This window comes from Nicotiana attenuata, unplaced genomic scaffold (assembly GCF_001879085.1).
Source record: "Nicotiana attenuata strain UT unplaced genomic scaffold, NIATTr2, whole genome shotgun sequence".
Classification (NCBI taxonomy): Eukaryota; Viridiplantae; Streptophyta; class Magnoliopsida; order Solanales; family Solanaceae; genus Nicotiana; species Nicotiana attenuata.
In genome coordinates, this window is record NW_017671587.1 from 148,437 (window position 1) to 213,830 (window position 65,394).

Sequence of the window (65,394 nt, forward strand, 5' to 3'; positions counted from 1 at the left end):
CCAGACGTTGTCCTACGAAGCCAACCAATAGCTGAATGACCTTACCAAGCATATACCCGGGGGTGATCCCACGTCACCCTCACTCGCGTAGGTCCGATAACACAACATAGCTGAAATTTCACAATCCATTTAATCCATAAACCATAGAACCACATTGCACTATCCGAAATCATACACAAGATCAGAACCTCACATCTATATTCAGAATAAGCCCGAACCAGCTGTAATAACCCATACCTGCAACCTCAGGTGCAATCATATGATATACTACATAACCCAAACACTCGAAACGATAACTTCTATTCACAGCAGTTGCCCACAACACCCGAATACCGGTAGAAAACCTCTTATCAACTAAGGTCTTATTCCAACACTTTCATATACTGCCAACGATAAATGAAACACGCAATAAACCGTAACCATTTCTCAGATCAACCATTCATGAAGCCACTTCCCTTTTGACTAATACCACAGCAGATTCCGAGCCGAACCTCGATATTATCCTTCCAACAAGCTGAAATCAAATCCGTTCGTATTCATTAGTGACCCCAACGATCACCTCGAATCCAACACACCACTCTGGTGATATGACACATCAATACAGGCCTAAGCCACAACTTGCATAATACGCACACCAATAAGAAACGGTCTGAATATCCTCGAATCATGAAAATGACCCCCAGATGAAAGAGCTGTACCTCAGGCTCATCAGTACCATCACAACACAAATCTGAGACCCCGTCTCACATCATAGAAATAGAACACATGAATCTACCCCGAAAGGTCATGTTTCCACGTAGCCTCGCTACAATGCGCAATCCTATCCAAACACTGTTACACATGAAACACCTCGAGTCACTATGATCAAAATCGACAGCCACGCACAATTTGATGGCGGGAACCGAAACAAATCATTACACCTATGGTGAAACAAGTAACACGTACCACGCAAACCTGATAGAACATATCCGATACGCCATTCACCGAGAAACTCCCAATTACTCTTCCCGTTCGACTTCCATTATGAAATTCCGATAGAACCGCACCATAGGTGCCTATAACCAACAGATCATAACGTCTCACAACACTAAGAGATAACTCATAGATCCCCCTAATTGCTAATAGCTCATTAACAACCGAATCAACACATCCCTCGCCAGCAGCAACTCGAAGTCAACAAGCCGTCTTGATGCCGGGCACATATCTTTATAGGTCTCCCAATGGACTACACATCAACTCTAGTTACCCATAATAGATAAATAATTCCTCGAAGGTTCACAATGAATGAATCATAGCGCATACTAACATCTGACTAACTTACCCACATTTGTCATCCACAACCACGAGCTAACCTGTATATGAGAACTTCCAATCTTCAAGTCCATAAAACACACGAATTACCATATCTGATCCCAATTTCGCCACTCGCATATATAACTCACCTCTAGTACTCAATCATTCCACGAGAGATACTCTAAGATTCTTCTGTGCTGCCAAGCAGACTCGAATATCAGCAGCCGATTCTACAAGAAGTGCTGCAATACTACCGAAGTGCTATCAACTTAATCACATTGCCCTTTTTCTGAAACCTATACTCTTGTCAAATCACTTCCAAATAACAATACCATTTCCTTAACCATCTGAGGCTACCCGCTGCCTAAGAGTGTTATGAACTTCCTTTCAGAACCGAACTGAAACCTCATACACGCAAATCTCGATTCTCCACAACATACCGCCTTTATCACACCATCCAAGGATAGCAGGAAAACTTTTATCTCCCTTCCGAGCCATAGACATCTACGCACTCAACTAGTCAAGAACTTCCATTGATCCCATGTAGAAGAAAAATCATTACACATCCCATGTCTCTCATATTCGTAGAAAATGCACCTCTTCAACCATGGTAGAAATCAACAAGAACTCTCTCAATTCCGTTTGCATAAATTAAACTGCCAGGACGGAATCCTTCTAACTCGACCAAGCTAAGCAAGCCATCAAAACCCAAGAGCATTGCTGCAAAATACTTGTAAGGGCTCATTACCTCGAACACATACGAAGAATTAATCATATCCTTACCATACCGATTCGGTCTACTATCAAGCTATTCCATCTATCTAATTTCCCTTCTGATTCATCATCAACTTGATATTCCCCCTTGCTGTAGCACCACAGTTCCTCAACCTAGGCTCACTACACAAGACCCAAGCACAAGACCACACTGTCTAAGACCCATAAGCCACTGAATCCTCTCTCAAATATTACCAAAAACATTACGCTCCCGAATACTTTAATCTGAAGAGCCTCTTGCGAATCCGAATCCGTTACCTTTACTTTCCCGATACTGATACATAGAACGCCATAATTAACATAGAAATACCACAAATCTGAACCTCTTCCAATGAAAACACAGTTTCTAACCACGCATGCAACTTTAAATACCCGATTGTTTCCTGCAGAATCTTGAACACAGTAGAACCATTCTCGAAAGTCATTCACTCTTATTCAAACTGCAAATTACCTGACCTAACGAACAGAACCACCCGTGCCTCATTGGCACTCCGATACCGCAAAATGAAATCCTCATCCCAGCACAACCAAGCAACTTCCTGCTCTATGCGCCGAGCATTCTTCACCAACAACACTCTAGACATTCTGTGATTCTCATACCTTATGAAGCATAATATAACCTTTGTCAAAATATTCCTTTTCTCTAGCCATAGCTAATTCACTTGCACGCCCCAAACTGGAACTGACATAGCACCTAACCGTGCATTCCACTGCTCACAGCAGACTCCCCGACTTGGCTCGAAGCCAAAGATCAAGACACACTCAATAACTCATAACACTTTTACTCTATTGATGCCACAATACCATAGTGAGATTGAACTCAAATCATTTATAAGTTTGTGAAAACACAGATCATCCAGCACTGTAAATCTTCTGCAAATCTCGCATTCATCCCCGCAACAGTTAAGCCCACTCTCTTAAGGGACCCGAAATTTCAAATTTCAACATGTACCCTTCCATTACACATGAGATCTTCTACATACACATAAGGATCACACCACTTAAGAACACTCCGCAGGAGATAACCCACCTGCTTCGCCTCACTATAACATTTCCGTATACCTTCCTCCGTCATACACATTACACCCCACTTAGTCTTCCTGAGTCTGAACTCATACCGCAACATGAAATTTACTTCACTCTCAACTAAGAGACACGAAAAGATTCTTCACGCGCCCATAACTCGGAGCTACACATCCAATCACAATGGAAATCATACACTTAATAGTTCATCTATCATCCAGCAGACCTTCCCCGTCACTTCCAAGTCACATAGATACATCTTGCAGTACTAATACACTCTTCACATAGCTACCCAACCGTCACTTCCACTAATAGGGACACTACCGAACATATAACTTCAAATCACTTATTCACACAATCAGCACCTCGGTGCTCAAGCCATAGGCAAAGATCCGGCCTCAAATCCTTCAGACTGGCCCTCAACTCACAGAAATCACATCTCGCCGCTCGATCGGGGAATCACAAGCCATCAAGGCACATCTGATACTGAGCGCGCGTGGAAGGAAATTTCAATAGTTACATTTCAAGCTGAATCAAGGACGCACGATAAGAATTCAAGAATGTGAAGTTTTTCTAAAGGTTCTGCAGCCTCTCGAGGATAAGTACATACGTCTCCGTACCGATCCACGAGACTCTACTAAATCAGCTCATGACTCGCGAGACCAAGTAACCTAGGCTCTGATACCAACTTGTCACGACCCCAACCCCGGTCGTGATGGCGCCCAACACACTGCTAGGCAAGCCCAACCAATTCAACAACCTTAACCCTTTTTATACAGTTCATGATTCAATTAACACAAATAATTACTAAGTCATAATACTGAAACTCTAAAATATAATTAAAACATGCGGAAAACCCAAGTAGAAATACTACTACACAGCCCGAAGAATTCGGTGTCACAAGTCTGAGCCTCTAATACACGGGTGTCAACCTACTACATATTGCTCTAAATAAATGCGGAAATAAAGCAAATAGGTTAGATGGGAATATCAGGACTGCGGACGTCATGAAGCTACCTTGATGCTCCCAGATATGATGCTCGGTAGAGAAATCCTCACTCGGCCTCAGTGGGTGCACATAGATCTGCAGACAAGGTGCAGGGAGTAATGTGAGTACTTCCAACCCAGAGAGTAATAAACATAAATGAGGGTTGAGGGTAAGAAATCCTGGATAGGCACAATGTAAGCTATAATTACAGTAGTTTAATTCAGATAATGTCAGCTCAATAAACCAATGAAAACAATGATGCTGCAAGGGATAAGTAAATGAATGACAATCAATTAAGACATGCAACAAATAGTACGGTACTCCCTAGTACCCGCTGCGGCGTGCAGTCCGCTCCATTTATTTATCGTCGACGGTGCTCACTAGGGGTGTGCAGACTCCGGGAGGGGCCCCTTACGGCCCAAGCGCAATATCAAGCCATCTCGTGACATCCATTAAGCCCTAAGCCTCATATCAATATCAATATAATACTGCTGCGGCGCGCAACCCGATCCCATACTCAGTCCAGAATCATATAAGCCCCTTGGGCACAATAATATAGAAATGTTCAGCCCAAACTTCATTAGAAATATTATTTAAGTTCCAAGTTTTGAGAAAAAGTGGCTGAGTTTGCAAAACAGTATTAAATACTAGGACTGAGTTCAATTATCTGAAAAATATGGTAAGAAACCAATAAAAACAATCCCTGAAGGATTCAAGCAGTTGGCACGAAGCCCAATTATGACAATTAATCCATTTTTATCAGGATATCACTAAGCTTCAATCAATTAGGTAGTAATTTTATTAAGCGGGACGGACCAAGTCACGATCCCCGATGGTGCTCTACCCCACGCCCGTTATCCGACGTGCAAGTCACCTCACATAGCACTACGATGTGCAAATTCGGGGTTTCAAACCCTCAACACAGCATTTACATCTATTACTAACCTCAAGCCAGCCAAAATCCTAGCTCGCTATGCCCTTGCCTCTCAAATCGACCTGCTCGCACATCGAATCTGACCAAAATCACAACGAATATGTCACATTGTGTTATAGGATCTATACCCAATCGAAAATAATCGAAAAACATCAATAATTCCGAAATTGACAAAACCCGAGCCCCGGGCCCACTTCTCTAAATGCAGAAATTTTAACAGAAAAGTGTTCTTCATCTTCTCCCGATTCCGTACATATAAAGAACACCAAAATCGGAGTCTGTTTGACCCCTCAAATCGACCCCTAAAGGTCTCATAATCTCAGGCCCCAAAATCCTATTTTCTACTTTTTTTCATGAATTAAAGGCTGGGATTATAGTCTATAATCACCCATAAACGAGGTTTAATAATCAAAGCACTTACCTCTGTGATACCCACTGATTTTCTCTCTTAAAAATCGCCTCAGAAGCTTCTTCCCGTTCAAAAATAGGAAGAACTCGACCTGCTCATTATAGGTATATTGTTCACGCGTTTTACTGCTCCCAATGGATTCCTTGTGAAATTCTAATGAATTTAGGCTTTTGAATCACTCAATTTGACCTTATTATGAAGGAGATATGTAGGTTTTAAGATTTGCAAATAGTGCAGGTTTTTAATACGCCGTCAGGGACAATTTCGTCATTAACCTAAAAATTTGGGCAACCTTGGTAAAATGGCCATAAAATCCTCATACGATGTTCAAATTCGACGATTCTTTTTGCTACGGGTCCGTAATTACGATACGGATCTAATGCTTTATTCAAAACAATAATCGGTGCTCATTTGTTCAATATGATATCATTTATGCTTGAAGAAACGACGTCGAAGCGTAAGAAAAACGAGCACAACGCAGCCCAAACCTGTCCGAAACTCACCCGAGCTCCTCGGGACCGCATACGAACATACTAACACGTCACATATGATCATTCAAACTTAGTTGCACTCTCAAAACACCAAAACTAACGTCAAAACACCAAATTTACATCGGATTCAAGCCTAAGTTCTTCTAAAACTTCCGAAACACGCATTTGATCGAAACCCCAACCAAATCACCTCCGAATAACCTGAAATTTTGCACACACATCCCAAATCACCTAACGAAGCTACAGCAACTCCCGGAATTTCATTCCGACCCTCGGATCAAAATCTCACCTATCAATCGGAATTCGCCAAAATACTAACATCGCCAATTCAAGCCTAATTGTACACCGGACCTCCAAAATCACTTCCGACCACATTCCTAAGTCACAAATCATCCCTCGAAGCTAACCGAATCGTCGGAATCCACATCCGAGCCCTCTAACTCATAGGTCAACATCCGGTTGACTTTTCCAAAACAAGCCTTCCTTAAAGAGACTAAGTGTCTCATTTCCTTCCAAAAATCAACCCAATTCAACTCGTTCACACAAGAAACTGATAATGAAGCATAACGAAGCAAGAAATGGGAGAAACAGAGCGGTTCTCATGAGACGACGGGTCGGGTCGTCACAATGATCAAATAAACAAAGAGGATAGAAGGTCGGAGAGTTTTATTATAACACAATGAGAATTGATATAAATCTTAAGGACTACAAGGATATAACTATAATGGTCTATATTAGACGACTAAGTGTACAAAGAAAAAAAGGGGGGGCGAGGGGAGAGTCCTAAGTTTTTTAGCCTAAAGGATCACCCCGTGCAACATACATAATACTTCGTAACTCCCTTAAGATAGGGAGTTACTCATATTATTCAGCGGGCACAGACTATCATCTCCTGCTACTCGATTACTATGTTAAAGTTGTTTACCTAAAGGCGCTCTAATTCAATTCTAAGTCGTACCCTATATGTGTACTACCCGTCCCATGCCTATGGTCCAGGAGGCATTGGACCTCTATTTGGGCGGTTCTAGACTTTACTTAGGTTGCTCAAAATGATAAAACTAAGCGACATTAAAAACAAGTAGGACTTCACGTAAAGATAGTTAAAGGCCCAAGTTAGCCTCCACACATAAAGACTAATGCATGCAGGCAGATTTTGTATTACGCAGTAGACGATTCTAGAATTGGGGCAAATTAAATCCTATGGCATGTATTCTATGTGACTTGATTTCAGGCATGCAGGCAGTGCTGATTGTTTTAGAACAACGAATTTGCAGATTATCGGTGTTACAAATCCTATAGGCATAATCTCTAAATGAGGCAATAAAACCGTTTAAAAGCTTGAAATAATTACCCGCGTTTGATTTTATTAGCATACTTTCTAGACGTGTAACAACAACCTATAGGCAGGATTTCTAAGAGTTGGCAGTTGAAACTGATTCTATAACACTTCGTCCCTATTGGCATGTTTTCTAGGAGAGTAATAGATATAACAGTAGCTAATTAATCAATTATGACCCTATAGACATGATATCTAGCCGAGGATCAGTAGAACATAAGTTAATATATTCCTATAGGCATGGTATCTAGCGAACATGCTGCAATTGCACAAATTTAACGAACAGTTATTGACACTGCTTTCCTATAGGCATGTTGTCTAATAATGCAAAGTAGTAGGCATAGTAAAACAGGTTGAATGAGTGTGTGATTCCCTATAGGCATGGTTTCTACTAGTGTACATGGAAACTAAATAGCATATATGGCAGGTTGGATAAAATAACAAGTAAGTCATATAAATCCTATAGGCATGTTTTCTACCCATTCAAGCAAACATTAGAATATACCCGTTTCTCCAATTCCATTAACACCCTAATTGTTTATTACAAAATTATTACAGGCCAGATAATGAATATACGGAAAAGGGTCAGAAATATCCCTTTACTATTCGAAAAAGTTCACTTATATCCTCCATTATACTATTGGTCCACAAAAGTCCCCGACGTCTCAAAACTGGTGCAAAGATACCCCTATGTCGTTAGGACCCTCCACCATGGCAAAATTATCTCACTTGGCCTGACATATTGTTGAGGTGGATGCCACGTGGCAAGCCACCTCATCGCACCTATCTTATTTTACCCCTCCTCCACTTCTTTTTCCACCATCACCTCCCTCTTCACCCAACCACCACCAACATCACCTCCTCCTTCACTATTCATCTATTCTTCCACCACCATCATACCCACTAGTCTTGACCACCATTCCTTTACCAAAAATCAAACTCAATCGAAAATTTTAATATTTTGATCTCTCTTTATAAATTCTAAATTATATCAGGGAGAATGATAAGAGAACAGTCTATTGGAATTTCTTTATCCAACCTTTGCCCCAGTTTTGCTCCAGCCGCGTTTAAGCCCTTCAGAGAAACAGGCTGATTGAAGAGATTTAGTGAAGGCAATTTTGGAGCTACAAGCATTTTCATTGGGCAGAAAGTTTCTGAGACACTCAAAATAAACCTTTTTATGCCTAATCACATTTATCTAAGCAGAGATATGCGCTCCTGGTTCCATATGATTGGTAAAAAGCTTGTTTGATTTGCAAATTTAGGATAAAGTGTAACGTACTCTCTTAAGTACATCATGTCTATCAAAAACTTCTTTCAAGAAGCTTGCCAATAATTTGGATCAGTTTGATTTAGTCTATTAAAAAAATCAAAATGTCCGATTCAATCTGATTTTTGGTAAAAGAATGGTGGTCAAGATTAGTGGTTAAATAGTGGTGGAAGAATAGGTGTATAGTGAAGGAGGAGGTGATATTAGTGGTGGTCGGGCCAAGAGGGAGGTGGTAGTGGAAAAAGAAGCAGAGGAGGGGGGTAAAATGTGATATGTGCGATGAAGTGGCATGCCACATGGCATCCACCTCAGCAACATGCCAGGCCACGTGGGATAATTTTGACATGGTGGAGGGTTCTAACGGCAGAGGGTCATTTTTGCACCACTTTTATGACGTCGGGGGGTTTTGTGGACCAATAGTATAACGGAGGGTATAAGTGAACAATTTAAAATAGTAGAAGGATATTTTTGACCCTTTTCCGATGAATATAAGTATAAATATTACACAAGGAACAATAGTAGGCCTAACAGCAGGCCCAAAAGGAGATACCCAGTATTGCTCGGGCCTTCCCAAGCTCATTCTTCGCAAATAGCATGCCCAGATCCAAGCATTTCTCAAACAGGAGACTATGCCCATCAGCATAGCCCAAAATCATAGAGGAACTCATGTCATGCCAAACAGTTACACATGACCCAAATAAATTATAGAATCACATAGAAATCACTGAAGCAACCTAGTTTGAAGATTCAACAAATAAAATGAGGGGAAAAGCTAGGTGTCAAGGACAACTTAAGTTCCACCAGCCAAGAGAATGGCCAAAGGACCCCAAATCCTAGTGTGTCAGAGTTCACAAGAGTCTCTAATGTTCCCCGAGCAGTGCTCACACTAGGGAGGTTGATAGAGAGAGTTTTGGTAGCCTTGGCTTTCTGCCGGCCAAAAGTGATAGATTCAGAATAATATAGATAACAGATGAGAGTAAGAGAACAGTTATTAAGTGATAGAGTTTGAAGAGGTACACTTGTATTTTAGAAGTAGACATAGCAAAGTTGCTTAAACACAGAACATGTCAGTTAATAGAATCAACAAGACTTAGAGGACAGGTTGGTATTACAGGTTCAAACACTTAGCAAGAGATAGCATATTGGCAGAAACCATATCGAGAGAGAGTTAGGGGAATTAGGTTTTCTGAGATTATAAGGACAGCATGCAAGGGTGCACAATGCCAAACGAGTCCAAAGTAGAGGACTAACTTAAAGGATTTAAAGCCTAGGGGTCCAAATTATGTTGAGTATCCATCACAACACCAGAAAGCAGACATGCCAACTTATATCAATAAGACAAACCAGTATCAAATCTTATAAGGGAACACAAGTTAAGATAGCTACTCTAAAGGTCCCAACTAATCACAAAGGGATACAGGATTACACAAACCAAAGACATAATGAGTGACAAAATAGCATGGGAGAAAGTCATAGCTAGAATGAATGTCCTAACATAGATTGGAACACATTATAGATAGGAGTCAGTCTTTACAGGAATTCAGAATAAAGCAGGGAAGCAAACTCATGCCAGGCGAAAAATATAAACATTTAGGTACCGACATGCTAGGCTAAACGAGCTTAAGAGAGTCAAAATTATTCAAGTTAAGCATGTACAATAAACATGTCTCAGAACTAGAAATTTTAGTCAAATTCAAATACTAAAGAAGTTCATATCATGAAACAAATTCAGTGCCAACAAGGTTGCACACAGAGATGGCCAAGACAAGAGAATGAAATTTCAAAGGTATGAACGTGCAATACATGAACACAAGAGAATGAAATTGCAAAAGACAAAGAACTTACCGGTTATCAATTGATAAAAAGACAAGCAAGAATGAACAAACTCCACAGTACTCTAAACATCAACAAAGATCAGTAGAACCTAGAGTCTTAGTGCGTCAGAGTTCCCAAGCATCTCAAACGAACCCCGAGCAGTGCTCACACTAAGAAAGATTGAATAATCGAATTTCGGTGGCCTTGGATTTCAGCCGACCAAGAGCCAAAGTATAGAACAAGAGAATGGGAGAATAATAGAGTGATAGCCTTGAGTTTTTAGTGAATCCGGTGATTAGAGTCTCTCTCAAAGGGAAATAGGGGAGGGATTTAAATAGTAGTAGAATCAAGCAAACGAACAAGGAAACACTGTAAAATAAACATAAATAAGAAAATAATAACATGCAAAATCAATTAAAAATCGGAATTAGGGAAAAATTAGGTAAACCCTAGTTGACAGAAATAAAAGATTCGACCAAAGATTTTGGTGAATGGCTTCATATCGCTTTGCCATGAAAGTATATAGACGGAATACCGTATAGATCTTGAAGATTGAAGACGATTTTCACATGATTCCAAGTCTGGTACTTGCCAAAAATAGGCGAGTACTAAGTAATACCAAAATCGTGTGAGTAACACGGAGATGGAGCATATATGGAAGGCAAATCGTAAGAGGATTCCATATCAGGGTCGGAATCGGAGAGAATTAGAGGGTGTGACGGCTAGGGTTTGTGAAGGAGAAGAGACCAACAGAGAGAATAGAGGCAGCTGTCTTTAGGAAATGGGGATTAGGTTAGGTTACGGGGGGTATAAGGAAAGGGAGTGGGGGTGTTGTGAGCCGTTGATTGTTTTTGATCAACGACTGAGATTCAAAGGGAGTTGGGTCGGGTTTTGGACTGGTCAGGGTTTCTTGGGGTTGGGCTTTTGGGGTTAATCAAAGTGGGTTGGTTCATTTGGACCTCAATTGGTCGGAAATTAACTCAAAATTGGGCTAACTTGTAAAATAAGAGATTAAGGGGAAATAATTTAATAAAAAATAGTTAAATAAATATATAAAAATGTTATTTATGCAAATTAATACTTTAAAACAATAGTAGAAGATTGTAAAAATGTAGAAACTTATTTTGACTTTAAATAAACTGACAAATGCAATAAATTGCAAAATGTAGGTCATTATTGCAAGATTGTGCAAATAGCCTAAAAATACTAATATAATTATATGAAATGAAGTAAAAAATATTTGAACCATGTATATGTATGAAAATAATAGTTTTAGACGATTAAGTCATCACAAAATAATTTGAAGGAGTAATTAATAAATATTCAAGTAATTTAAATGCAAGAAAATCAATTATAAAGCTCTAAAAATTATGGAACGTTATAGAAAATGCTTGTATATATTTTAAACTAAATAATGATGCAAAATGATATTTTGAAAGTATATATACTATTTGAAAAAAATATGGGAGCAAAATTGGGTATCAACAGCTGCCCATCTTTACCGGAGAATGATGTTGTCAGATAAAGAAAATGATGACCAATTTTGGCTGAATTGAGTGGGGAATGATGTGATTTGAAAAAATGCAGGCCGAACCCTGGTTCCTGAGTTGCTTACATATCCCTGGTGTTACAGGAATCAGGCCGTGTGTAGTTCTGGATCCAACGGTGAACGAAACCGATGAAGTTGTTATAGGAATGGTCGTTTGTTTCAAAAAGGGTCCTTTTGGGTAGGATAGTATCAGATGAATTTATGCGGAGTATGAATGTGAATTTGAAACGTTACGGATGTATCACAAGGCAGATATCTGAACGGTCATAGAGTGAAAGGTAGGCAATTACTGGTAGTTGTTTACGTTTGAAGCAATCGAAGGATGTGAACGTTGCGAATGAAAACCGGAGTGAAGATTGCTCCTGTTTGTAGAACGGTTACCTCCCGGATTACCTGCAAAACTTAAAACACGGTGCATGCAAATATATATATATATATATACCTATATATATATATATATATGTATGTATATGTATATAAAATTAAACGTGATGCAAATTCCCTTTGGACCATGAAGGTTATCTTTGGAAGGTGAGGATGACATCCTTAGACCATGATGTCATGGGCCATGAAGTGCATGACAAGGGATGCGCATGCCATGAAATGGTGTCCTCGAGCCATGAGGATGGTGCCCTTGGACTATGACGCCTTTGAATAACGATGTGCAGTTCCGAGAGATCCTCAGGCCATGGTATGGTGTCTTCCGGCTATGAGGATGATGCCTTTGGACTATAACACATTTGGACAAAATGACGATGTTTCAGCCTATGAAATGCAAAGATATGATGTTTGGTCATATGTAAGAGCGAGGCAAGACAAGTCTTAGTCTCGTGTGAGATGAGGGCAGTGCTTAGCCCTAGGTAAAAAAAGGGGGGGATGGGGGGTAGTGCTTGGTCTTAGATAGTGCAATGGAGATAGTATTTAGTCTTATGCAAAGAAAAGGCAATGCTTAGCCTTATGCAATTACAGAGGCAATGCTTAGCCACATGCCAGAGATGGAAACAATACTTAGTCTCATGCAGGAAAAGACAGTGTTTAGCCTTATGCATTTATGGAGGCAATGCTTAGCCTGATGCAAGAAAAGGAGACAATGTTTAGTCTCATGTAGGGAAAGGCAGTGCTTAGCCTTATGCAATAAAGAGAGACAGTGCTTAGTCTCATGCAAAGAAGGGAGGCAGTGCTTAGTCTCACGTAAGGAAAGGCAGTGCTTAGCCTTATGCAATTAGGGAGGCAATGCTTAGCCTCATGCAGGAAATGGAGACAATGCTTAGTCTCATGCAGGGAAAGGCAACACTTAGCCTTATATAATTAGGGAGGCAATGCTTAGCCTCATGCAGGAAATGGAGACAGTGCTTAGTTTCATGCAAATAGGGGAGACAGTGCTTAGTCTCATGCAAAGAAAGGCAATGCTTAGCCTTATGAAAGAAAAACGATGAGTGACAGTGAGAAAGTAAAGTATTTCTTAGCTGGAGGTGTTTGCGTTTGGTAACTTGTCACCATGAAGGTAGTGATTTGATGTATTTGCGGATATTATTGTCTTATCATACCTGCATCCAAAGAAAAATCGTGAGTTTTCTAGGGGGAAGGTCGGTTCATGCTTTTGTCTCCTTGCTTTTCCTTTACTCCTGTCTTGAGATCCTATTTAAGTTACCCTGGATAACGTCTGGCTGTCATAGAAACAAAGTTTTCGAAAAATATGTATGCATTTGATAAATTGTTTGCAAAAAATACAGTTGTTTGAAATGTATTGCAGTGATATCAAATAATTTAGATGAACCGGTGACTATGACACATTTAGAGACATTGCAACCTCCTTGCCTTAGAATTTTGAGGGTCCTCCTCAAAATTTTGCCCCAGTTTAAATGCGTATTTCTGACAATACTTTTGGTTGTTCCACATATGACGAAGTTGGTTGAACTTGCGATCTTGCCCCAATTTCTGATTATGGGGAAAATGAAGAGTTTATTAAGATGTGACCGAACCACAGGGCTGCCTACGTATCCCCTCTTAAACGGGAATCAGGTCAAGCGTAGTTCAGTACATCAAGTGAAGAAATATAAACAATCCTAAACATAGTATCTCTTGATTGCGTCTGAGTTGATAGGTTTTGGCCAAATCTCTCCGTCCATTTCTACAAGTATGAGTGCTCCTCCTGTTAGTACTCGATGAACCATGTAGGGACCTTGACACTTGGGTGAGAACTTCCCTTTGGCTTCATCTTGATTTGGGAAGATCTGCTTTAGCACCAACTGCCCAGGTGTGAATTGCCTTGACTTGACCTTTTTGTTGAAAGCTCTTGCCATTCTGTTCTGGTATAGTTGACCGTGACATACCACATTCATTCTCTTTCCATCAATGAGAGCTAGTTGCTCGTATCTGCTCGGTACCCATTCTGCATCGCTGAGCTCAGCTTCTTGTATAATTCTTAAAGAAGGGATTTCTACTTTGGCAGAAATGGCCACTTCAGTACCATAAACAATAGGTAGGGAGTTGCCCCAGTTGATGTGCGAACCGTGGTACGATACTCGAGCAGAGCAAACGACGACTTCTCGTGTCATTATTTGTAATTATCTACCATTTTCCTCAGTATATTCTTGATGTTCTTGTTGGCTGCTTCCGCAACTCCTTTCATTTGCGGCCTGTATGCTGTGAAATTCTTATGCTTATTCTTGAAAGTTTCACACATGGCCTTCATTAGATCACTGTTGAGATTGGTGGCATTGTCGGTGATGATTAACTCTAGCACTCTGAACCGACAAACAATGCGATCCCGAAGCGGTTGGCTCGATCGGGCCGATGATATCTATACCCCAAGCCGAGAAAGGCCAGGGTGCACTTGTTGCATTAAGTTCATTGGGTGGTACTCGTATCATGTCAGCACGTATCTGGCATTGGTGACACCTTTGAACATACTTGATGCAGTCTGTTTCCATAGTCATCCAAAAATACCCTGCTCTTAGTATTTTTTTGGCTAAGACAAAGCCATTCATGTGCAGTCTGCAAGTTCCGGTATGTATTTCCTCAAGTAATTTGGATGCCTCCTTGGCATCGACACACAGTAGTAATCCCAAGTATGGAGTCCTTCTATACAGAATTCCCCCACTTTAACAGAAATGGTTGGCTAACCTTCGGAGTGTGCGCTTCTGAGTGTGCGTAGCAGTTTCTGGGTATTCTCCTTTTTCCATGTACCTTTGGATATCACGGAACCACGGATTTACATCACTCTCTTCTTCAACATGAGCACAATAAGCTGGTTATTTATGAATTCCTATTGGGATAGGATCGATGAAGTTCTTGTCCGGGTGTTGTATCATGAAAGATAAAGTGGTCAATGCATCTGCAAACTCGTTCTGAACCCTCGGAACATGTTCGAATTCTATTTTTGTGAACCTCTTCATCAGCTCTTGTACATAGTACAAATATGACAATATTTTGGTGTTCTTTGTAGCCCATTCTCCTAGAACCTGATACACCAAAAAGATCGGAATCTCCAATTACCAGCAGCTCCTAAACATTCATGTCAATGGCCAACCTGAGTCCCAAGATGCAAGCCTCATATTCTGCCATATTGTTGGTGCATGGAAACTGAGTTTTGCGGATACCGGATAATGTTGGCCGGTTTCTGATACTAAGACAGCTCCAATACCCACTCCTTTGAAGTTTGCAGCTCTATCGAAGAACATTCTCCAACCACCATATGCCTCGGTGATATCTTCTTTTACAAATGATACATCTTCATCGGGAAAATTCGTTTTCAACGGTTTGTATTCTCCGTCTACGGGATTTTCTGCCAAATGATCTGCCAATGCTTGCCCTTTGACTGCCTTCTGAGTTACATAGATGATGTCAAACTCAGTCAGCAATATCTGCCACTTTTCTAGCTTACCCGTAGGCCATGTGAATTTGAGGCGAGTTTTGAAAAGGTGTATCGAGAATAATCCGGTACTCAATTGGGAAAAGTGCCATTTCATGGTACAGGAAGGTACAGTCTTGGGGCACCTAGTGTCAACTAAAGGTATTGAAGTGGATCGTGCAAAGGTTGATGTGATAGAAAAGCTTCCACCACCCACCTCCGTCAAAGCAATCAGAAGTTTTCTTGGGCACGCCGATTTTTATAGGAGATTTATAAAAGATTTTTCCAAAATTTCTAACCCCTTGTGTAAATTGCTTGAAAAAGATCACCCTTGTGTGTTTTTTGATGACTGCAGGGTAGCTTTTGAGGAATTAAAGAAGAGACTAGTAACAACACCTATCATAGTTGCCCCCGATTGGGAGCAATCGTTTGAGCTGATGTGTGATGCGAGTGATTATGCTGTGGGAGTAGTGCTTGGGCAGAGAAAAGATAAAATCATGCATCCAGTATACTACTCAAGTAGAACGTTGAGTGAAGCCCAGCTAAATTACACTGTGACCGAGAAAGAGATGTTGGCAGTGGTGTACGCATTTGACAAGTTTAGGTCATACCTGATAGGCTCGAAGGTAATCGTTTATACTGACCATGCCACTCTCAGGTACTTAATTGAGAAGAAGGAGTCAAAACCTTGCCTGATTCGATGGGTGCTACTACTGTAAGAATTTGATTTGGAGATCCGTGACCGAAAGGGAACGGAGAACCAAGTAGCTGACCATTTATCCAGGCTGGAAGGAGCTGAAAAAAGGTTGAGGTAGAAGAGATTCTGGAAACTTTTTCAGATGAACAACTACTAGCCACGAGTCTCGAGGAAGCGCCATGGTATGCAGACATTGCAAACTACCTGACAAGCGGTATTGTTCCTTATGACCTTTCCTCTGTTCAAAAGAAAAAGTTCTTTCGTGATTGTCGCATGTATTATTGGGATGAGCCTTATCTATTCAGGGTTTGTGTTGATAACATGATCCGGAGATGTATCCCCGAGATAGACCAGTCTTCTATTTTGCAGGCATGTCACGCTTCACCATATGGTGGGCACTTCGGGGGAGTAAGGACAACTGCGAAAGTCTTGGAGTCGGGGTTCTACTGGCCAACACTATTCAAAGATGCACATCTATGGATAAAGGGTTGTGACGAATGCCAACAAACTGGGAACATTTCCCGCGGACATGAGATTCCCATGAACCCAATTCAGGAGGTAGAAGTGTTTGATGTATGGGGGATCGACTTCATGGGGCCTTTCGTCAGCTCATATGGCAACAAGTACATACTTGTCGTTGTGGATTACGTGTCCAAACGGGTAGAAGCTGCAGCACTCCCTACAAATGATGCAAAGGGGGTAATTGGTTTTTTGAGAAAGAACATATTCACCCGATTTGGCACCCCAAGGGCAATAATCAGTGACGGAGGCACTCACTTTTGTAATCGAGCCTTTGCAAAGTTGTTGGAGAAGTATGATGTACACCATAAGGTGGCCACCCCATATCATCCACAAACAAGCGGGCAAGTGGAAGTCTCGAATAGAGAAATAAAGACTGTGCTGACTAAAACTGTGAATGCAACTAGAACAGATTGGGCGAGGAAGTTAGATGATGCACTTTGGGCGTATCGCACCGCTTTTAAAACTTCAATTGGCATGTCGCCATACAAGTTGGTGTTTGGAAAGGCGTGTCATTTACCAGTAGAGTTGGAGCATAGAGCTTGGTAGGCGTTGAGATAGTTGAATCTTGATAGTGAAGCTGTAGGAACAAGTAGAGTAACGGAGTTGCACGAGCTTGATGAGTTTAGATATCACGCTTTTGAGAGCACAAGATTATACAAGGAGAGAATGAAGATGATACATGATAGGAATATTATTGAGCGGAATTTTAAACCTAGAGATACGGTATTGCTATACAACTCACGTCTGAGGTTGTTTCCAGGCAAATTGAAATCACGCTGGTCAGGGCCTTTTCGTATGGTTGGAATTCACCTCACGGGTGCTGTAGAGATTTCTGCGAGTAATGACTCTCGCAAGTTTTGTGTCAATGGGAATAAGTTGAAACATAATGTAGGCATGGAGGAAGCAAAGGAAGTGTCAGTGACCCATTTGATCGAGCCTCCACAGTTGAGCGTACTTTAAATATGCTTATCTGCGTCGTGCCGCGCGTTAAATCAGGCGCTTCATGGGAGGCAACCCATTGATTTGTTGTATTCGTCGGGGTGACGTAAGTATCCCGAAGGTAGGCATAAACTTAAAAAAAAAACCTTGGACGCCTAATCCGCGTCCGCAGATCTGACCGCGGATCAATTGCGGATTTTACAAATGTTCTGTCCGCGGCCGCGAATCTGATCGCGGATCCGGCCGCGGACCTAGCGACGACATGTATCAAAAATTTAATTTTTTTATTTTCTCCCCCCTCCCCCCTCACCCCTCTAATTAGTTTTTCTTCTTTAATTAAAACACCCACCCCACCGGATCCCCCCTTTTTTCTTTTACCCCCTCCCCTTAACCATAAACAACAACACAAAACAAAACAAAACCCTCCCCCTTCTCCAATTTCTAATGCATAACTCCCCCTTCTTCACCAAATCCCTTTCTCTTCTCCCTCCTCTCTGCTCACCCACTCTTCCATCTCCGATCATCACAAGGTTCCCAAGTAAGTACATGATTCTACTCTCTTCTTTTAGTTTCTTTTGTTTTGTTCTTTTCGAATTTTTGCTTCTTTTCTTTTCATTCTTTGTATCTTCTATTTTAGGTATAAGAAAGTAGACATCTAGGTACTCTTATCTATGTTGTATCTGTTGGTATAATTGTTGATATGTGAGGAAATTAGGTTGGTTGGGTTGGAAAAACATTGTTGAGTTGTGAGGAATGGGGGTTTAATTGGGTCCTTTGGTACATTGGGGGCATATGCATAGGAGGTGTTTGTTGAATTGCCCCAATGAACTTTCTAGTATAAATTGTGACCCAGGGGGTGCGTAAAGTCTGAGTAACCGCTCTTGGGTCACCTATTTCGCTGATTCTTGATAATAGTGGTTGTTGTGTAGGTACAATGAGATCTTCAAAGAAGAGACGCACTACCGGTGGTTCGTCCCAGGCACGGGCATCAGCCAGTTCAGGGCAGTTTGATAACCCCCGGTTTGTCTCCAGAGTTGCCCAGGACCGTTTCGGTGAAAAGGGTATTAGAAAGCCGGTACCAGAATGGAGAGTTGAAAGGGGTTCCATCCAGGCTGAGTGCCCCAATATGTATAGGGAGCTGACTAGGCGCAGGCTCGACATCTTCTTCGAGGAGCCGAAAGAAGGTAACTTGTTGCTTGTTAGGGAATTCTATGCTAACTGTCCCAAACATGAGGATCACGTTTGCGTTGTGCGACAGAAGAGGGTAAATGCCTCGATTGAAGCTATCAGGAGAGTATATCGCTTGCCTACATTTACTGGGGAGGTGGATTACTATGATACTTACAAGCGAGAACCCACAAATAGGCAATTGTTTTTCCAAACTATCTGTAAACCAGACAAGGAGGTACTGTGGGTTGTTCAGGGATCGAAGTTGCACTCCGCCTCACTCACCTTTGAAGGTAAGTGTTGGTTGTACATCATCAATAGTCGAATGCTGCCGACCCGCAACACCACTGAAGTCAATGGACCGCGAGCTGCTTTGATCTGGTGCTTCATGAATGGCTACAATTTTGATGTGGCCAAGGTTATTCACTCGGAGATGTTCATCCGTTCAACATTGAGGAGGTATGGGTTCTTCTTCCTATCTCTGGTCACTAGATTGTGTCGGGTTGTAGGGGTTTCAGAGAACCCCCATGTAGACGGCAAGGTGAAGAAAGACACAATGTTCCGGGCTTCCAAGGTGACCATTGGGAAAGAGATGGTGGCAGCCAATTCAACTAATAGTGAGGATTCTGAGGCATCCGAGGAGGGAGATGATGAGCAGGATGAAGTGGGGGCTAAGTCGCCCTCCCATGAGCATGTTGCGGAAGCCAACATGACATTTTTTTAAGTGTGAGGTGGGGGTTACTTCATTGGTATGTTGTGTATATATAGGAATGTAGCTTGATTCTAATTTGATTGTAGTCTTTGGTTAATTTGATTGTAGTCTTTGGTTAGCTTGATTTTGGTTTTTGGTTAGTAGTCTAAATGTGTGAAAATTTCATATTCTCGACTTGTCTCGACGACGGATATCACTCGACGGGTTTCTTGAGGGTCTAAGTCGATATAAAAAAAAGATTTTATTTTGTAGGTAGTGTATCAATTACCTCTTGGTTTTTCTTTTGACCGCGCTTCTTTTCCAAGGGTTTTTGTTTGAACTGGGTTAGTTAGTTTTTTTTATATTTTATTTTTAATTAGGTACTTGTGGGCTAAGGGCTGATATGGAAGGAGGATCCCTTAACGTCATTATGCCTTGAATACAGTAGATACTTTAGTGTGACGCTCAGGCTCAGTTGTTGATTCTTATTAGAGTGCCTTAAATTGTATGTTCTTAATTTGGCTTAAGTACTCTGACTAGAGCGTTTCGATGATCCAATCTGGAGTGAGTCATGTGCCATGTGTGTGTGAGGATTGTTGTATTCTGTGCACTGCATTGGATGCCTAGAACTTGCCCTGTGTGTTTGCAAAGCGAAATAGTAGTTTGTTCAGTCTTGGAAATGATATAGGCATTTTTTTGTTAAACCAGATATATATATTTTACCCGCCTAATTGTTATGTATCGTAGTTAACCCATTTGAGCCTGTAATCCTATTTTTTTGGCAACCACATTACAAGCCTTACCCAATTGTTTGAATTAACCATCTATTGGAACCTTTTTACCTCTCATGAGTACTTGAATTGTTATGAACTTTGTAAAAGTTAAAATGTGGGGTGGTTGGTTTGCCTTTTGAGTGGAACTAATGAAATAAGGAGAATGGTGCACTGTTTTGAAAAAGTAAAAGTCACTTGAATTGAAAGAGAAGTAAAATAATAGTTGTATTATTGTGGAAAAAAAATATTCCTTGATAAGTGGTGGCTCTTGATGTAATTGTGTTTAAAGAAGATTGGGGTTAAGATATAATGATGTGAATGTGGAGTCATGGTTTGACATAAGTGTGGGGTTTTAAAGGTTAAAGTGTGTATTAAATTGTTTAGGGAGGTGTAGTCACTCTTATACCTAAATGTTTCCTACCCGTCCCGCAGCCTACATTACAACCAAATGAAGTCCTAATTGATCCTAGACTGAATGAGCTCGATTAGTGGAGTAGTACACTACAGGAAAGCCTATGGTGCATTTTTTGTGGCTTATGAATGTTCTTTTTGAGAGTGGGTGAATTCTTTCTATCTTGAGTTCCTAATTGTTCTTAACTGTTATTGTGTGTGGAACCACTCTCGTTTGTTATGAAAGGGCACTTGATTCATGAAGGAAAGGTGAGTCTTAACCTTTGTGTTAGACTAAGTGAGTAAAGTTAGGAATATTGTGTGGCATGGGAGAGTCAGCTCTTGAGGCAAAGATGTTAACCTACTGGGCTCAATTTTTGTGAAATGTTCTTGGTGTGACGAGTTAGGGGAGTCGCTCAGTGAAGTTAGACTGTTGTAGAGTGTGGTTTGATTGCTCAAGGACGAGCAAAGGTTTAAGTGTGGGGTGTTGATAATAGATGATAATCATGCAGTTTAGCTAATTTTTACACTCTAATTTGGCCGCACTTTATTAATGTTTGATTGTAAAAGATAACAAAATACTCTAATTAAGAGTTTATTTGTAGGAGCAATTCCGAGCTAGGAGGAAGCTAAAAGAGTGTTTTGGAGTCAATATGGAGCATGGAAGGCCAATAGGAGGATAACACGATCGAAAAGGAGAAGAAAGAGCAAGGACCAAATCCGCGGTCTATCCGCGGTCCATCCGCGGCCGCGGACGGGGAGTTCGGATCCAAATAATGCAAGGTCAATTGTGTAATTTCTAGGATGACTCTCCTTGACTTATAGAAGCCCAGCTCGCCCAAAAAGAGAATATCGAGGTTTTTGAAGTATTTTTGAAGGCAAGAACAGGCAAGAAGTAAGGCGGAAGATTCGGCATAGAGTTTTTACCTTTCTTCTTCTTGCTTTTATCATTGAGGATGAATTATATCGTTATGATTTTGAAAACGATTATGCGTAAACTTCTAATATAGGGTTTTGATGGAATCTCTTGGAGGATGAATTTCGCGTTATGTTAATATAGATTTGCCCTAATATTTTCTCTATTTGTTCAACTATATTGTGATTGATGTTGATTGATGGGCCCTCAGTCGGCTGTGCCTATTTAGTAGTGTATATTTAGGTAGTTGTTGAACAACACCACTCCTAACATATATGAGGGATCAATACGAAGGGTTTAAAGGTGGGATTAGGGATAATGAAACCTTGAGTGCGATCTAAGTGAGCTGTAACTAAGGCCAGCTAGCGTAACTCGAGAGAATATGTCTAGTATATTGTTGTAATTACTCGGGATAGAGTTACGACAGTCAGAGTGCTCATGATCGATAGATAAAACTTAGGCAAATTTATAACAAACACAGCGGAAAGGATTCCGACAAAAGGGGAAATCAGAACCTTAGACCATTCTCATTCTTGCTTACAAACCGTTTATATCTAGTTCTTAATTACTGCATTTTTTATATAATATTTAGTTAATAAACACCCAATTTGTTGCTCAAATATCTCTGAAGATTGAATACGTGAATTTCTGTGAGTCCAATAACTGTGATTGATAGGTTAATATTTCTATTTCCATTCTGCCTTCACCATGCCTACCCTGTAAAAACGATTCTCCAACTGATGATTTTTCAGTTTCGGATGTGAAGGTCCCCGTGAGGTTCGACTCCGGACTTGTTAACCGAACTATATTTGCAACGACCGCTTTGTCCTTTTATAAGGCATAGTTGGGCGTGATCAAAAGTAGACATAAGTTCCAGCAAGTAACAGAAGCAAGGTGAAAAAGGGTACGAGGTACCCAGTTAATGAAGATTATCGGTATTTTCAACTCAGGAAGAGAGATATAAGCATTTTGAGTTACCTTCAATAGTAACAGAGGTATGTACAATTGGTCACACCCATTCAAATTATGCCTATGGGGTTAACAGAAGTAGTGTAAGAGGAGGACGGGATATCAGGATCTGGCTGGGGTTAGAGTAACCCAAAATAATGGATGGATTGTTTGCGACAGTTGATATTCCCGAAGGATATTGCAAAGGTGCTAATACCTCGTGAGATACCCAGATGTTACACTCTAAAATAGTACAGCTAGATATAAGCACTACAAAGATAGGCCCTAGAAGCCTTGAAGGGATAAATATTACCTTAGTGTGGCTCCCGTCCCTAGTCGAGGGAGAATGTTAGGCAGCCCGAAGAGCCAGTAGATAGAGCAAGGGGAGGTAAAAGGAAAAGAATGTCTTGTTAAAATTTTTAGAATAAAGTGATAGATAGAAATATTAGAAGGGAAGTACGAAGAGGGATAATGAAGCATTATGGGTGAGATTTGATACATGGATGACAACGGTAGAGTGTTACAGAATCTATAGTCAAATGAGGAAAGAGACGAGAGGTGATGGGCCTTAAGACAACAAAAAAGTATAGGCCATACAGTCACATCCTCACATCGAGAAATAAGTTCGCAACTCTAACGTGATTAACAGAAGGAAAGAGTAATAGAAATCAATATGGACTGGTGAACAAGATAAACTAAACATGAATTAGGGACTGAGTGATTTAATAATAGTCAGCATCATGAGAATTTCAGATTGCGTTTCGGCGATAATAGAATGGACAACAGAAGAGGATCCATGATGAATTCAAAGAATGGTCATTCAAGAAGACGCTTCCCTAAAGCAAGCAATGTGAGCAAAGTTAAGCTTAAGGGACTGTATATGCCAGATACACTAAGTGTCACCATCGCGAGTGAGGAATTTTGTTATCCTTGGCACAGAAGGATTACCGCAAGGCGAGTAAGGGTCATTGATGATGTAAAAGGACGCCAAAGATGAAGAGGAAAAATATCTATATGCAGGTCGTCGTAGCTCCAACTCTTAGTACTCCCCTAAAAGGGGAATATGGAATGATGTAGCATTAAGTCAGAATTAAGTGGATCTAGTAACTATGGAATGATAAAGGAAGAATGCGATAAAAATGAGAAAGGGTTGAGATTGCACTTATTCAAATGTTACATATATGCTATGATTCCAGAACATTATGTAAGCACGACGTCAAGAAAAGGAAGTAAGGGTTCCTGCCCGGGATGTTATTGATAGATAAGGATCCAGTACGTGAGGTAGGTTAAGACAAAGGAAACAACCCAAGAAAGATTACGCGGAATATGGATATGAGAATGGGCCAACGAGTAGTTAGTAGTTGATTCAGGAAGAGCCTAGTCATGACTAGACAAGAGGTTACAGACAAATCAGTAGATCATCCAAGATAAATATAGTGAACCCCAACATGGGGAATTCAACCTGGTAGTAATGTCATTATAATACTTGAGATATATTCAATTAGGAGTCGGGGTAGTTAAAGGTACCGTATGAATGTTACGGGAATAAAAGAGAGTGCCACTAGGAAGATAGTCAAAATATCAATTCAGAAGCAACCCTACAGGCACAAGGGCATGGAGGTAAGCAACTACGGATAATTATAGGCAAGGAAGGACATCATGAGGTCCGTAATAAGCTCACAGCTTTACAAGAGTCAAGGGTTCTCCCTAAGTGCTACAACGAAGACTAGCTGAGGAAATAAGGAAGAAGGCTTCAACCTAAGCACAATGACCTTTTTAGAGGAAATGGTCGTGTAACAACAGTCTCACAACAACATTGTAAGCACTCCAAAGGAAAGTGGCACCTACCGTGGCTAATGAACGGGAAGTAAGACTAAAAGTAATATTTGAGATCATATGAGTTGCAGGAAAACTCCGGCATGCGTGAGAACTAAGATAAGCTAAGTATGATGCAACAAGGGGGCAGGAAGACCAGGAAAAGTAATAGCTTATATTAAAGAAAGCTAAGAAGGAATGAAAGGAATTATTCGATCAATGATCCCGAGTTAGTTACGTTATGAACGCACTTAAAAGTTCGGAGTATAAGCCATGCAGCATATATGTTGACAATCATACAGTCGTAGAAGACTCCAGTATAAGTTAAAAAAAGAAAGAATTGAGCCCGGGTCATAGACAAAGGATTGAATTATTAAAGGATTGTATCATGGATATTCCATAATGCCCATGAAAGGCTAAAAGTAATAACTAACACTATGAGCCGCAAAACGGAAGATAGCTTAAGCCTACATAAAGGTTGATCAAAGGAAAGAGGAAACTAAAGAGTTACATCAACTAAGTAATTAAGGAGTCTGACTATTGGACCCAAAAAGTTATAGACGCCATGATTGAGAACATTACAGAATCACTCTTAATATCAAAGGTACAAGAGAGATAGTACAACAATCATATTCTACAACGGCTCTACGATAAAGCCAGTTAGAAATGCACCAGCCTCATAAGAAGTCAGTATAAAGCTCTCACCGAATCATGTAAATAGGTGCAAGTATGATAATAGAAGTTCAAGTTGTGGATATGAATTATACCTATGTGGAAGAGAGGTCATGAAAGAGATAGAAGATGTGATGTGAGATTTTAAGGTAAGTAAGGTAAAGGTGAACAACGTACGAGATACTCAAATACAGAAGGTCGTGAATAGTCTGTACTTCAGACAAAAGGCTAGAGGCGCTGGGATTCATTATCCAGGAATGATAGTGGCAACTTCAGTGGCATATCTTCTAGCCTATGGTTTCTAGGTACCGAGAGATCTAGCCAAGAGAGTAAAAGAAGAGTTAGACACGATGTGATGTCTCGCTTGATGTTCTAGAAAAGCACAAGGAAATCGCTCGCAAGCTAAAGTATGATAGAACGACAAGGTTTTTGAAAGACATGAGTAAGGATAAGAAAATGGCAAGTGAGAAGGTGACGAACATGGATAAGTCCTCGGGATTAAGCCCGTGAAAACAAGGGAGCTGATGGTTCCTCTAAGTTATAGAAAGCTCAGTATAGTCTGAATGAACTCAAAGGAGTCTAAGACTAGTAGCATTTAGAAGAGATGGAATGCTGCCCTGGTAGTAGAATGAGGGTGTGATTGTGATAGATAAAGAATGACGCTTGGGCCTTCGATTGAGTAATGACTTGAAGAGGATTTCATGAATTGTAAGGGTCTAAAATACCCATATAATGTGAGTCACATTGGGATGCTATAAAGTACGGCTATGGAAATATAGTATTACCCCTAGGTGGATCAATCTAATTACTCCAGAAGTCCCCGATGAGACGCGAGCCCTAGCGGCGGTGTTACATAAGAGATCAAGTTATCAGTGGTAGATGATGGATCAACATTAAGGTGAATCAACATTAGATGGATAAAAGTTCAACAGTATGAGATGAGATTAGACCATCAGTCTTGAGGATAAGCAACGAGAGTAACCTAGAGTTGGTTGCAGACCTCAGTAACGATAAATCGAAGTAAGCGTTATGGTATAGTATGACTATGTAGATGTAGTAAATTCATACGAATGGATAACCAGGTCTATGAAATAAGATATAGCAATATTTGCAAGTTCTACAAAGTACCGAGCAAAGAACTTTAGTAAACCTATAGATGCCCAGAGAGAGATCTTATTAACCTCTGCATATGTTTTAAAAAGTAAGGCCAAGAGGTTGGCTAAAAGCTGGAGGAAAAAAGATAGTCAGCATAGGCACACTTACAAGGTCAGTATCGTACAGGCTGCGTGATAGAAGGTAGTAACAGTTACGAGATTGGAAGGATTTCGATCACAAGTCATGGTGTGGGAAAGAGGCCTAAAGGCGGGGGGGGGGGGGGGGGGGTAGGGGGGAATGCACTGGCCTTTGATTTATTCACAGAACAGTTGCCTAAATGGCAAGGAGAGTATTAAAGTATACGCAAGAGCTATGGGTTATGAGAATGATAAGCGCATCAGTCAGCATTCGATGGCGAATGTTCCAAAGGAGGGGGGGGGGGTGATGTTACACCCCATGTTTTCTACGTTAAAGTACGCCATAAGTAAATTGATGGAATGGGATATTACATCCCGCATTTTCGTATGTTAAAGTCTCGTCGTAAGTTAATCGACGTAAGTTCGGGAATGGGATTATTTTGAGATTATAAACATTATGCTATTTCAAACAAGTGGTGAGTAAATTCGTGAATGTGAGAAGGGAAGCAAGTCAAAGAAAATGAATTTTCGTCCAAGTTTGACATGTTGGGATAAAATACAGCCCGAGCTAAAATACTCGATATTTATGGACTAGTGCCATACAAGGTACCACAAGACCATGATAGTAAGGTGTATAAGGTATATGAAAAGTTAGTCGTATTTTAAGTAAGTGGAAATAATTCTTAATTATGTGGGTAATTGGTTAATTATTGCGTAATGAGACATTACCGAGTTAATTAATAATTAGTGGTGGATTAATTGAAGTCTTTGGATAAAGACTAAAGCAAAAACGTGGCAGCAAGCTACTTCTTAAGCAAATGACTCATAGTCATTTCTTATTAGGTGGCAACCCAACATATTAATTACAAGACGCCTCAATTCTAAGATTTTCAATACAAAACCATACCACAATCAGACGTGAGGTTTTGGAGATCAGTAAGGTGATTTGTTACAAATTGCTACAAATTCGTAGAAATTCCTACAAAACACTACAACGTGATTTATTCAACCAACGAGATTTCTTAGCACATTAACAACGTGAGATTTTGTGATTCTAAGGGAGTACGGTGCAATCTTTATCAAGAATATTATACGGATTTTTCCCTACTGTAGGTATGTTAAGGCTATGCCTCCTTTCCTTTTGGCATGATGTATGGACACATGATCAGGTAGTTGTTTAAACCACAGGACGAGAAATTGCTAATAACCAAAAGTTGGAGCCAAAAACAGAAACTATATAAAATTGAGGGATCAAAAGTGGAAAATTTATCGCCGGACTAACACAGTATTAGAGCAGCACGGAGCAAAAACTATAGGGCAAAAGAACTAAAGAAGTCCGACGCACTGATTAGTCCCTGTAGTGTCTCCAATGGACGAAATAGCCCCCTATTATCAGTACCCCTATTATCAAGCTCCACTACCAGCAGCCCCTCCTCCGCCACCCGGCACCACATTTCACGCGCCGCCGCCGTCGGTGATGGTCCAGCCACTTCCTCTTCCTCAATACCATCACCCCCACCAGCCACCCATCCCCGCATATGCACCCTCTCCTATTTATCCTTCGCATTCCTACGACGATGTTCGGACTCTCTTCGTTGCTGGACTCCCGGAAGATGTCAAGCCTCGTGAAATTTACAACCTTTTTCGTGAATTCCCAGGATATGAATCTTCCCATCTCCGTAGCCAAATTTCTGGTAATTCACAGGTATTATGTTACACATTTACTGCTTATTGGGATCTACGGTTTTAACTTCTTTCAATTAGTTTCAGTATCAGCTTTGCTCTTCTCGTATTATGTGAGTCTGACATATCTGTTTCGCTAAATGTCTGACACATTGTTTGTGTTCCTGTCAGCCATTTGCTTTTGCAGTCTTTACAGATCAGAATTCAGCACTTACGGCAATGTATGAACTGAATGTAAGGCCAATTTCTGATACTAACTTCTAATTCTGTGAGTTATTGAACAAATGATTTACTTCCTTCCTAGTCCAATGTCCATGTTCTGGATTATTGGGTATCCATGTACGGCCATTAGTTATTATTTTTTTCTTTTCTTTTCTCTAATGTAAGTAAACCCTCCATACTTTGGAGTACTAGACATTAGGTGATTTCTCAGGTTCAAATTTTAGTGGAGGCAAAAAATTAGGTGATTTCTTCCCATATTGCTCAATCCTTGGTGAGCAGGTAACTTTGGTACCTATGTTGGTGGGAGGTAGCAGGTACATGGTGGGATTAGTCGAGGTATGCCCAAGCTGGCTCGAACATCACCTTACTGAATAAAAAAGAAGATATTACTTTTGGACATCATACCAAAGAAGGTGAGGATTCTAATCAGGAGTGCGTATTACTTTATACAAAAGATAAACACATGCTTAAGATGATGACTTTAATTTTTTGCTTCTTAGAAGGAGGCTTAGCAATAATGGGATCCTTGACCGAGGAAAACCAAACTAGAATGGAGAATGCTTGAAGAATATTGAAGATGGAACCTTTGCCTCTGATCTCAAAGTTGAATGAAGTTTAGTCTGAGAGGGGTCACATCTAATGTCATCTTATTTTGCACTTGACCTGTATGTTCTATGTTTTAGAGAACTAGTTCTCTTCTGTTAGACGTGTAACTTCAACTTGCCTGAAACATGGAGAACAACTGAAAAGAATGAGAGTAGTGCATAGTTCTGTTACCTTTTAGAGACCATTTTGCATTAGACATAAAATAAATAGGCACAAATCTCTTCCTTCATTCACATCCGATAGAGTATTTGGTCATGAATAAACAAAATAGATAATGATGTTAGGAAGGCATTCTCAAAAAAGGAGTATAACATGCTTTGCTTCTAAATGTGCGTCCAGGGAATGGTTTTTGACTTTGAGAAGGACTCCAAATTGTACATCGAGCTTGCTAAATCAAATTCAAGGTCTAAGAGGTTACGGACAGGTCTGTTAGGAATAGATGTCTTTCGGTTTTTAAATTACTGGAATTACTTTTCCTCAAGCCACAAATTCGTTTGATTAAACCACAGATGATGGGAGGCCTGTATCAGAGAAGAGGATTAAAGGTTCTGCTGCTATTTCCAGAGACAGTGGTTCTGGTATAAATCTGCCTCTATAGCATATTACAGTCTCTTCCTTTGGATTAGTAGGATACACTCATATAAAACTGAGACTCTGTTGGCCATCATGTCATTTATATATGAACCAATTTGCTTGTGTGTTGTTTTTAGGCTGTCACATTTAACTAATTTGATGTCATTTAAGGATTAACTGCTCGTCAGTCACTGCAAAGCACTTTATCTAAATGCTCACTTCGCACATGTTTTGCACGCTTGGGCACTAGCAGGTCTTGGCAGCATTCACATGCCTGGAATGGGTAATTCTGCTTACAACACGATTGGTTATCCACCCACACAAAGGTCATCTGCACTTCTTAAGCACATTTTTGTTACTCCAAGTGATTCCTTCTGACTGGAATGCTCCAAGTACTTGTACTTCTAGCTGAAAGTCGAGCACCAAATAGAAATAGTTTCTCTATTCCATGTTCCCTGAAGTAGGGTATTGGATCTTAGTATTGTATTAATCTTGTGGATTACTTCTATTCTAAATTATATTTTTCTTTTTGTTTGGTGATTCAGTCAGGGAAAGTTTGGTGGTAGAGTTGTGAATCAAGCTGCTTCTAAAACGGTAAGGTGTCTGATACATGGACAATCATTTGTTCTTCTGAATGTCAATGGTAATTTGGTTGGTTATTCTGTTACAAGTTTGGTCTATAATTTCAGCTTTTATTTGGAAAGTTTTTTTTTCCTCCAATTTTTACTACTCCTTTGAATTCTAAATTTTTTTACGGCTCTGTTTAGTCACTCATCAAGCATGTACTTCAAGTCCTTGTTGAATCTTGTGATAGATAAAATAATCCACATGTGTAAACCGGGGGTGTTGTACCACTAGTTAATATATGAGCATGTAATGTCTAGGTTTTACTCATGCTTTCAAATGATTTTATATGTCTTAAGGTGCATCATAACTGTTTACCCTAAAATCGGATAACAATTGAATTTATACTGTGGTTTTATGGATACGTGATTTACTTAGCACAAGCTGAAAGAAAACGTAAATTGACACTGAAATTAACTGCAAATATAAATAAAGCAAACCAAATGAAATGTATAGCTTTGATCCTTGAGCTAGATTGCCCTCGAATCAAATGAATACTTCGCCGGAAAGTATGAACAAAGTAACAGAAATATTGAGAGCTTAAGAGAATGAGAATATATTGCCTTTTGTAACGTATATGTGATGCCCTTTTACAAATGATCAGACCCCTTTATATAGTAGTGGAGTCCTACCCTTGGTACAATTCTAAATACAGTAAGAAATCCCATAATTGGCTAATTAATTGGCCTCTTCTAGATACGTGCCAGGATCTGCGCCGTGATACTCGCCTGATTGCGGATATTTCGTCTTTTCGTTGCTCGACCCAGTACGCTACCCTAGATCTCCATCTTATTCGGTCTCGATCTTAATTGGTTTGAGACCTGCAATCATGGCCTTATATTCGGCCTTGTTGTTAGTCAATTTTACAGTTCTAATAGATTGTCTAACCACGGTACCTGTGGGTGGTTTCAGCACGATGCCGAGTCCGGACCCCTTTACGTTCGAAGCACTGTCTATAAAGAGGGTCCAGATCCCCGAAGATGTACCCGAGTTAACTAATAATTCTCTTTCAACCTCGGGCACTAGGGCCGGCGTGAAGTCTGCCAAGATTTGAGACTTGATGGCTGTTCGGGGTCGATACTCAATATCGTACCTTCTGAATTCTATGGCCCATTTGGCCAATTGCCCCGAAAGCCCGGATTTATGCAAAATATTTTGGAGGGGATAAGTTGTTACCGCACATATGGGATGACATTAAAAGTATGGTTTTAGTTTCCGAGAGGCGCTTATCAAAGTGAGTGCTAACTTTTCTAGATGATGATATCTAGTTTCGGCCTCACCTAGGGTCGGACTAACATAATAGATAGCGAATTGCGTACCTTGTTCTTCTCGGACTAGGACTCTACTTACCGCTATCTCCGATACTGCTAGATATAAGTAAAGCTATTCGTCTGCCCTCGGCGTGTGAAGCAGCGGCGGGCTCGACAAGTATCTCTTAAGTTCCTCCAAAGCTTGTTACATTTGGGGTCCATGTGAAGTTGTTCTTCTTTTTCAGCAACGAGAAGAATCGATGACTTCTATCGGACGATCTCGAGATGAATCGACCCAGGGCTGCAATGCGCCCGGTTAGCCTTTGTACAACCTTCACGTTATCCACTACCGCGATATTCTCGATTGCTTTGATGTTATCGGGGTTGATCTCGATTCCCCCATTTGACACCATGAATCCGAGAAACTTGCCCGACCCGTCCCCGAATGCACATTTCTCTAGGGTGAGCTTCATATTGTATTTCTTGCAAATGCTTCAAATGGTCCTCTGCTCGCAGGGACTTAACTAGCATGTCATCAATATAAACTTCCATAGATTTCCCTATTTGTTCTTCAGACATTCGGTTTACTAGGTGTTAATTGGTTGCACCGGCATTTTTTGGTCTGAATGGCATTACATTTACAATAGGTACCATACTTAGTGATGAACAAAGTTTTTACCATACTTAGGATCGAGGTACCCCATAGTGATCATCCTCGTCAGTCCTCTGCTTCTCCGGTTGGGTCGAGGCCGGTGTATGTGGTTGCTATTTAACCTCTTGTCCCCAAGAGGGATAGCTTCAAGTACCTTGGGTCGATGATTCAGGGGGACGGAGAGATCGACGAGGACGTCACTCACCGTATAGGGGCGGGCTGGATGAAATGGAGGCTTGCATCTGGAGTCTTGTGTGACAAGAAAGTGCCACCGGTACTCAAAGGTAAGTTTTATAGAGCTGTGGTTAGACCGGCCATGTTGTATGGGGCAGAGTGTTGGCCGGTTAAGAACTTCCATATCCAGAGGATGAAGGTAGCAGAGATGAGGATGCTGAGGTGGATGTGCGGGCACACTAGGATAGATAAGATTAGGAATGAAGATATTCGGAAGAAGGTGGGCGTGGCCCCTGTAGATGACAAGATGCGGGAAGCGAGGCTCAGATGGTTCGGGCACGTGCGGAGGAGAAGCCTTGATGCTCCGGTGAGGAGATGTGAGCGTTTGGCCGTGGTGGGTACGAGAAGAGGTAGAGGGAGACCTAAGAAGTACTGGGGAGAGGTGATCAGGCAGGACATGGTACGACTGCTGCTTTCCGAGGACATGGCCCTTGATAGGAAGGTCTAGAGGTCAAGCATTAGGGTTGTAGGTTAGGGGGTAGTAGAGCTCTCCTTACTTCACACCCGGGGTGAGGCGGGGTTGGATTAGGGTTGATCTTAGATGGCTTGCAATTTATGTTGAGTCCACACTATCCTTGCTGTTTATCTTAGCCTCGGGCCTTAGATACTGGTTATTGTTATTGCATGTCATCTATCTTTTGGTTGTTATGCTTCTGTTACTATTACGGTTTCTACTGGAGTTACTAATGAATTGTCTTTTCTTGTTTTTTATTTTTTTATTTTCGTCTTTCTTAGCTGAGGGTCTATCGAAAATAGCCTTTTTGCCCTATCGGGGTAGGGGTAAGGTCTGCGTACACATTACCCTCCCCAGACCCCACTTTGTAGGATTTTACTGGGTAGTTGTTGTTGTTTTCCCTTCGAGTTTGACCCTTTCGTTGATGAGAGTGCTCATATCGGTATCACTTCGTCGATGGCAAACATTTCCTTGGTGGCGGGTTGCTCCCCGTAGACTGTTTTGACTCCCTCTGGTGTTGGGAACTTTAGAACTTGGTGAAGGGTCGAAAGCACTGCCCTCATATTATAGATCCATGGTCTCCCGAATAGGGCATTATACCTCATATCGCCCTGATCACATGGAACTTTGTTGGATGGTCCCAGCCATGTTTACTAGCAAAGTTATCTCGCCTTTGGTGGTTTCACATGCCATATTGAAGCCGTTTAGAACTCGGGTTGCGGGTACAATCTGATCCTGTAGGCCAAGCTGTTCTACGACCCTCGATCGAATTATGTTGGCCGAGCTACCTGGATCAATCAAAACACGTTTAACTTGAGTCTTATTCATAAGTACAGATATTACCAGCGCGTCGTTGTGAGGTTGTTCGATCCTTTCTCCATCCTCGCCATTGAAAGACAAGGTTCCTTCCGGTACGTAATTCCGAGTTCGCTTCTCCCTTGTGATCGACACCTTGGTGCGTTTTAATACTGGTCCTTGAGGAGTATCGACCCCTCCAACGATCATGTGAAACACGTGCAGTGGCTCTTCTTGCTCGTTCTGTCTACTAGAATCTTTGTTTTTGAAGTGATTCTTGGCCCGATCGCTTAAGAATTCCCGAGGTGCCCCTCGTTGAACAATCGGGCTACTTCCTCCCTCAGCTGTCTGCAATCTTCTGTTTTATGGCCATAGGTTCCATGATACTTGCATATTTGGTTGGGATTTCTCTGGGCCGGATCGGTCTGCAGAGGTCGAGGCCATCTAGTATCCTTAATACGTCCGATGGCTGATATGATGGCAGATGCATCTATGCTGAAGTTATATTCCAATAATTGTGGCGCTTTTTTGGGTCCAGCATCCCTGTCGAAACCACCCTTGCTCATGAGTCCCCGTGAACTTTGACCTCGATCATTTCTCCTCTCATTCCGTGCAAAGTTTCGCCCAGACCAGGTGCCTCTACGGTCTCTGTTATACGATTGATATCGATCTCTATTCGACCTTGGTTCTCGGTCGATATCCCTCTTGATTCTATCTACGGGCCTGTTAGGATAAACGAGTCTAAAATCGACTAATCGTTGCGCCAATCCTACTTGTGAAGAGAAGAGTCGTCGGGCTATTGCAGAGTGAAGGAAGGTGTCTTGTCTTGGCCTAGGCCTACTTGTGTCAACACCCATAACGTCCCATCGAGTTAGCTAGTTAAGGGTGAAAGGCAAAGTCCTTGCTAGGAATTCCGGGTAACTTTCTGTATTCCTTAAGGTTACAGGTGAAGCTGACTTCCTGCGGTAGCCCCTTGGACCTTAGCCTCTTAAGGGTTGGGTTCTAGTGGCGGGTGAAAGAGTTTGTGAGTATACCTCGGGATGACTTTTTATCCACTACTCATCCTCGAAATCTAGTCTAGTTCAACCATAAACGGACCCGGAAGGAGTCCCCAGTTGATCATTCTCGACCCCGATCTTTGACTGATATTGATTATGTACATTGGCCCAAGTGACAGCTTGTCCGAGTAGATACTGTTACTTTCTCTCGAACCGTAGTACTATTATTTGATTAGATCATCGAATCTTTTATTTCTCTTGAGATTTCTTCAATGTTCAGTTCTACACACGTCTTTTTTTCGGAGGTCTACAGCCATTATGTGGCATAGGAGTTACATCCCGTACGAAGAAGTTCCGGGAGTTACGAAGGAAGCTTCGAGCTCATATTGGTCATGGGTTGGGAACGGGAATTGAACTCTATGAGATCGAATCTCCTGTTGTTCCTCAGTAGCTCAGTGGTAGAGCGGTCGGCTGTTAACCGATTGGTCGTAGGTTCGAATCCTACTTGGGGAGATTTGATTGATTCTGAATTAAAGAATTAAGAATAAAGGGGCTCGCTTTGCCCGTTAAGAGTAGGTAACCCGTTCCCTGTCTTTGTTTCTATTGCATTCTATCTCATCGTATCACATTCTGTGCTGTGAAGCTATGGAACTCCGAACGTTGAGGCCTTGAGTGAAAGCTTGAGCAGCCCAATCGTCGGTGACCAGTGGCAAGTCCATTCGTTCCGTTTGGAATCGAGATACGAATTCCCTGAGCATCTCGTTGTCCTTCTGCCTTACCTTGAAAAGGTCTGACTTTCTGGTTGCAATTTGCAACCTTAATGGCTCCGGCGTGTGCCTTTACAAAAGAATCTGCAAGCATAGAACGAATCAATAGAATTAGGCGGTAAATTATGATACCATATCATAGCACCCTTCGATAGAGTCTCTCCGTATTTCTTCAGCAAGATGGATTTGATCTCGTCATCTTCCAAGTCATTTTCTTTGATAGCACATGTGTATGAGGTGACGTGTTCGTTTGGATCAGTCGTCCCGTTATACTTAGGAATCTCGGGCATACGAAACTTCTTGGGGATGGGCTTCGGAGCCCCACTCGGGGGAAGGTTTTTGTACAAACTTTTTGGAATCTAGTCCTTTCAATATCGGTGGTGCCCCGGGATTTGGTCGGCCCTGGATTTATAGGTTACCACCTTCTTATTGTTTTCCTCGATCTTCTTCCCCGGTCTCGATTCGCTTTGTCAACTCTTCGAGCATTTTTATAATAGCGGTATTGGTCTCCGATTTTCTCGAAGCCGATTCGACCCTGTGTACAACTTCCTGGGATGGCTCGAGTTCGACCCTGCTTGGCGTGTGGTTCTGATGTTGGAGTTGAGCTATTGCTGCCTGTTGGGCCTGCAACATTTCGAAGATTATTCGCAGGCTGGTCCCGCCATCTTCATCGGCATGTGTATTCTCTGTAGCTGATCGGGTACCCCGCGAACGCTGCTTTCGGGATCGATCGGGTCTACAACCAGAGCTCCATCGAGGCCAGCAGGGGGTACAACGTTTCCTGGTGCAATGTTCTCATTCTCGCCATGGTGGCTGAGATCATTGTCAATGTGTTGAGGTGCTGACTGAGAGTGTGATATTTTTTAATCCTATAATCAAAGACACTTCAAAGAACAAGCGTAAAATAGTGTGTGTTACGAAAATTGTACCAAGCAATCACTATTATTCTTAGCCCTACGGTGGGCGCCAAACTGTTTACCCTAAAAACGGATAACAATTGAATTTATACTGTGGTTTTAAGGATACGTGATTTACTTAGCACAAACTGGAAAACGTAAATTGACACTGAAATTAACTACAAATATAAATAAAGCAAACCAAATGAAATGTATAGCTTTGATCCTTGAGCTAATTGCCCTCGAATCAAATGAATACTTCGCCGGAAAGTATGAATAAAGTAACAGAAATATTGAGAGCTTAAGAGAATGATAATATATTGCTTTTTGTAACGTGTATGTGATGCCCTTTTACAAATGATCAGACCCCTTTATATAGTAGGGGAGTCCTACCCTTGGTACAATTCTAAATACAGTAAGAAATCCCCTAATTAGCTAATTAATCGGCCTCTTCTTGATACGTGCTGGGATCTGCACCGTGATCCTCGCCCGTTTGCGGATATTTCGTCTTTCCGTTGCTCAACCTAGTACGTTACCCTCGATCTCCATCTTATTCGGTCCCGATCTTGGTCGATCTCAATCTTAATTTGTCTCAGGGTCTCGAGCTTGACAACTTAACTCTGCACCATAGTTTGATATAAATCGGAGCCGATCCTCGGCTAATCACGCTCCTCCCTCGATCAGCTGCATAAAAAGGGCAAGCCCTATTTTAACCGTATACAATAACATTAAGATCAAATCACTTTCTAGTTTCTACAACACTCCAAATTTTCTGTTGCAAGTGCAAAATATTGCAGCTTTGTAGATTATATGTTTTCCAACTCTGTTAGATTTATTTTGTGAAATTGCTCTGGTGAATGCAAAGCATGGTCAATTTGTTTAAGGGAGCTAACATTTGGAAGTGCATCAAAGGTCTAAATCATTTTAAATAATATTCTCTTTTTGGGGCCATATGAGCAAAAACAATGAGTGCATATCCTCTATGAGATTGCTTCTTGGCTGACAACTAGGATATTTGAAGTTAAGTTTTTTTCTTTTCTGAAGACTCAAATTGGTGCTTCAAATGTACACTCATGTCACATACAAGGACCATACTCTTAAACAGATCTTGTGCTAATTCTGTAAACTAGTGGCGGTGCTGCCATTCTTAGTCTTGGATTCTCGCTTTATTCCGAGTCCAAAGCTCCTTTTTTGTTAATGTGATGATCGTTCATGACCTTACGTTCCACAGGCGGCTGATCCATGTCCAACAATCTTCGTTGCTAATCTGGGCCAAAGTTGTAATGAGCAAGAGCTGATTCAAGTATTTTCAAGGTTTTGACAAGTTTCCCTTTTAGTTCTAACCCCTGAAGTATTTGGTATACTGGATGGTTACTGTGCTTTCTTTGACATTGTTAGATGTCGGGGGTTTTTAAAGTTGAAGATGCAGGGCACATATGGAGCTCCTGTTGCTTTTGTCGACTTTCAGGTAAGGTTAATACTCATCTTTGCAGTGGCAGTTGCTCAACCTATTCCCACACTTCTTCTGCGTGTCCTTTATCTTTTTCTAAGTGCATCTTTATCCCTTTACCAACAACTTTTTCTTTCTTCCCTGTAGATTCATTGACCCCTATTTAATTTAGCTAATCCTTAGCCAGTTAACAAGGAAATACTACATGTTTTATCCTGTTGTCTCAGCAATCTTAATAAGGAAGTTCAGATGCATCTCCTAATTAAAATCTTCAAGAAAACAGTAAGCACATTATTTAGCCGTTGCATTTTCATTCAAGTAATCGTTTAACTGCAGAACATCCAAGATTCACCATTCTTTTATATAAATTTGTCGATGAAAATTTTGTGCTTCCAACTGGTAATTCAGTTTTACTGTGGTTAGCGCGCACTGGCATGATAATGTGCACTTTGACCTTGTTACTTAAGGCTGGGGTTTTGCTGAACAGAGTACCATTTCGCCTGTTTTCATCTCCTCTATTTTGCTGTTTTGCCATCTTAGGTTCACCTCTTTGATTATTCTGGTAAATCTTTTCTTATTTTCTCTATTTTTTGATTTTATGCGCGAGTTAAGAAATATACTGCTGCAAGCTCGGTAACTTAGGAGTAGAATGTCAACTTTTATCTACATATTCACATATAATACATTGGTATATGGGCACCTTTTCTTTATGAAATAGCAACGTCGGAAAAGAACTACCACACATCGGCACAACGATGGAAGAGAACTGTCGTCAAAGAGCTTCATTGGGTGTGGGATGTCATCTTAAGACCTCTTGTTGTTGTTAGCGAAATGTATTTATCAATGCCCCACTTGGCTCTAGGATCAGGAATCTTAATGTCTTTAAGACTGATGCTTAAATCCAAGCAACTGACTCGTTTGTTGCTCATGCTCCTGAAGTTATGATTTGGCGTTTTTGGTTTATAGGAAGGCTGAACAAAGAGGTTAATTGCTAGGGGTCAGCCATCCATTCTGACACCCTTATGATAATTACCGGCGTCGTGTGAGATACCATAGTTTGGCATCTTTGCTTTTGGGCTTCCCCTCTTATAACTGCCACCACTATTCTCATTTCTCTTGTCTCTCGTTTCTAAAAGTTAACATGAGCTAACACTCATGCAGTGTAAGGACCCTCAACTCTCGATGGACCACCAACTGCACAAATCACTTTAACAAACCCATATTTACTCGATGGATAGCAGTTATTCTTTCAATCAACAAAATGTAAAATTGGGGAGAAGGGAAAAACGCCCTTATTGAAGAGGCATTGCACATTGTTTCAGATATAAATTAGGTAACCACCTAGTTGGTACTCTTCCATATTTTGGGATAGGTGTTCCATAATTGGTGACTGGGAAGCATCTTAATAAAGCAACATGGTATACTATAATTGTTCTCATGCATCCTCAAACTTAATACTGCTTTCTCTAGCTTATTCTCTGCAGTAAGTATTGCCTTATAAAGGCATTATTTAGCAGTGCCTCCAACATGTTTTGCAGCTTTAATGCCTTAATTTTGATTTTACTTTGTTATAAAGAACCTTAATTTGGCTTTTGTAGCATGTTCACCCTAAGGCCTGATCTGCTTTTCGAAAGAAGCCTTCCTGTGTTCCCCTAGATATTCATACATTTTTTTGAGAATGGTAAATAATCTTTAACTGTGGCACAAAGTTGTGCGAGCTGTACAAGTGTTACCTATCACCCCTAGATAATCATACATCTATATGTGTTTTTCTGAATTGAAGAATTGATAATGATTTTTTACAATATGTTGAAGTCATAACCAGTTGGAAGGAGAGTTACTCTTTAAATGCATATTGCAGTCATTGAGATATATTTTTAGCTATACATGGATATCCCATCTGTGTTATCTTTACCTTTTAAGCTTTCTCATAATGTCACCTTTCACATCTATTCAAAATCTCACTTCATACTGATGATGTATGTTTCCCTAAACCAATCTTTCGAGCCAACCCATCCCAACACCCCACACAACCCCTCCCCTGTCCCAATAAAAGGGGTTGGTGGGGAAGCTTCCACTGGGAGTACTGCTATTGGAACTTGGAAACGTTAACTATTACCTTTATCTTGTTTCTCTTCTATTAGTCTGCTACCACATTAAGGTCAATATCTGCTGCATATCGTAGCCGGAAATGAGGATGCTGATATAGATGTGTGAACTAAGAGAAATAGGATTAGGAATGAAAATATTCGGGACAAGGTTGGAGTGGCTTTCGTGGTGGACAAGTTGCGGGAAGCAAGACTAATATGGTTCTGGCATGTAAAGAGAAGATGTCCAGATGCCTCAATAAGAGAGTGCCAGAGGTTTGCCTTGGTGGATCTGAGGAGAGGGAGTGGTAGACCGGCAGGACATGGCACATCTATCTGCAGTTTTCCGAGGACATGGCCCTAGATAGGAAGGTGTGAAGGTCGAGAACTAGGGTAGAAGACTAGTAGTTAGTCACAGGTTTATCATTGTCTTCCCAGTAGTATGTATAGCACTCTCGTACTCTTTATACTTTGATTTGTATTACTACCAGTTGTTTTGTTGCTTCAGTTTTCTTGTTATCTTGTTGTTGGTACTGCTTCGTGTTTATGTTTCCTTTTCGTGGTTTATCTGTTATTCTATTTCTTTTCTACTATGCTTTGACTTTGCTTTTCCTGAGCCGAGGGTCTATCGGAAACAATCTCTCTGCCTTAACAAGGTAGGGGTAAGGCTGCGTACATACTACCCTCCCAAGACCTCACTTGTGATACTACACTGGGTCTGTTGTTATTGTAATCTGCTGCACATCAAGTTCATCTAAATTCACAAAGAATAAACGCAGGTGAAACCTACAATTGATATTACTAAGCATGTTTCCAGGACACTGCCTGCTCAACTGAGGCATTGGGTCGTCTTCAAGGGACCGTTCTTTATTCTTCCACCTCTGGAGAGGGCATGCGACTGGAGTATCCTTTCTCTAGTCCCATCAGTTATTTGCTTTCTCTGAATCCAAAACCCATTATTGTTTTAAATTCTTTCTGCTTTTGCATTACATCTTTCCTTAATGAAATGTTTAGATATGCAAAATCACGGATGGGAATGCGAAGTAAGAAGTCAAGGTAAATGCTTGTGGACTACAGTCAGTAAAGATCTGGTGGAGCAATGCCATTAACAAATAACAGTGTGTCATTTACTTGGTTTATTGTATTGAGAATGGGAAAAGTATTACTAGTTCACATGTTATGTTCTTCAGTTTTTTCTTCAGTTTGGAGGTTGCTATGAACAACAGCATGTTTCCTTTGTCAAAAGTAAAATGTGCGAGTTATTTCGTTTTTTCTTGTGCTGCGTGGTGTCTTCTTCTCCATTGTCTCATCAACTAAGAGCATAAGTCATTTGCAATTTAATTTCTACGGCAGTGACCAAGTGCTTTACTGGTCTGCATTTTCTTTTTGGCTTGTCTCAAAATATTGCTCACTTATTTCAAAATTTAATACATTAAAAAATATTAGAAAAAATTTCTAACATTCACTTTTGCTAGCCCCATTACTGTTTATTCTCTATGTTACTTTTTAACATCAGAGAAGTCAAAATATTTCCTCAAATGCTCCTAAACAGAATTTGGAGACACTACCATTATAAGTTTTTTTTTTTCTTTTTAAAATTTGTCATGTCAAGTAAAACAGTCAGATAAGCAAAAATTACATCTAGGATGCAAGGAATATTATATATATGACGTCTTCTATTGGGAAAACTTATACTTACCTGGGATTCCTTGTCAAATTTGCACCAAAGCAAGTAACCTAAGTCAAGTGATAATGCATAGTATTATTTAAGAATAGTAAGTGATAAAAGTCTATAAATGACAAATATTTTACATTTATTTATTTGCTGTAATATTGGGCGCAGGTAAATGGAAAAAGAATCGCGCTTATTTAGGTGACTAGTTTCAAAATCACACGACCAAATACAACTGACCCATCAATCATTTGGCATGTGGAAATCCTATAGTAGTATCTGATGAGTGATACATCGATTCACTACTAATCATCTATTGACTTGTAGGCAGGAGAAAGTTAGGAGAGAACATTAAAGTCAAATTGCTTCACATACCATACCAAATCCCATATCTTTATAGTTGTCATTAGATGATAGGTTTCTGCTGAGAGCCTCAGCAGGAGCTCTGTAACTTTAGCTGTCATTTTGCCTTTCTTTATTTGGTAGTACTACTTTATTGCCTTTTTATCCGTTTGTTTCTTTCTGGGCAATTTATTGGCGAATTTGACTTCTTTTTTCCGCGCCATCTTTTTCTTGTTTTAGTCCAATGCATGTGAGCATGCTTGTTGACCATTATTTTCCCCCTTAATCCCAAGTTAGGAGGATCATATCTATATTATATATTATAGTAGTATGCATTATGGTTAAAGTTATCGCAACCTCGAACTTTCTGATCATACACGAAAGAAAAAGATAAAGTCACTGTCTCAATACAATCTGAGAGAGAGAGATATGCATGTCATAGCCGATAGGCATACCTTAACTTAAAAGATATGCTCAAACGCAGATCGATGCTATTATATATTTATATTATATTAATAATTAAATAATAATTAAAAATATTACTAATATATCTAAATGATAAATAAGTATCGAGTAAGAGGATATAAGTATAAAAATATATTAAATATTAAGAATAATTTTTTTTTATATTGATGGCTATTAAAAGAGTAATAAGAAAGACATTAAGTTAATTAGTAAGCTAATAAAATATTATATGATGGAATAACAATATTAAATAACAATAATACAATAACTATAAGTAAGAACAAAAGAAAAAAATAATTTGTGTAAAAATATGGTGAATAAGACTTATTTGACTTTAAAATGAAAAAATAAGTGGTAGTAATTTTGTTAAAATATAATGATCCAATATGCTCAAACAAGACATACCACAATATGATATATCTAATGATTATATATATTAACTTTTATCTAGAATGTTTATATTCTGAGATTATTTGCACATAAGTCAAATAACTCAAGTAGTTTTAATATGGTATGTGTCTGCGCATCGCGCATGTACTAATACTAGTATTATATTAAAAGGAGGGTAGTATGCATTATGGTTAAGCCAAGTGGCAAGCTAAAATGAAGCCATTTGGCAATTTTAGGACAACATTAATTATTAGAAATTATAAGTGGAAACATTATTAAGGGAAGTAGTTTGATGAATCTTACACATAATCTAATATATTGTCACGACCCGGATTTTCCACCCTCGGGAGTCGTGATGGCGCCTACTAGTGAAAGCTAGGCAAGCCAATCAACTGAATTATTTGCCTTCTTTCCATTTTTAAATTCGTTAACAGTTTTAGACCAACAGTTAATAATCAACAAAATTTAACAAGCGGAAGATTTAATTTCAAGTTTTAATAACACTGCTAATACCATTCCATAATAAATCTACCCAAGACTGGTGTGTCACAACTTCACAGACTGTCTAAGATTACTACAAATAAAGGTCTGAAAGAAATATACAACACTGTCTCTGGAAATACAAGAAGGAAACAGGAATAATAGATAGAAGGAGACGCCAAGGCCTGCGGACGCCTGCAGGACTACCTTGGGTCGCCTGATGAACAAGAAGCAGCAATCTCACCGCGGTCCGAAACCTACAGCACTGGGATCTGCACAAACTAGTTCAGAGTGTAGTATCAGCACAACCGACCCCATGTGCTGGTAAGTGCCTAGACTAACCTCGGCGAAGTAGTCACGAGGCTAGGACCAGGCTACCAATTAAACCTGTGCAGTTAAATAATATACAACGGAAAATAAAAGCAGAAATTTACAGTTACGGATGGGAGGGGGGAAATACATGCTGCGGGGACATCGAATAATAGCATAAGGACAACAAGTGAATATAAGGATCACCACAGTTCGATTAAAGATAGACAGGGGAAACATGCTGCGGGGTACAACAAGTATCAACAGAAAACAAACAATTTAATGTAGAGAAACCATAACTCAGCTATCAATAAAAATCAGGAAATCAAAGACAAGTGCACGGCATCACCATTCGTGCTTTAACACTCTCTCACCAAAACAATGCACGGCATCACCCTTCGTGCTTTAACACTCTCTCACAAATATCAGACACGACATCACCCTTCGTGCTTTACACTCTTCCTCACCCAAATAATAATCACAGAGCAATTTGGGCAAGGGAATCAATAACATTGCAATAAAATCAAGTAACAACAGGAGATCAGTATGTAAACATAAAGAACACCGTAACTCAATTATCAGTGTAATAAGGAAAATCAAGGAGAAGTACACGGCATCACCCTTCGTGCTTTTACTCTTGTCCTCAGCATGAAAATCATTATAATTGGCACGGCACCACCCTTCGTGCTTTTACCTCACATAATCGCTCATATAAAGGCACGGAATTGTACATCGTGCGGCACGACATCACCCTTCGTGCTTTACACTCTTCCTCACAAAACAATGCACGGCATCACCCTTCGTGCTTTAACACTCTTCCTTACCCAAACAATAATCACAAACAATAAGGGCAATAAAATAAATGAAATCACAATAATATCACAATAAAATCCCGGCAAGGGAATAATATCAAAAAAAAAGTAACAACATCCTGGCAAGAGAACAATATTAAAAGCAACAATGTCCCGACAAGGGAACAACACCATAATCCTCTTCTCTTTTTCACATTTACTTCACGACTCGATTCACAATTTGAGCCAATGTTCCATAAGGTTCAATTGCCAAATATTCTTTCATAATTCGCTTCACAACTTGAGCCAACGCTCTTCACTGTTCAAATACCAAAACTCTTTCCACAAACCTTGCTCAACAATAGAAATCATCACATTACACGTGAACAATACAAATGGAGTCACATTAATCATAACATAAGACTCACGGGCATGCTTGACACCAACGTATAGATACTCGTCACCATGCCTATACGTCGTACATAACAAATAACACATGGCAAATAGGACACGACTCCTAATCCCTCAAGCTAAGGTTAGACCAAACACCTTGATGCCTCGAACAAGATTCAAGCCTCAACTATCGCTTTACCTCTTGATTCCACCATCAATTAGCTCGTATCTAGCCACAAGTTACTTAATTATATCAATAAATACTAAATGAATCAATTCTAATGCATGGAAATAAATTTTTTTAAAGTTTTTCCCAAAAGTCAAAATTGACCCCGGGCCCACATGGTCAAACCCGAGGTTCAGACCAACACCCGGTTACCCATTCACTCACGAACTCAAATATACAATTTATTTTGAAATTGGACCTCAAATCGAGGTCCAAATCCCCAAAATTTGAAAAAACCTAAGTTCTCTCCAAAACACCCAATTTCCCCCATGAAAACCTTTAATTTTGAGTTGAAATCATGTGAAAAGATGTTAAAGATTAAAGAAAACAAGTAAGAAATGACTTACAATCGATTTGGAAGAGAAGTTGTCTTTGAAAATCGTCCAAGAGTGTTTTGATTTTGAAAGAGTGTGAAAAATGGTTGAAATGTGTCTAAGTTATGAATTTAAAGGTCTCTGACGTCGCAATTGCGACCAGGGTCCGCAATTGCGAACCCTTTAGAAAATTGGCAGTTTCGCATTTCCGAAGATAATGTCGCATTTGCAACCAAGTCAAATTTCCGATCATCTTCGCATTTGCGATTGAAGAGTCGCATTTGCGACTAAGGCTGCCCAGGTCCAATTTCGCATTTGCGAGGCTTTGTCGCATTTACGAGCTCGCAATTGCGAGCTAGGCCTCGCATTTGCGAAGCCTGCAGACCTGATCATACTAGCTGAAAAACCTGCAATTTCCTAAGTTAAAATTCCACCTCGTGGCCTATCCAAAACTCACCCGAGCCCTCGGGGCTCCAAACCAAACATGCACACCAACCTAAAAATATCATACCGACTTGTTCGTGCATTCAAATCACCAAAATAACATCAACAACTATGAATTTAACATCAAAATCATGAAACCACTTAAGAACATCAAGTTTTTCCAATTTTCTCAAATAAGGTCCGATTCACGTCATTTCAAGTCCGTTTCTTACCAAATTTCACAGACTCAACTTAATCACATATAAGACCTGTACCGGACTTCGGAACCAAAATATGGGCCCGATACCATCAAATTTCAAACACATTTCATTTCCAAAAACTCATATATTTTCCCAGAAAACAATTTTCTTTCGGGCTAGGGACCTCGGAATTCGATTCCAGGCATACGCCAATGTCCCATATTTTCCTACGGACCTCCCCGGGATCGTCGGAACACGGATCCGGGTCCGTTTGCTCAAAATATTGACAAAAGTCAACCATAATCAAATTTTAACTCTAGAAATTTCTATTTCTCATATTTTCACATGGAAGGCTTTTCGGATATAGGTCCGGACCACGCACGCAAATTGAGGTGAGGTAAAAAGGAGGTTTTTAGGCCTCGAAACACTGAATTTGTTTCTAAAAAAAGTGATGACCTAAAAAGGTCATCACATCCTCCACCTCTAAAATAACTGTTCGTCCTCGAACGGACATAAGAAGGAAGTACCTGAGTCGGGGAAAAGATGGGGATAACGGCTCTACATATCGGACTCGGACTCCCAAGTCGATGCCTCAGCAGGCTGACCTCTCCACTGAACACGAACAGAAGGGAAACTCTTCGATCTCAACTGACGAACCTGCCGGTCTAGAATAGCTACCGGCTCCTCCTTGTAGGACAGATCCTTGTCCAACTGGACAGTGCTGCAATCTAACACGTGGGAAGGATCGCCGTGATACTTCCGAAGCATGGACACGGGATGTACGACTGATAAACTCGATGGCAACGCAAGTCTGTAAGACACCTTTCCCACTCGATCAAGAATCTCAAATGGGCCAATGAACTTAGGGCTAAGCTTGCCCCTCTTCCCAAATCTCATCACGCCCTTCATAGGCGACACCCGTAGCAACACCCGCTCACCGACCATGAATGTCAAATCACGAACCTTACGGTCGGCATAACTCTTTTGCCTGGATTGAGATGAACGAAGCCTATACTGAATGATCCTGACCTTGTCCAAGGCATCCTGCACTAGATCCGTACCCAACAACCGAGCCTCTCCCGGCTCAAACCATCCAACCGGCGACCGGCACCGCCTACCATATAAAGCCTCGTAAGGAGCCATCTGGATACTCGACTGGTAGCTGTTGTTGTAGGCAAACTCTGCTAAAGGAAAGAACTGATCCCATGAGTCTCCAAAGTCAATGACACAAGCTCGGAGCATATCCTCCAAAATCTGAATAGTCCGCTCGGACTGCCCATCCATCTGAGGATGAAACGCTATTCTGAACTCAACCCGTGTGCCCAACTCATACTGAACTGCTCTCCAGAAATGTGAGGTAAACTGCGTACCTCGGTCCGAAGTGATTGACACGGGCACACCATGAAGACGGACAATCTCCCAGATATAGATCTCAGCTAACTTCTCGTAAGAATAGGAGACTGCCACAGGAATGAAATGTGCTGACTTGGTCAGCCTATCAACAATAACCCACACTGCATCGAACTTCATATGAGTCCTTGGGAGTCCAACAACGAAGTCCATAGTGATACGCTTCCACTTTCACTCAGGAATCTCAATCTTCTGGAACAGACCACCAGGTCTCTGATGCTCGTACTTAACCTGCTGACAATTCAAACACCGAGCCACATATGCAACAATGTCCTTCTTCATTCTCCTCCACCAATAATGCTTCCGCAAATCCTGGTACATCTTCGCGGCGCCCGGATGAATAGACTACCGGGAACTATGGGCCTCCTCTAGAATCAACTCCCGAAGTTCATCCACATTAGGCACACAAATGCGACCTTGCATCCTCAAAAATCCATCATCTCCCAATGTAACCTGCTTGGCACCTCCATGCAGCACCGTGTCTCTGAGGACACACAAATGAGGATCATCATACTGCCGATCTCGGATACGCTCCAACAAAAAAGAGCGAGCAACTGTGCAAGCTAATATACGGCTGGGCTCAGAAACATCCAACCTCACGAACTGATTGGCCAAAGCCTAAACATCCAAAGCAAGCTGTCTCTCACCGACCGAAATATACGCAAGACTGGCCATACTAGCTGACTTCCTACTCAAAGCATCGGCCACCACATTGGCCTTTCCTGGATGATATAAGATGGTGATATCATAGTCTTTTAACAGCTCCAACCACCTTCTCTGCCTCAAATTTAGCTCCTTTTGCTTGAACAAGTATTGTAAACTCTTGTGATCCGTGAACACCTCATATGCCACACTATACAAATAATGCCTCCAAATCTTCAGCGCGTGAACAATGGCTGCTAACTCCAAATCATGGATTGGATAGTTCTTCTCATGGATATTCAACTGACGCGAAGCATAAGCAATGACCTTGCCATCTTGCATCAACACCGCACCAAACCCAACACGAGATGCATCACAATAAACTATATATGGCCTTGAACCTGTGGGCAAAACCAACACTGGCGCCGTAGTCAAAGTTGTCTTGAGCTTCTGGTAGCTCGCCTCACACTCATCCGACCACCTAAACTGGGCACCCTTCTGGGTCAACCTGGTCATTGGGGCTGCGATAGATGAAAACCCCTCTACAAACCGACGATAATAGCCTGCCAAACCCAAGAAACTCCGGATCTCTGTAGCTGATGTGGGTCGAGGACAGTTCTTGACTGCCTCTATCTTCTTTAGATCTACCTGAATACCATCTGCTGAAACCACATGACCCAAGAAAGCAACTGAACTCAACCAGAACTCACACTTCGAAAACTTAGCATACAATTGACTATCTCTCAGAGTTTGAAGAACCACTCTCAGATGTTGCTCATGCTCCTCCCAGCTGCGGGAATAGATCAAAATATCGTCAATAAAGACTATCACGAACGAATCCAAGTAAGGCCTGAACACTCGGTTCATCAAATCCATGAAGGCTGCTGAGGCATTTGTCAACCCGAACGACATCACCAAGAACTCATAATGCCCGTACCGAGTGCGGAAAGCTGTCTTAGGGACATCGGATGCCCTAATACTCAACTGATGGTAGCCCGATCTCAAGTCCATCTTAGAAAACACTTGGGCACCCTGAAGCTGGTCAAAAAAATCATCAATCCTCGGCAATGGGTACTTATTCTTGATTGTGACCTTGTTCAATTACCGGTAATCTATACACATTCTCATTGATCCGTCCTTCTTCTTGACAAACAAGACCGGCGCACCCCATGGCGAGACATTGGGCCTAATGAAACCCTTATCCACCAAGTCTTGCAACTGCTTCTTCAACTCTTTCAACTCAGGCGGGGCCATACGATATGGCGGAATAGAAATGGGCTGAGTGCCCGGGGCCAAATCAATGCAGAAGTCAACATCCCTGTCGGGTGGCATACCCGGCAGGTATGAAGGAAATACCTCAGGAAACTCACGAACAACGGGCACAGAATCAATAGAAGGAACCTCGGCACTAGAATCACGAACATATGCCAAATAGGCCTAACACCCTTTCTCGACCATTCGTCGAGCTTTCATATATGAGATAATACTACGGGTGGAATGACCAGGAGTCCCTCTCCACTCTAAACGAGGCAACCCCGGCAAGGCTAAGGTCACAGTCTTGGCATAACAATCCAGGATAGCGTGGTAAGGTGATAACCAATCCATCTCCAATATAACGTCAAAATCAACCATATCCAAAAGTAATAAATCTACTCGAGTCGCAAGACCCCCAATCACAACTACACAAGAACAATGAACACGATCTACCACAATAGAATCACCCACCGGTGTAGACACATAAATAGGAGCACTCAAAGAATCACCGTGATAACTGCATCGGAAGCCTCAGCCTCAGGTCTGGCTGGAAGAGCATCACATCGGGGCTGGGCCCCACCACTCTAAACTACATCTCTGGGACGGCCTGCTGCTGGCTGGCCTCCACCTCTAGCGGCCGGACCTCCACCTCTAATACCTCTACCTCCACCTCTAGCTGGCTGGGCGGGATGACGAGTCCCCCAATGAACCTCCTCACTTTCTCTCTCTCAGTGGGAAGTATAAGAAGAGCATGACAGGCCAAATCAATAAACCTGGTCTCGTACTGAGTAACAGTCATAGAACCCTGGTGGAGACGCTCAAACTGCCTCCGAAAACTCTCCCTCTAAGCGATAGGAAGAAACTTCTCCAAAAACAACTGAGAAAACTGATCCCAAGTCAAAGCTGGTGACCCAGCTGGTCTAGCCAAACAATAATCTCTCCACCAAGCCTTGGCAGATCCAGACAAACGAAAAGCAGCAAAGTCGACCCCATTAGTATCCACTATCCCCATGTTCCTGAGAACCTCATGACAAGTGTCCAAATAATCCTAGGGATCCTCAGAAGATGTACCACCAAAAGTAGTAGTGCAGAGCTTGGTGAAACCTATCCAACTTCTACAAAGCCTCCGAAGACGTAGCTGATCTAACAACGGCCTGTGCTGCTGCTCGGGTGAAGAAGCGGTACGTGATCTCGCCATTCGCGAAGGAACAAGAGTGGAAGTTCAACTAGTATTGAGAATTCAAGTCGCACGACAGGAAAGAATGGATGTGAAGTTTTTCCTAACTCTGTAGCCTTTGGGGGATAAATACAGACGTCTCCGTACCGATCCCTCAGACTCTACTAAGCTTGTCTGTGAATTGTGAGATCTATGTAACCTAGAGCTCTGATACCAACTTGTCACGACCCGGATTTCCCACCCTCGGGAGTCGTGATGGCGCCTACTAGTGAAAGCTAGGCAAGCCAATCAACTGAATTATTTGCCTTGTTTCCATTTTTAAATTCGTTAACAGTTTTAGACCAACAGTTAATAATCAACAAAAATTAACAAGCGGAAGATTTAATTTCAAGTTTTAATAATACTGCTAATACCATTCCGTAACAAATCTACCCAAGACCGGTGTCACAACTTCACAGACTGTCTAAGATTACTACAAATAAAGGTCTGAAAGAAATAATAAACACTGTCTCTGGAAATACAAGAAGGAAATAGGAATAATAGATAGAAGGAGACACCAAGGCCTGCGGACGCCTACAGGACTACCTTGGGTCGCCTGATGAACAAGAAGCAGCAATCTCACCGCGGTCCGAAACCTATAGCACTGGGATCTGCACAAAAGAGTGCGGAGTGTAGTATCAGCACAACCGACCCCATGTGCTGGTAAGTGCCTAGCCTAACCTCGGCGAAGTAGTGACGAGGCTAGGACCAGACTACCAATTAAACCTGTGCAGTTAAATAATATACAACGGAAAATAAAAGCAAAAATGTACAGTTACGGATGGGAGGGGGAAAAACATGCTGCGGGGACATCGAATAATAGCAGAAGGACAACAAGTGAATATAAGGATCACCACAGTTCGATTGAAGATAGACAGGGGGAACCATGCTGTGGGGTACAACAAGTATCAACAAAAACCAACAATTTAATGTAGAGAAACCATAACTCAGCTATCAACAAAAATCAGGAAATTAAAGACAAGTGCACGGCATCACCAGTCGTGCTTTAAGACTTTCTCACCAAAACAATGCACGACATCACCCTTCGTGCTTTAACACTCTCTCACAAATATCATACACTGCATCACCCTTCGTGTTTTACACTCTTCCTCACCCAAACAACAATCACAGAGCAATTTGGGCAAGGGAATCAATAACATCGCAATAAAATCAAGTAACAACAGAAAATCAGTATGTAAACGTAAAGAGCACCGTAACTCAATTATCAGTGTAATCAGGAAAATCAAGGACAAGTACACGGCATCACCCTTCATGCTTTTACTCTCGTCCTCAGCATGAAAATCATTATAATTGGCACGGCACCACCCTTCGTGCTTTTACCTCACATAATCACTCATATAAAGGCACGAAATTGTACATCGTGCGGCACGGCATCACCCTTCGTGCTTTACACTCTTCCTCACAAAACAATGCACGGCATCACCCTTCGTGCTTTAACACTCTTCCTCACCCAAACAATAATCACAAACAATAAGGGCAAGGAAATAAATGAAATCACAATATTATCACAATAAAATCCCGGCAAGGGAACAATATTAAAAGCAACAACGTCCCGACAAAGGAACAACACCATAATCCTTTTCTTTTTTTCATATTTACTTCACGACTCGATTCACAATTTGAGCCAATGCTCCATAAGGTTCAATTACCAAATATTCTTTCATAATTCGCTTCACAACTTGAGCCAACGCTCTTCACTGTTCAAATACCAAAATTCTTTCCACAAACCTTGCTCAACAATAGAAATCATCACATTACACGTGAACAATACAAATGGAGTCACATTAATCATAACATAAGACTCACGGGCATGCTTGACACCAACGTATAGATACTTATCACCATGCCTATACGTCGTACATAACAAATAACACATAGCAAATAGGACACGACTCCTAATCTCTCAAGCTAAGGTTAGACCAAACACTTACCTAGATGCCTCGAACAAGATTCAAGCCTCAACTATCGCTTTACCTCTTGATTCCACCACCAATTCGCTCGTATCTAGCCACAAGTTACTTAATTATATCAGTAAATGCTAAATAAATCAATTCTAATGCATGGAAATAAGTTTTTCTAAAGTTTTCCCCAAAAGTCAAAAATCAACCCCGGGCCCACATGGTCAAAACCCGAGGTTCAGACCAACACCCGGTTACCCATTCACCCATGAACTCAAATATATAATTTGTTTTGAAATCGGACCTCAAATCGAGGTCCAAATCCCTAAAATTTGAAAAAACCTTCTACCTAAAACACCCAATTTCCCCTATGAAAACCTTTGATTTTGAGTTGAAATCATGTGAAAAGATGTTAAAGATTAAAGAAAACAAGTTAGAAATGACTTACAATCGATTTGGAAGAGAAGTTGTCTTTGAAAAATCGTCCAAGAGTGTTTTGGTTTTGAAAGAGTGTGAAAAATGATTGAAATGCGTCTAAGTTATGAATTTACAGGTCTCTGATGTCGCAATTGCGACCAGGGTTCGCAATTGCAAACCCTTCAGAAAACTGGCAGTTTCGCATTTGCGAAGATAATGTCGCATTAGCGACCAAGTCAAATTTCCTGTCATCTTCGCATTTGCGATAAACCGTTCGCAAATGCGAAATCGCATCTGCGATTGAAGAGTCGCATTTGCGACTAGGCTGCCCAGGTCCAATTTCGCGTTTGCGAGGCTTTGTCACATTTGCAAGCTCGCAATTGCGAGCCAGGCTTCGCATTTGCGAAGCCTGCAGACCTGATCATACCAGCTGAAAAACCTGCAATTTCCTAAGTTAAAATTCCACCCCGTGGCCTATCCAAAACTCACCCGAGCCCTCGGGGCTCCAAACCAAACATGCACACCAACCTAAAAACATCATACGGACTTGTTCGTGCATTCAAATCACCAAAATAATATCAACAACTATGAATTTAGCATCAAAATCATGAAATCACTTAAGAACATCAAATTTTTTCAATTTTCTCAAATAAGGTCCGATTCACGTCATTTCAAGTCCGTTTCTTACCACATTTCACAGACTTAACTTAAACCACATATAAGACCTGCACCGGGCTCCGTAACCAAAATACGGGCCCGATACCATCAAATTTCAAACACATTTCATTTCTAAAAACTCATATATTTTTCAGAAAATAATTTTCTTTAAAATTTATTTCTCGGGCTTGGGACCTCGGAATTCGATTCCGGGCATACGCCCAAGTCCATATTTTCCTACGGACCTCCCGGGATCGTCGGAACACGGATCCGGGTCCGTTTGCTCAAAATGTTGACTGAAGTCAACCATAATCAATTTTTAACTCTAGGAATCTCTATTTTTCATATTTTCACATAGAAGGCTTTCCGAATATAGGTTCGGATCACGCACGCAAATCGAGGTGGGACAAAAAGAAAGTTTTAAGGCCTCGGAACACTGAATTTATTTCTAAAACAAGTGATGACCTTTTGGGTCATCGCATAAAGTTATTTTACAAGTTGATCAAACTCTTAAATTACACAAATTTGTTTCAATAAGAAGAGAACCAACGGTGGCAGAAATTAAAAAGTTGAGCAAATTTTGTTATATTATAGTATTAATTTGTTACTTATTTTCAGTATTAGGGAACAAAATAATAATATTTTTCATAATATATTCCGAAAGTTCTCATAAATCAGAATATGGCATAACAGACTTTTATTGGACAAGATTTTTACATTTAGTGAATTAGCTAAATTGGATCAACAATCATTATTAAGAGCTAACATTTTTAAATTTTTGTTGAATAACTCAAATATTTTATTTAATAATAGTCACATTATTTTTTAAAATTATATGTTCACTGAAATAGGGTACATGCGCAGAACGCGTACCCTAAGACTAGTACTATATAAAAGTACGAAGCCCCTTAGCAAAATGTCGTTCACCTTTTTTGCCCCTTAAAAATAAATTTTATATTAGACAAAATAGTCATTTTAAGTTTTCTCCCTAATATTTAGGAGTTTTAAATAACTAAATTGGTACATTAAATCCTTCCTTATTTGAAGAATGTACAAATCTTAATATTAAATATCTTATATAAATCCTTCATTTTTTATATAAATGTAACATAACAAATTTATTAATAACAAGAAACGAAAGTATGAAAAAATTATTAAAGTAGCAAACCTTTGTGAGGACTCCTCTTTTTTACACCACTAAGAACTTCTTTTAAGTTTAATAGTCTTTGGTTTTGTTAAAAAAAAGGTTCAACTTTTTTTGTCCTAAAAAATATTCGTAATGGACAAAATAGTCAATTTAATTTTTTTTAATATTTAAAAATAATTATTTAGCTGTTTTCTAATATTTAGGACTTCAAAATTAACAAAATTTTATGTATTTAAATTTTTTTAAAGATTTTTTCTCATATAAAATTTTCTTATTTGTACTATCTAGCATAATTATAATTCATTCCATTATTATTATTTGACCCTTTTAAGTATTATTTAAATATATCCTACCTATTCGTGAAGTTCCAAAAACGTATAAATTCTAAATCAACAACAATACATTGCATCGGTGTCATCTTCCTTCTTCTCAATTTCTGACGTTAGTTAATATAAAAACTTCCATATACTTTTTGTATATCATTCTGGTGTGTATCTGTATTTTGTGTGTGTAAATTTATACAATAGTTGTATGCATTCGGAGATATACACATTTATTGTCTCGAAAGCGTAGACTTTGTCAAGCTAATTCATGTAAGATTTATAGTGTAGTTCTTTTGAGCATAAAAGCATTTTCTGAGCAACTCCGTATTCAAATTCAAAAAACATGAGCTATCATGCACTTTTCTTCCCACCTTTATAGGATTTTGATTTAAAATATAAAAATAGCTCCAACATTTATACTGAGATTGTCACGATCCTAAATCCCAACCCGGTCGTGATGGCGCCTCTCGGGAAGACAAGACCAGCCAACTAAACCCAATTTACCTTTTAAGCGGTTAAACAATATAAAACAGTCCAAAACATGATTTAATAGTAATAAGTAGCGAATAATGTCAGTAAAGTGCGGAAACATAACCCAACACAGCCCTAACCGGGGTATCACTAGTCACGAGCATCTAACAGTACCCAATACTCAAAGGCAACTACACAGTATGAATTACTGATCTAAGACTGTAAAAGAAATAGATAAAGAGGAGCTCCAGGCTGCGAAACGCCAACAGCTACCTAAAGACTCCTCGAAGATCCGTGTGAAGCTGGAATGAATCAGCACTCGGGGGCGGGACCAGCTACGCCTGAATCTGCACACAGGGTGCAGGGAGTAAAGTGAGTACTCCAACTCAGTGAGTAACAAATGTAAATAATGACTGAAAGTAAGAAAACACGTAAGGCACAAAACATTCTATGATGTGGCAGTAAAATCATTTAAAAGCAGTAAACCAGTGAAAATTTAAGTAAAATCCTCTTTCAACAAGTAAACAGGTAATTGACAGATAATTAAGGTACAGTAAATAAATAAAAGCTCGCCCCTCGGGCACAGTATCACCACATCCGCCCCTCGGGCAACATCTCAGAACAATAACAGCCCCTCGGGCTCAATCTCACATCACACTGGGTACCCGCGCTCACTGGGGGTGTGCAGACTCCTGGAGGGGCCCCTTACGGCCCAAGCGCAATAACAAGCCATCTCGTGGCATCAAATCTAGGCCCTCGGCCTCATATCACTCAAGTCACCTCGTGGCGTACATATCTCAGGCCCTCGTCCTCAAATCAGTATCAATGTCTCCTCACAACATAGGCCCTCGGCCTTACTCAGTCAAAAATACTCACAAGCCCCTAATCCTCCATTTTTAGTCCTTTAATTCCTTTAATTGCAACCCTAAATTCATGAAATACTATCATAGAATTGTGTTTTAGGTCCAAAATCCTTACCTTAACGAAGTTCCTTTGAAATCCCTCTTCCAAATCGTCCAAAAGCTCTCAAGCCGAAGTTAAAAATGGTTAAACCCTTCAAAAATCGCGAAAGAAGAAATGTATACATTCTGCCCAGGCTTTTCCGCATCTGCGGTCCAAAGCCCGCTTCTACAGTACCGCATATGCTGTCAACCCATCCGCTTCTGCGGAAATTCATTAAAGTCGGCCTCTGCCGTGCTGGAACTGGCCCCTCGAAGAGTCTGCACACCCCCAGTGAGTGCGGGTACCCAGTGTGATGTGAGATTGAGCCCGAGGGGCTGTTATTGTTCTGAGATGTTGCCCGAGGGCCGGATGTGGTTATACTGTGCCCGAGGGGCGAGCTTTTATTTATTTACTGTACCTTAATTATCTGTCAATTACCTGTTTACTTGTTGAAAGAGGATTTTACTTGTATTTTCACTGGTTTACTGCTTTTAAATGATTTACTGCCTCATCATAGAATGCTTTGTGCCTTACGTGTTTTCTTACTTTCAGTCATTATTTACATTTGTTACTCACTGAGTTGGAGTACTCACTTTACTCCCTGCACCCTGTGTGCAGATTGAGGTGTAGTTGGTCCCGTCCCCGAGTGCTGATTCATTCCAGCTTCAGGCGGATCTTCGAGGAGTCTTTAGGTAGTTGTTGGCGTTTCGCAGCCTGGAGCTCCTCTCTATCTATTTCTTTTACAGTCTTAGTTCAGTAATTCAAACTCTGTAGTTACCTTTGAGTATTGGCTACTGTTAGATGCTCGCGACTAGTGACACCCCGGTTAGGGCTGTGTTGGGTTATGTTTCCGCACTTTATTGACATTATTTGCTACTTATTACTATTAAATCATGTTTTAGACTGTTTTATGTTGTTTAACTGCTTAAAAAGGTAAATTGGGTTTAGTTGGCTGGCCTTGTCTTCACGAGAGGCGCCATCACGACCGGGTCGGGATTTAGGATCGTGACAAGTTGGTATCAGAGCATCGGCCACCACATTGGCCTTTCCCGAATGGTACAATATAGTGATGTCATAATCCTTAAGTAACTCCAACCATCTCCGCTGCCTCAAATTAAGATCCTTTTGCTTGAACAAATGCTGAAGACTGCGATGATCAGCGAATACCTCACAAGACACGTCATACAAGTAATGCCTCCAAATCTTCAACGCGTGAACTATGGCAGCCAACTCCAAATCATGAACGGGGTAGTTCTTCTCATAGGGCTTCAACTGACGAGAAGCATAAGCAATAACTCTACCCTCCTGCATCAACACACAACCAATCCCTACTCTCGAAGCATCACAATACACGGTATATGAACCTGAAGCTGATGGCAAAACCAACACTGGAGCTGTGGTCGAGGCTGTCTTGAGCTTCTGAAAGCTCTCCTCACACTCGTCCGACCATACAAATGAAGCACCCTTCTGTGTCAACTTGGTCAAGGGCGATGCGATAGATGAGAATCCCTGAACAAACCGGCGATAATAGCCTGCCAAACCAAGAAAACTACGAATCTCTGTGGCTGAGGACGGTCTGGGCCAACTCTGCATCGCCTCTATCTTCTTTGGATCAACCTGAATACCCTCACTGGACACCACGTGTCCCAAGAATGCCACTGAACTGAGCCAAAACTCACACTTGGAGAACTTTGCATAAAGCTTCTCCTCCCTCAATCTCTGCAACACAACCCTCAAATGCTCTGCGTGCTCCTCCTGACTATGCGAATATACCAGGATATCATCAATGAAAACTATGACAAATGAGTCAAGATAAGGCCGGAATACGCTGTTCATCAGATGCATGAATGCTGCTGGGGCATTGGTCAGCCCAAAAGACATAACCAGGAACTCATAGTGACCATAACTGGTCCTGAAGGCCGTCTTAAGAATATCCGAATCCCTGATCTTCAATTGGTGATAACCCGAACGGAGATCAATCTTGGAGAATACCCTCGCTCCCTGAAGCTAGTCGAATAAATCATCAATGCGAGGAAAAGGATACTTGTTCTTAACTGTTACCTTGTTTAATTGCCTATATTCAATGCACATTCTCATAGTGCCATCCTTTTTCTTCACAAACAGAACCGGCGCACCCCAAGGTGACACACTAGGCCAAATGAACCCCTTATCTAGGAGTTCCTGAAGCTGGTCCTTTAACTCCTTCAACTCGGCTGGTGCCATACGATACGGCAAAATAGAGATGGGATGAGTGACCGGCACCAGGTCAATACCAAAATCAATATCCCTGTCCGGTGGCATGCTCGGCAGGTCTGCAGGAAATACATCAGGGAAATCCCTCACAACTGGAACAGATCAATACTGGGAGTCTCAGCTCCAACATCCCTCAGAAAGGCAAGATACGAAAGACAACCCTTCCCAACCATACGCTGGGCTTTCAAGAAAGAAATCACTCTGCTAGGAACATAATCAGTCATACCTCGCCACTCAATCCGTGGCACACCCGGAATAGCCAACGTGACTATCTTGGCATGACAATCTAGAATAGCGCGACACGGAGATAGCCAATCCATGCCTAGAATGACATCAAAATCCACCATACTCAATAATAAGAGATCAACTCGGGTCTCTAGACCCCCAATAGTCACCACACACGACCGGTACACACGGTCTACAATAACAGTATCGCCCACCGGGGTAGATACATGAACAGGTAAAGCAAGAAACTCACGAGGAGTACCCAAATTGTGAGCAAAGTATGATAACACATAAGAATAGGTAGAACCGGGATCAAATAGTACAGAGGCATCTCTATGGCAGACTGAAATAATACCTGTAATGACAGCATCAGATGCAATGGCGTCGGGTCTGCCTGGGAGAGCATAGAAACGGGCCTGACCGCCCCGTGATCGACCTCCCCCTCTGGGGCGACCCCTGGCTGACTGATCCCCACCCCTAGCTGGCTGGGCGGGTGGTGGAGGAGCAACTGGCGCTCAAGCTGATGACTGACCCCTCTGCTGGGATGAACTAGCAACACGGCGGGGACACTGCCTCTATATGTGGCCCATCTCGCTACACTCATAACAACTCCTAGGTGCTGGAGAAGGGGACTGATGGGGACCCCTCTCACCGGAGTGACCAAAAGATGCACTCGGCGTAGAAGAGCCCTGAACAGATAGAGCACGGGATGAGCTCTAAGCTGGGAGGGCACTAAGTGAAGAATGGCCCTGGTGTGAACTGTGGGAACCATGACCCGATGATGCTCCTCGATAACCTGAGCGATCAGACTGACCCTGACGGAACTGTCGGCCCCTGCCGTGCTGGAACTGGCCCCTCGAAGGACCACCACTGTAGCTACCAGATCCTCGAGGCCTCTTGGCCTCCCTCTCCTCTCGCTCCTGGTGACGGACAGACTCAATCTCCCTGGCAATATCCACAACCTCCTCGAATGTAGCACCAGTCACCCTCTCCCTGGTCATAAGGATACGGAGCTGATAAGTAAGACCATCGACAAACCTCCTGATCCTCTCTCGATCTGTCGGGACCAACCAGATGGCATGACGAGCCAACTCAGAGAACCTCAACTCATACTGTGACACGGTCATCTCCCCCTGACGCAACCACTCAAACTGTCTACGAAGCTCCTCTCTGCGAGACTGTGGTACATACTTCTCCAGAAAGAGAACGGAGAACTGCTGCCAGGATAGGGGTGCTGCACCAACAGGCCTACGCCTCTCAAAATCCTCCCACCAAGTAAAAGCAGGTCCTGAAAACTGATAAGTAATGAAAGCGACCCCGCTGGTCTCATACATGCACTTTTTTTCCCACCTTTATAGGATTTTGATTTAAAATATAAAAATAGCTCCAACATTTATACTGAGATCCTGAGATTTCTTATATTGGTGTATGTGGTAACAAAATTAAATTTGTTGTACTCTAAATTGAAAGGAAGTAGCACCTAATTTCTAGGAAGAATTGGCAATCGTCAGAAGAGAGAAGAGGGTTCTAAATATTTTGCTATTTTTAAGAAAAATGATTTTGGTTATTAAGTGCCAATTTTTTTGAGCTTCTATTACCAAACCTAATGTAAGGCCAAAATATTGTCAATTCTCTTTTTGCGCTGTCATACCATACCATTTTTTCTTAATTATTTAGCAGTACACGCATTCATGTTGCATTGATGGACATGGTACTTGGCAACTATTCGTAGTTGACTATTACTTAGTTGTTTAACCTGAAGGGATGAGTATAATTTGATGACTGTTTATACGTCTCACCGCTTTGTGGAGACCATAGATTTATAGTTGACAATTTTATTGTATGGACATAAAATTTGTGATAAATAAAAAACTTGACAAGTTAAATAATTTGTTGTTACGTCAGCAATAAGCAAGTTACAGGGTCAAACAATCCTCACAATTGGACTATATTTGTCGCGTATATATATTTATTTTTTATATGGACCACTATATATTATACTTTTAGGAGGAATATTGATGCCAACAATAAAAATCTTGGCCATGATAGTTTAGTTGAAGCAACCGAATATGCACCAAAAACATATATATATATATATATATATATATATATATATATATATATATAGATAGAAAATAATTTAGACCTTATTATCGTCTCACTTGGAGATGAACGATATGGTTAAACATGCACACATTCTTGAAATAAAGATTTCAAGGAAATATTTAAACAAAAAATATTCTTTAAATGGTTCAATATTATGACCCCATGAATACTCCAATCGACAAAGACAATTCTATATATGCTAGACTGTGTCCTAAGACTCAAAAAAAAAAAAAAAGATACAAATGAGTAGAGTTCCTTATTCCAGTGTGGTTGGTAGTCCAATGCAAGATATGCTTGCTAGACTTGATATCTGCTTCGCAATTGGCTTGTAATTACAAATATGAAACCAACCTAGATCCAGCACATCATAAAGAAGTTAAGAGAATCATATATAGGGAACTTCTGATTATGCATTTTGCCATAAGGATATAACATAAACTGAGGGAATACATTGATGCTGATTGTGGAGGAGTTATGAATAAGATTAGGTCTATTTTCTGCTTTATATATAATGGAGCCATATCATATAGCAGATGAAAAACAGTCAATGTAGCTTTATCCTTGATGGGAGCTAAGTTTGTGGATCTCTCCTCAGTAGCATAGCAATTGTTTGGTTAAAAAAAAGGGCCTTAGACCATTTGTTGGTACATCAGTTAATACCGATCTAGTGAGTCTACGTGACAGTCAAGCTGCTATTTTAAGCACCAAGGACCCTAAATATTATTTTAAAGCCAAATAAAATTGACATTAAAGTCAATTTTATGAAAGACATGTTTGCATGCAAATAAGTAAACGTAAAGTGTATTTGCATAAATGGTTGCAGAACCATTGACTTAGTCGGCTCCTAGAGATGCATATTTTTGTTCGTGCGGGATCTTAAGGACTGTGTGGGCTTATATAGTCATTGGTATTTTATTTATTTCTTCTACGTTCACAAATATTTATTATTTTAGAATATAAAAATAAGTTTGATTGCTTACACTTATTATTAAATGTTTATGTATATTCTTATTTTGAATATTTATTGTACGATCATATCTTTTGATATTATTAAAAGTATGCCGTGTAGATAGAGGTAAGCCTTCTCACACAGGTGACCGCTTTCATCAATTTAGTGTTGATGGGAGATGAGACGAGATCTTAAGCAAATTATCAAACGGATAATTTGAGAGCACATGTCTTAAGATCTTTAGCATCGCACAAGTAATGACAAAGGGTCATTATAGTATTTTTAATGGTGAAAATAGATTTCACCTAATCTATCTTAAGAGGCCAGATGTGAGTTCGTATTTATTGAGTAGATCAAGGAACTTAGTTCAAATATGTATGGTATCTGAACATCATCTGTACAGCATTATCTTGTAAGATAAAAACATATGGTCCATGGGAAAGGAGAAAATGTTGTAGCACATGTTTTCATACTATGTGTGTAAATGTCGACCAAAAGGGTTAACATAAGTTTTATCTCAACTTATTGTTGTGTGAGACCCAAGAGTACCCTCACGACGAAAAGCTATATATTACTTATAGATGTATAGCAACGTGCTCTCATAGTATGCTGGCCGCACGGTCTATTTATCTGGTATGAAATGATGCAACGGAATTTAAAAGGAGAGTATGTTTTCCTTGGGTTGGTGGAGCTAGAGCACTTTCTTATGTGTGAATAGGAGATGTTGGAAAAAGCTATTGGGTCGGGTCCACCCAAAAGGGGTGCTAATTGGCCCCTTAGTACACCAGCTAGTCCTCCTCCTAAAACCTAATTATATCTTTCATACATATACACACAACATTATAGGTGTTGGAAAAGACAACACTTTTCCATTCTAGATAACGAGGCTAGGGTTTATGAAGAAAACTCTTTGCATCTCAGAGGGGATATCTAGATTGTTGTAACCAATGAATTTTTCACTTTGAATTGACCGATAATTCAAGCCGTGGTTGAAACAGACAATCAGCTTCCGCTAAAAGATACTCGTAAGTCTCCTAGCTAGTATTTATAAGTTAAATACTACATTGCCTTTCTCATCATTGTAGCCATCAATATAACATTTTCAAGCTTCACATGGTGCATACAACTTCTTCTGTAACAGGTCGAGGATGAAGTGCAAAAGAGAATTTTGGTTAAAAGAGCCAGGTCGCTTAATTTCTCCTCAAGATAAAAAACAAGAGACAAAATGGTAAAAACTCCTAGTACTTGTCGAAACTATAGTACTGAAGATATAGTAGAAGTCGAAACTACCAAGCTGGTTCATGAAAACCAATGGAAATGGTTGGAAGCTCTGTTTTAAAAGGCAGAATTGGGACTCGCCCCAAGGCGGGGCACTCGTAAAATGCCCCTGGGCTTACACTACTAGAATTCCTGTAAAAAGCGATCAAAGATTAGCGACCAAATTTGGTCTGTCAAGAAAAGCGACCAAAGTTGGTCGCCAAACTGCCGAAAATAATAAAAAAAATATTTGAAATACTTTAGCGACCAAAGTTGGTCGCTATTTGGCCGCAAATTTAGTCAAACTGTTGACTGGACTGGTCAGACTTGCTTGGTCAAAGATATACTGAGATTAGCGACCAATGNGTTATGAGTTAGAGTAAATAAACTTTATTAACGAAGTCAAGTATTTCACAAACAAGGTTGATTAACGATTTTGCAGTAGTATATACAAGAACCAAATAAACATTTATTTGCAGTTATTTAGTTTCTAGAATTGAATTATGTATTCCGTACATCAAGAAAAACTTCATCACGCGTATCAATAAGATATTTTACAATACGTATAAAGTATTGAAAAAATAATTATAGGCTACGAACATTTTTCTTAGAACAAAATAATGCTTATAAGTGATTAGCATGTACGCAGAAATTGAGAAGAACAACACCTTTGTGTTGAAGAAAGTGCAACCAACCTTGAAAATGGGTTTCTAATGAGAAATTCATATTTGATATTTGTTATTTATTGTAAATTTTATTTCATACTCATATACATAATCTTTTAATTTCTTTTATCTTAACTAAATTATAAATATAAAAAATTGCATATTCGCTATTGTAATTTTACCGCGCGAAGCGCGGATGTATTCTCTAGTCCTCTATAAAGAGGATACAACAACATTACATCATAATATCTCATACAATACAACACCTATCATTGCAAATGCTATATAACTAACTTAACTAATTAAATTATTCATGTAGGCAGGTTCAATCCAACAATTTTGAACTCGCGTTGTAATGACACTCAACTTTCCATTTAAATGCATATTGGATCTATTAGGACGTTAATTGCTATTACACACATTTTATTTTTGTTATATACAATTTTCGTTATTAATAGACAAGTTTACACGTGCAACGCACGTATTCTAAAGCTAGTTTTTAACTAAAAGAACGAGGTGTATGTGGATTTTCCCACTTTGACAATGACGTCATCCAAGCATGCACATCCTTGATTAGTTTACTCACAATCTGCTTATAAGTTATAATTCAGCAGTGTTTTAACCGCTCCCAAAAATGTGTATTTTATACAAAAAAATATATATATTGTATATACCTTTTGGCTAGCGGATGCAATTAGTTTCGGCCAGCTGGCTAATCTTGTATTTGCCCTTCAATTTTCCCAGTAGCTTGTCCCATAGCAAACCACTGACGTATCCTTATTTTTCGCTCATTTCTTCTTCTAAATGATCGATTCAACCTCTGCTAAAAAAGATGTATCACTATTATGTTCCATCTCTTCAACAAGTTTAGTAACGAGCGTAATAGCCATATTGTTTCGATGGAAAGTGAAATAGATGTTATTTTTTCGGGAATTCCATACGAAATTTGACAAAATCTTACAATAACTTAGTTTCAATTATATATTTAATCCTCTCAGTCTCCATAGAGTACATAAAATGTACATCAATGCTATAATCACAGCACCTACTGGTAATGCTATCTGGGCTTGCATATTTTTAATGGGCCGCTTGAGTTTGTTTTCTGTGATTGAATGTTTTGAATGGACCGTTTGAGTTTCTTTACGGGAAACTTACAAAAATGTCCCAAATAAATCTCAACTTACCAACCCCTAGCCATTAGTCATAGACTTACCAAAACTAGCCAACAAAAATTGAAACACCAAATAATAGGATTCTTTCTATCAAAGAATCACATGCAAAAATCACATTCCATATTTTTAAGCGTGATTAGCAACATTAGATACAAGATGGAAAGGAAATTTCATGGACGGGGTAGCAAATAAGGTGATGAAATACAAAAATCTATACAATATTCCAAAAATCTAAGCAAAAAAGGAACTTTTTCAATGGGTATAGTTGAAATTCATTGAAAATATATAGATAAGTCAATATACAAAATTTGAGGAAGATTGGAGGTGATTTGGACTGGTTTTGTATCAAAATTCGTAATTAAATCGAGTTCAAAAAAGTCTTCTGCGACACATGTATCAAACATGTATCACGCATGTATCACACACAGGTATACATGGATATACATGTGATACACAATTGATACAAATATGATACATATGTGATACACAAATGATACACAGTGTGATACACATATAATTTTTTTTTCATGTTTCAGCTTTTTACTCGAATTTTTCAATTCAAAACCTCCTCAAAAC

General features: G+C 40.5%; 1 protein-coding gene and 1 non-coding gene across 6 annotated transcripts; both read left to right on the plus strand.

Annotated features, from left to right (window-relative positions):
• The first annotated feature begins 27,790 nt into the window (after nt 1–27,790).
• On the plus strand, nt 27,791–41,063 carry LOC109209142 (U2 small nuclear ribonucleoprotein B''). Of its 5 annotated transcripts, none has more exons than XM_019372337.1 (10): nt 27,791–28,202; nt 28,352–28,414; nt 29,348–29,432; nt 29,518–29,586; nt 29,832–29,907; nt 30,127–30,175; nt 37,483–37,565; nt 37,650–37,724; nt 40,606–40,691; nt 40,803–41,063. In XM_019372337.1, exons 1-10 carry the CDS (start codon nt 27,867–27,869, stop codon nt 40,895–40,897), a joined length of 1,017 nt encoding a protein of 338 aa, XP_019227882.1. In that variant the 5' UTR covers nt 27,791–27,866; the 3' UTR covers nt 40,898–41,063. The 5 variants fall into 5 exon arrangements, with proteins under 5 accessions (XP_019227882.1, XP_019227880.1, XP_019227883.1 ...); XM_019372335.1 differs by having other exon boundaries at nt 37,650–37,719; nt 40,568–40,691; XM_019372338.1 differs by having other exon boundaries at nt 37,650–37,719.
• On the plus strand, nt 35,030–35,101 carry TRNAN-GUU. The gene has a single exon. It is a non-coding gene; the product is annotated as a tRNA-Asn (tRNA).
• Nucleotides 41,064–65,394: the final 24,331 nt, after the last annotated feature.

Bases quoted from the DNA above. Each gene is read 5' to 3' on its own strand.
- LOC109209142 (XM_019372335.1), top strand. From the start codon at position 27,867: ATGGACGAAATAGCCCCCTATTATCAGTACCCCTATTATCAAGCTCCA. The intron at 29,587-29,831 runs GTATAAATCTGC...CTTGGGCACTAG, and splicing joins TTCCAGAGACAGTGGTTCTG to CAGGTCTTGGCAGCATTCAC. The intron at 37,566-37,649 runs GTTTTGACAAGT...TGACATTGTTAG, and splicing joins CTGATTCAAGTATTTTCAAG to ATGTCGGGGGTTTTTAAAGT.